The 56,543-nt window shown below is 42.4% G+C and overlaps 1 protein-coding gene across 1 annotated transcript; it reads right to left on the bottom strand.

Annotated features, from left to right (window-relative positions):
- Window positions 1-28,382: 28,382 nt before the first annotated feature.
- LOC145351578 (leupaxin-like) lies at window positions 28,383-55,865 on the bottom strand. Its single transcript, XM_080201171.1, has 9 exons — window positions 55,730-55,865; window positions 46,098-46,297; window positions 43,436-43,515; window positions 40,668-40,773; window positions 39,742-39,924; window positions 36,962-37,135; window positions 34,921-35,002; window positions 33,028-33,176; window positions 28,383-29,437 (listed from the first exon to the last, which is right to left on the bottom strand). The coding sequence occupies exons 1-9, from the start codon at window positions 55,740-55,742 to the stop codon at window positions 29,165-29,167; spliced, it is 1,260 nt and encodes a 419-aa protein (XP_080057297.1). The 5' UTR covers window positions 55,743-55,865; the 3' UTR covers window positions 28,383-29,164.
- Between the last annotated feature and the right edge of the window lie 678 nt (window positions 55,866-56,543).

Raw genomic sequence — 56,543 nt, 5'->3', positions numbered from 1 at the left:
ATCTCCTGATTTTGTCCATTGGGAACTTTGTGACACACTCGGGGCACACACTAAACCGCAAGGCAAGCAGCTCGTGGGTTGGATGGGATGGCAGTTGCACATCCTGCATTATTTCTTCGATTTTGATTATCATTGATGTGAGGGAGAGGACGTATTGTTTCAGTGGGTGGTGCTTGCACGAAAATCCTGGGAATTGAGATTGAATGTGGATTTAATTATCTGTCACTTATGTTAACTCATGGATTCTTCAACATGTTTTGTGCCAAGTTCAATTTGTTTTGCAAATCATATGGAATAGTTAAAGAGAAGCCAATAAAACCACTGCAGAAAACCAATGGAGTGTAAAGCCATTAAAACCAGTGCGGAAATCCATCACAGTCTGGGAGTATGAAACCATTTCTGGGATCCAGAATCAGTAGCTTCCAGGCAGATGTGAGAATTAACCATAAACTATACACTCACCCACCAACTCACCATTCCTCGCAAACACTCGTTTCCAAGACCTGTCCAACAGAGGGTGCCAACAGAGAAATACATACTCCTGGCAAAACAAACGGCAGATTATTCGCCTTTATTTCAAAGGGAATGGAATTTTGCATTAAGGAATCTTGCTAAAAATATAGAGGACACTAATTAAGGAACACTGGGAATACTGTGGAGAGTTTTGGTTTCATCATCTACGAAATGACAGTGAAGGCAGTCCAGGGAATGTTCACCAGACTCATCCCAAGTGTGGAGATATTTCGTTATGCGATGAGGTTGGGCCTGTTTTACTTTGAGTTCAAACAAATGACAAGCCACTCACTGAGACATGGGATTCGAGAGGTCTAGATATTGTAATTGTTGAGATTATTGTTCTTCTTGAAGGTGAGTCCTGGACCAGAGAGCATAAACCGAGTAAGAGGTGGACGGAATTGAGGGGGAAATTATTCTCTCAGAGGATCGTGAATCTGTAGATTTCTTTCCCACAGAGAGACGTAGAGGAAAGGTAGTTAAGTACCTTCAAGGCTGAAAGACAGAATTTAACAAGTAAAGGACTGAAAGTTTCTGGTATAAGGTGGGAAAGTGGAATTGAGAATTATCAGCTCAGATTTGTCATGAATGGTGGATAACCCAATGGGCCGGATGCATTCTCCTGTTTCTATGTTCTATGAATAAATGTTACTTACTCAATATGTCAGTGAAGCAGACATTTGTAGCTAAGCATGATGAATGGTTTAGTTTGTATTCCTGTTCCTTGTTAATTAGCTTAGGAAAGCTTTGGCAGGTTGCAGGATCAATCGCCATTGACTGGATGATACGTGAGTTGGTGATGTTTCATCAGCTCATGTCTATTCTAAAAGGGAAATGTTGTTAAAGCAAGGATTGCAGTAAGGCTTGTCCTTGTTCTCCCTGAAGATGTCTTGACTGAGTTGCCTTAGGCAGAAGGCACAGACAAATTGCTCTGGATGGAATCATGTCCATGCCTGAAATGCAGAACTTACTAATAGACTTCGGGCATTCATTGCACAACGATCCCTGGAGCAGTTGTTACTGTAACTCAGATTTAGGCATTCCACCAACTTCAGGGAAACGGCCCCTCAAACAAAGGGTGAGACAATACTATGTGGCAGATAAGTTAATGGAAAATGTTAATATTTTGACATTTAATCGTATAACAATCATGAACCACCACCAACAACCCCCCCAGCACCCCCCCCCACCCCCGAACCCCGACCACTCCACACCATCACAGCCAGCTATATCTTGGTTGGTTACAATTGTCCAATAACAGAACAAGGCCAGTGTTACAATGTGTAGGTTGACCCTGTTTTTTAGTAAATAATGCTGAATCTCCTAAAGTGTATAACCTCACCGTGTAATCTTTTAAAATTGTGTGAGATTGTATGAATTCTTCTTCAGTAACATTTGGAAGTTAACGAACAGAAATGCCTGACACTCACTCTAAAATAAACACTCAACAATTTCCTTATTTGTTGAAGCTGGAAACTGACACAAACAAATAACATACAGAATAAAATAAGATTTGAGTTGACTGCTGTTCAAATATATACAACACTCATTCATTCATAAAAAAAAACATTCAATCTCAAAATTACAACCAGGTTTATGGCTTTCAGAATCATTTGGGGTTCCACTGTTGATTCTTCTTTCTGTAACTTCCCACTGATTTGATGCATTTTGCCAGTTAGATTGTGCATGCTCTTTTGAAATATGTGAATGTGGAAGAGTTTAGAGCTGCTCACTCCCTCGCGATGCTTGAGGGGTGGCAGCTCTTCTGTTGCTCCCCTGTTTTTCCACTTGCATTTTATACAAGCCAATCTGGTTCACTGAATAGGGAGCAAGTCAGCCGTAATTGGTTAGAATGGCTTTGACATCACCCCAGACTCACAGCAATGTTATTGGCTCTTTAACTACCTGGAATCAAATTGAAAGGTTTGATTTCTGTTTCAAAGCTATTTTCATGTTATTGAAGTCAGTAAGGAAAAGAGGAATTCTAGAGGACCAGAAGAAGGTAATATTTTATCTCCAAATGTTTCTCAGTGGGAAGCAGTAAGGCAAATATTGAAGCATTTTAATCACTTCAGGAATTTTGTGGAAGATTCTGCTGTACTTGCTGAACCTTAGATGGAATCAGGTCATCACTGCTAAGTTAAGATGGACAATCAACCTAAGCCTAAAGGACCATGGGGAAATAGACAGATAGATTTTTCAGGGCCCTTACACAGAGTGCAAGAAAAGACTTCTTATCTGCTGATCATTGACCAGTCAACCTAGTGGGTAGAAGCATTCCCATGCAAAGATGCAATGGACAAAACAGTGGCTTTGATTAACAAATGTGATAATGCCTATGTCGGGAAGGCATCTTCAGTTAGATTCAGATCAGGGAACACACTTTACAGGGAAAGGTTTAAGAGAAACTTGTAAAATATTGGCAATAAAGCAAAGATCAAACATGCCATAACACACCAGAGCTCAGAGATGGTAGAACAGATCAACAGGACATTGAATGTCAGTGCTGCTAAAGCCATTCAGAGGAAGAGAGCAATTGGGTGCAGAATTTCTCTGTAATATTGTTACAGCGGAAAACTACTTCTTCCAACAGGTGGAGGAGGATTTGAAATCAATCGAAGTGATTCAATGCATGAGAAATGTAATTGAAAGTTTGTATTCTCTTAATAGAAAGTTGGATATTCTGCAGAGACAGGATGAAAATAGCAGAGAAGAAATAGCAGATAACTCCTAAGTTACCTGCACCAGAGGATAAGTTAATGGTGAAACTCATGACAGACAGAAAAAGGCTCTGGGTCATGTGGGAAGACCCTCATATTGTAATCAAAGCAGGACAAACATGTGCCCTCATTGATGAGAAATACAGCACGTAGAGCTGACACTGGATTCAGTTAAAACCTTATCTCAATGAGTAATTCCGAAGTGGTAGGTATCAGTATCAGTGAGTTTAGACTCCTACTCAACCAGAGGTAGTAATGGCTATTGTCGGAAATTGAGGACCACGATGGAGTAATTTGAATCTGCAGATGAGCGATTAAGTTAAGTCGAATAATCATACAATTAAATCAGGAGGCTATTAGAGGGGAAGACAAGAAACTATTGATTTGATTAGGAACTAACTTAATACCACAAGGCATCATACTTATGTTTATAGAATTGTGAGAGCCCTTGAAGAAGGAAGACAACTCAAGGTCAAGGTACATCCCAGTTGCAGGACACCAGCATTATACCCAACCTTGATGACAAGAAGACAACATTGAGTGTAACATGATTGTAATACATGACAGAGTTGAATTTTGCTCATTTAACATTGACCAACGGTCGAAACTTACATAAGAGAAGAATTATGACAATTATATCCAATGTATGTGTTTCCATTATTCCAGTACTGAATATACAGACATTGGCTCAATTCGGACCAGCATTTAACATTATTCCTCAGGAAACACAGGTGAATAATTATATTTGGCACACACATATTGCATCACATATTAGGATTTTCAAGTTAGGTGGTATGGGAGTAGATTCAAAACAGTGCAGCCTCTGCAGGAAGTCTGACTGTATGAAGAAATACACACATCTTCACAATTTAATAGGATCACTGCTTAGTCTCATTTTAGAGCAGCCAACACCTGCACCAAGATAAATCTATTGCACAGGGTGATTCTAGGAAAAGAAAATAGGAGTAAGTGATTGTGATTATACATTAAGCCCAACGAGTATGTTATGCATGAGCACACAGAGTAACGAGAAATCATGCAATGTTTTGCATTGTTTCAGTGAATCATGACATCTATCTCACTTCAAATGAACAAAGAACAAAGAACAACACAGCACGGGAAACAGGCCCTTCAGCCCAATGAGCCCGTGCCACCATCTTAACAATGTGTTTTTCCTACTCCACCCTTGACCCATCTATGCTTATGGTACCCCCATTGGAAACCAGATTAAGGGGAGAATAATTTAGGGACAATTTGCTACACTAATCAGCCTAAGACCACATCCTTGGGGTGTGGGAGGAAACCGGAGCACCCAGAGGAAACCCACACAACCACAGGGAGAACGTGCAAACTCCCACAGACACTGGCCCAAATCCATGTATCTGCACAGCTAGCAGTGACAGTCACTGAGCTGTTGTGGTGCCCATCTGCTGGTCCAGTTTTAAGCATACACAAATGATGCGAAGTACTAGGCTACACTCGAAACATCCAAGAGCAGCCCACGCATGACCCACCGTGTGCATGCCCCTCATTAGACAACAAGGTGGACCGACGCACCTGCGGGGTAAAAGAGAAAAACATCAACACATGTAGCATTAGATTTCCAGGAACGTCCCGAAGCTCTGATCCTTATTTAAAACAGTCTCCTATAACCCTCCATTCCTGTTTCGCTCATGTGTCTATCTAAGTAAACTTTAAACAAGTCCAGCGTGCCTGCCTCCACCACCTTACTTGGTAGTGCATTCCATAGTCCCACGACCCTCTGTGTGAAAAACCCTCCTCTAGCATCCAAATTATACCTCTCCCCCCTCACCTTAAGCTCGTGGCCCCTCGTGATATTTGTCTCCAATCTAGGAAAAAGCCTGCCACTGTTTACTCTACCTATACCCTTCATTATTTTATACACCTCTATCAGATCCCCCCTTAATCTCCGTCTTCCTAAGGAAAAGAGCCCCAGTTTACCCAGTCTTTCCTCATAACCCTCATGGAGAGAGTGCAGAGGAGATTTACCAGGATGTTGCCTGGTATGGAAGGGCTGTCTTACGAGGAAAGATTGGATGAACTTGGGCTGTTTTCCCTTGAGAGACGTCGGCTGAGGGGGGATCTAATAGAGGTTTATAAGATTATGAAGGGGATAGATAGAGTAAATGGTGGTAAGCTTTTTCCGCTACAAGAAATGGATAGAACGAGGGGTCACGGGCTTAGGGTGAGGGGGGCTAGGTATAAGACAAATATTAGAGGGCAGTTTTTCACGCAAAGGGTAGTGGGGGTGTGGAATGCACTGCCGAGTAAGGTGGTGGAAGCAGGCACGCTAGGGTTGTTTAAGAGTCACTTAGACAGCCATATGAGCGGGCTACATATAGGGGGATATAGTAGGCCTTACTGAACATTGTAGGCTTGGGAATATGTTTTGCCTCAGGAATGTTAGTCTTTGCCTGTTTAATAATGAATTTTTTTGTCTCCACAGGCATTTAAGTCCAGCAAGGGGCATGCAGGCGGCAGGTTGTAGTGGGCTGCTCTTGGATGTTGCTTCGGGAGTTGCCTATTGCTTCATGTCATTAGTGTGCTTAAACTGGACCATCTCGAGGGCAACATGACAGCTCAGAGACTATCTCTGTTGCTGTGCGGACACATGGATTTGGGCCTGTGTCTGTGGGAGTTTGCACGTTCTCCCCGTGGTTGCGTGGGTTTCCTCCGGGTGCTCCGGTTTCCTCCCACATCCCCCAAAGATGTGCTTTTAGGCTGATTGATTGGGTACTAAAATTGTCCCTAAATTGGACCTCCCTGATCCTCGCACGTTAGGCGTAGACTAAAATCATGAATAGGTCACTGAGATAGTAGGACGGCGGCGCGGGCTTGTTGGGCCGAAGGGCCTGTTTCCCGTGCTGTGTTGTTCTTTGTTCTTTGTTCTTTAACCCAGTCCTTCCACACCAGGCAGCATCCTGCTAAACCTTCTCTGCACTCTCTCCAGGGCCTCCATGTCTTCCCGGTAGTAAGGTGACCAGAACTGGACGCAGTACTCCAAATGCGGTCTAACCAACATCCTGTACAACTGTAGCATTAGATGCCAGCTCTTGTACTCTATACCCCTTCCTATAAAGGCTAGCATACCATAAGCAAATGGTACATTGGCTTTGTGGACATGGAGCCTATGCTTGGCTCCCTGTTGGACGTTAGGAATCCTTTTACACTGGAAAAATTTTCAACATCAGCGAGCTATGACAAAAGGAGAACGGTTATTGGCATAACATTTCCCCAGTATGGAGTGGTCAGAATAATGTGAGAAATTACAATTCACCTTTAGCTTTGTTAATGTGTCTTCCTGCGCAGCCTGGAATCATTCACTACTTTCTGGCTACTTCCACGTTTTAGTCTTTTCAACCAGAAGCTCTTGAATGAGAAATGACGTCGACCATTTGGATTCCTCAGCCTCCACAGCCACACTCACACATTAAATTGTCTTCTTCTTAACTTAGTGTGGCGTGTTCCCTCGGAGCTAAGCAGAATATCGTGATTATTCTTGATGAAAATTGTTATGTTTTTGTTGTCAAATGAACTAAATTTTAAGTGAACTGAACTCAGTGGTAAATTCCTTATTTGTGATGTAAATGGGATTAGTAAATGGGATGATGGGCATTGAACAGAGGATCCATAGAGTCACACTACCCATCCAAGATTGACAGACAGGTTTTCGATGGTGCGCCCATCTGCTGAACAGGGTCTGGATTCCAGCCCTCCCAGGTGCTATCTCAGCCATCCGCTGGACTATTTTGAAAGTGGCACACAGCAGACGACTTAGGCATTTGCTGCCTCCAAATATAATTTCGGGGACCACAAATTCTCTCTCCTTGTGGGTAAATTCAAGGCAACTGCGACCCAAAAATAACTTGTGCTCCCTTGTATTCCTCAGGGACGCAGAGATCCGTCATGATAGAAAATCCTGATCTCAATCTTAGGGAGCTAGTGGTAACTCCCATACAGGTGTACCTCTAAGGCATTTGATGGGCCTAAATGTTGCAAAAAAAAAGTATATTTCTGGACATTTTGGTGGAAATTTTTATTTCATTGAGAGCAAGTTTAAAATCAGTAGGGTCAGCAACATACTTCATGATTCAATTTCTTGCTAGGAACACAAGCCTGCTACGAATATTATCTTACACTTCATCTGTATATATGAATATATTACAGTTTTTTTTTAATTTTGATGGTCTCTAGTTATTACTAATCCAATTTGGAAAAACTGAATCCGTCAACTACTGAAATATTCAGCTGCACAAATGAAGACTGATCAGACAACAAACATTGACAACAAGGAAATGTTCTTCCATCTATCCTTAAAGAATGGTCGCCAATGAATTTTCAACAACTATCTTACAATCGTATCTCTGCCCGCTGATTATCCTGAAACATTGGATTTATCGAATCAATTATCTTTTTCGAACTGAAAGGGTTGCATGTGAAGCACTGTGGGACTGAGCGTCAAAACAGCCCTTGAAAACACAGGAAGGAAACAGTATAGAGAACATCAATGCAGAATGATTAGAATTTGGTGCACAGTGATGCCCCATTCAAGAGGAGTACCGAAGCTTATTCCGAAACTACACAAATCCCATTACAAGGATTGCACAGAGCATGCAATCCGACATGGCAGAGCTTCTGTTACTGAGCACAGTCTTAATTTCTTATCAGCTTTCGTAAAATATGCCCAAGTTTCTTGCACATATTGATCTGAGTTCGCTTTCTCTTTTGAAGTAAATAATTAGTCATTCAATTCCATCTGGGGATAGTTATTTCTAAATATTGAAAGTGGATGAAGTATAGTTATTGCAATGGTTTGGTAGCTTATTATTACAAATGCCCCTATGGACAGCAGGCATCAGGTGCACTGGAAGATAGTTTTCTTTATTATGTTTGTGTTCAAGCAACAGGTTCAAAGTGACATTAAGAGATCACAGGGCATGGTTGGGGTCAGCTTCAGGTTGTCTTCATTCCATCGAATCTTTCAAATAATTTAATCATTGGAATGAAGGGATTCTTTAGTGCAGTATACAACTGTGCTCTGAATTTAGTCTGGGTCATTGCATAAATGTAAGTATTTGTACAGCAGCTCAAGAGCTGAAGCATGAAGCCCAATTCTCTAACAAATTCATGGAGCCGTAAAGAATGAATCCCTAAATACCATATCCGTCTCCAAAAAGCATAAATTAGAAATACAGTATTAGAAGTCCAGTATTAGAAATACATAACAGTATGAAATTCCCAGATATAACAAACAGCACAGTCATTGACTTCCTTCGACTCTCCATCTCTTGGTCATGGAGTCTGTCCCCCTTGACATGACCCTGGAGTCTCTGCCGGGCTCTGCTGCCCACTAAGATATGTCTGACTGTCAACGCATTGAAAAGGAGAACCAAACCAAATGGAATAAGAGGGTTTATAATATATTGAATGAATTCTACAATTATCCATGCCTGTGAGAATAATGAACTAGGTGGTATCAAACAAAACCAGGGGCAATTGATAAGCAGATATTTATCAGTATACAGAAAGTACCAGAAAATATTTTTAAAACTGAACAGCACCATTCCTGTTCCCAATACTACCGCTGCTGTTTTCTCAGTGCAATATTTGATTTTGAGCTTCTGGCAGCAAATAGCCACAAATCGATCAAAGGTGAACGAAACAGTGAACCAGACAGAACAGTCTGTGGCTACATAAAGCAGGACGACATGGATATTACACAGGGGGACAGACTTCAAAAACATAAATTGGTGGAAATAGACAACCGGAATTTGTCTCAGTATCAGATCCATGATAACGACCAGAAGATCCGCAGCTGCCATGGCCATCAGGTAGCAGGTGATGCATTTGGAGAGACCACACTTTCCCCGAGAGAAGATGGTGATCGTTGCTAAATTTGCTGTTGAGAAGAGGGAAATGCATTTATACAACTGTCCATGAGCAAACATAATATTGGAAGTAGGGCATTCAACCATCCACCCTGCTCTTGCATTCATTATGGTCATGACTGATAATTAAGTTTAACACCCTGATCTCACCTCCACTCGCCTTCCCAATATATCCCTTGATCCCTTTTGCCCCACCTTGAAATCACACATTCAGCACTTTCAGAGAGGAGAAAGTTCTCCTCACCTCAGTCCTAAATGTTTTACCATTAATCCTCAAACTATGACCCCTAGTTCAGGACTCCCTAACTAGCGGGAGAATTCTTTCTGAATCTGCCCGGCCTAATTCTGATAGAATTTTACACTTTTCTATGGGATACACTTTCATTCTTCAAAACTCAAATGAATATAATTGTAACCGATTAGGCTCTCGTCACATCTCGGATCTGGTTTCCCATGAATCAGTCTAGCAAACCTTCTCTCTACTGCCTCTGTAGCAAGGACATCCTTCCTCAGACAAGGAGACCAAATTGCACAATATATCACATCAATATGAGTGAATTAGTAAGAGGAATCAATGTGATACTTGCTGAGTACCCAGTTTTTCAATTTGAACCTATTCCAATTATGATCTGCATTGCCATTTTTGCAACTGAAATGGACAACCCCACATTAATCATATTGTACTGTATTTGTCATGCACAAGCCTCTCTCTCAGCCTGTCCAAATCACTCTGCAGTAACACGTACCCTCCTCACAGCTCACCCTCTGACACAACAGTACAATTAAAGATAATAACTTTTGTTCCCTCACCCAACTCACTAATATATAATGGTGATATATAATTTATATATATAGTATGTATAACATAACAGTTGGAATCCTGGCATATATACCTGCAGTACCTTTCTTGTCATTTCCTGCCAAGCGGGAAAAAGACCCTTTAATTCCAACACTTGCTCTGCGACACCTTGTAAAAAGCCTTCCAATTATCAAAATAAAGCACATCCACTGGTTCTCCCTCATCAACACTAATTGTTACATCCTCAAAAAACTCCAGCAGATTTGTCAAGTGTGCTTTCCTTTTGTAAATGCTTGCTGACTTTGTGTGCTTATAACTCTGCTTTCCAATGTTATGCTATGAAACCATTAATAATGGATTTGAGTAGCAACCCTACTACCAATGTTAGGCACACTGGCCTAACATTGGTAGTTGGTTCACTGTCTTCTTTCTATCTACCCATTTTAAATAGTAGACTTCCATTAGCCACCCTCCAATCTGGAGGGGCCATTCCAGAGTTGAAAGAATTTTGGGACATGTCCACGAATTGATATATTATTTCCACTTTTCTGAGTAATCTGGAATGAGGGATACCAGAACCTGGTGATTTGTTTTCCTTCAATCCCATTAATTTCCCTAAAACCATTCCTCGACTAATACTGATTTCCTTCAACCCCTCGCCAAAATAAGTTTTTTTTTTCTTGAAGCTTCCGGTGTAATATTCATGTTTTCCTTTCTGAAGGTAGAAACAAAGTATGAATTTCGTTCCTCAGCCATGTATTTGGTCCTGTTCTGAATTCTCCCTATAGCCAGACTAGTTTTGTTTTTGGCAATTCTTTTCCCCTCACATACATTTAGAAAAAAGTTCCAATTATTTGTTGATGTTCACTGATACTTCATTTTCATACTTTATTTCCCCATTCTTAGTCAAACTCTTGGTCCATCTTTGTTGAATTTCAAACAGCTCCCAATCCTCGGGTCTACTTTTTTATTTGCAATGAGTATGCTTCTTCTTTAAACCTAATAATAAACCTAATTCCCCTTGTATGCCACGGACTGGCCGCAATTCCCTTTCCATCATTGCACCAAATAGGAATAAACAACTTTTGAAGTTTCCCTATTCTTTCCCTGAATTCCCATAATTGCATGCAGACTGTCATTCCTTTCAGTAATGTTTCCCATTCAATCAGAGTCAACTTATGCCTCATACCATCGTACTTTATTGAGATTCAGGACTCAGAGGTCTGAATCAACTGCCCACTATCCACCTTGATAATGAACTCTACCTACCATATTATGGTCACTCGTTCACCATGTTTCTCTCATAATTAGATTGTCAACTAATCGTTTCTTTTCGCACAGTCCTGAGTCCAAGATGTCCCAATCTTTTTAGTCCATTGACTTATTGATCCCCAAGTCCATACCAACTATATCCAGAAATTCCTTCTCCATTGTACTGCAACCAGTTACACTATCTTAATCTATATACAGGTTCGAGTTGCCCATAATCACAGGCGTTCCTCTATCAAATTCAAGTCTGATTTTCCAACATTTTCAACTTGACAGTTTGGTCGTCCACATGCCACCCTCAGGAAGGAGTTGTTTAAAAAAAAAACAAGAAGTTGAAATTCAACTGATGCCACATTTTAATATTTTTGACACATCATGTGTTCCTATGCTGGGAACAATATATGGAATGCAATAGCCAGTGATAATCCATGACATATATAAATAAAATTAAATGGGGAGCAGCAAGTTTGCCGAGTAATTTATACCAAGTTCTGTTCTGGACCTAATGCAAATATTTCATGCAAAACAATTAATGCAAACTGGGAGAAGACTTTTGGGACAGCACTGACTTGTAACCTCTGATAGCTTTAACGTCATCTAAATGTTCAACTTCTGATTAACAGTTCCATTGACCCAATTTGCTGCTCAAAATTTAGTGATAAAATTTAACTGCAAATTCAAAGTTATCAAAAGTTAAAACGGCTCGCACGGTGACACAGTGATTAGCACTTCTATCTCACAGCGCCAGGGACCCGGGTTTTATTCCTGGTTTGGATCACCATCTGTGTAGTATTTACACATTCTTCCCGTGTCTGCGTGAGCTCCTAAGCGATTTGTGGTTTCCTCCACAGTCTGAAAGATATGCTGGTTAGATGCATTTGGTAGGCTGAATTTTCCATCCGTGTATACGAACAGGCGCCAGAATGTGTCAACTTGCAGATTTTCACATTAACTTTATTGCAGTGGTTAATGTGAGCCGACTTATGACGGAACTTAAAACTAAATTTTGCTTCATTATCAGAGCTAGTGAAATGCACGAAACAACATTGTTCTAAAGAGAACAGAGGTGCAGTAAAAAGAGTAAAATTAGCCAAGTATTGTTAAAAATCATAGACTTATATAGTGACTCACCAGGAACGCCAACAGCAGCCAGGAGTGGATAATAGATCTTTTCAAAAGCATATAATGCTTTCAGTATCTTGTTTTCTAAAACTAGACATCTTTCCATGATTGTGTTACACTGAGAAGTGCGGATTCCGGTTTATACAACAAGACTACAAGAACTCAAGTCATACTCAGCAAATAGAAGAGGTCGTGAAATTATTTATATCCATAAGAATCTGTCCCGAGGGAACATTCCTAATTAGCTAATACAGAAATTAATAACAGGTAGTGAACAAAGAGGCTCGTTTAGCAAATTATGCTCTAAATGAAATTTGGTTATCTGAAACCTGCAGAGAACATTGCTATAAGTATACAAAGCATTGAATATTGTGCAGTAACCTTGATGAACAGCAGTAAATGTGATCTCCGGAGGAGAGTGTGATTTCAGCATCATGCAACAATTATTGTTATTATTTTCTTTTTATCATGTTTTGCCATCTGAATCATGTCCGAGTCTAGTAGAATAGGAAAGTGAGAAAAATTAGATAATTCTGATCGCACTATTTGGGAGATGGAAACAAGGAGCTATTTGATCCTGTCAATGATGATGCCCATTGATATCATTCTTGGACATTGTGTTGCTCACTCTGTTTGTTTTTTATTGATGATTAAGTCCCAAAACTTAGTATCACTTCTCAATGCTGCTGCACTGCATTTTGTTACATGAATTTGTGACCATATGAAAGAATATTGCTAGAGTAAGCATTCATGGGATGCACAAGCAAAATAACATGAATTATGTTGTAAAATTGGCTTCTCCAATTATAGCTGTCAACTGGTACTATTGTTTTTAGGGGAGGCAGAGGTACAATAGTTTACCACGGGACTACTAACTCAGAGGCTCAGGGTAATGTTTCATGGACCGGGGTTCATGTCTCATCACAGCAGTTGGGATATGGCACAAAAACACCCCCTCCCTAGCACCTTCCACGAATCTGCCTACTCCCTGTCCGACTGTGCAGCCACATCCTGGGGATGTGCTATCCAGAAAATCTCAGCCTCCCGGGTAATCTTCAGTGACTCCAGCTGCTGCCCCATCTCTGATACACAGATGTCCAGGAGCTATAGTTGGAGACAGTTCTTGCACGTATTTTTATCTTGAAAACTCTATATGCTTTTGTCCCACATAACACAAGGAGAGCATTTCATTTGAGCAAGGTGTCCTGCCACTGAATTCCTTTGATCACTCCTTTCACTGATTTAAAATTAGAGACCGTTACTAACATTCTATTCCAAATTATGAGTCTGTAACAACAGATTTTACCACAAATATTACTTCAATACCAAACAGTAGAATAGATACTCACCAGTTCCTACTTGTCAATCTGCAAATTCCCAGAATGCTTTACTGAGATGTTGACTGCAGGATACTATTTTCAACACTCTTCTGGTCACTGCTAATGACTTCAGGACCCACTTGCCCACATGTTCCAGGACCTCCATCCCAATGTCCTCTCCTCACACCTTTCTCTTGGTGACTGTTTTTCCTAATGCATCTCTTCTCCTATTCTGTTGTACTTCTGAATCACTCTTTCTCAGAAAATGTTTTCAATCTCACTATAATTTTCCTGATTCAAAAGTAAACAAAGCATAATTGCTTTTTCAGGTATGAGTTTGATTTGTTAAATCCAATATGCATGAGAGGAAAAACTAACGATTCCTGAAATATGCATGAATGGCATTAAAGGACAGGGGTTATAAATTGATATCAATTTGTGATGTCTCAAGATATGTTTTGGGGAAGGGAGTCATAATGACACAGACTGCATTCAAAATGTTATTTAATAACAATTATTTAGGATGCAAATTATAATTTCGTTGAGGTTCAGCCAAAAACTACACCATGGCATTGCAAAATTCTTGTATGGAAATTGATCCAGCACCAACAATATGTTCTGAAGATTCCAGTTCATCTTCAAATACTGGAGCAGTCCATATCCATATGGATAGAATCTCGATAAATTCTGGTTAGAGATTATAAGGGACAAGTAAAACTTACGACAGAAACCAGTTATGTTGAACAATTCAGAATTTTCCGATCTCCATTGATATTCAATATGGATACAAATTTCATGGAACAGAAATGTAACTAGTCACAAAAGTGCTGCGGTGGCAACAGTAGGTCAGAGTCTATGAATCTTATTGCGGACGATATATCTTCCTGTGCCCGACAAACCTGGCCAGAACCTACATGATGCAGGTCAGTAATACGATAGAATACCACCTACGTGCTTGAATGAGTGTCTCCAACAATTCTCAAGAAAATTCATGCAATCCAAAACAAACAGCCCTTTTAATAATCCACATCCACAGACTGATACATTCATTCCCTACACCACAGTTCAAGGAGGCAGCAGAGTGTGCAATTCGGGGGAACAAAACAATAAAGTTTAGGGTTTTGTAAGATTGTGTTGTAAAGTTTAAGAAATAAACAGAAAATATCAAAAGGGGTTATGGCTCCCCTTGTTACAAAGAGTCAGCATATCCCTTTGCTTCTAAAGTGAGCATTGATGACATTCTAACAGCAGTTGAATCGTAAAACTTAGACACGTAAGCAAAATCTTAGTTATGCCTGGCACCGCGCAACGACTGCAGTAAATGTCCCCTTCAGCGACAACAAAATCTTGCAGTCAGAAAACAAGAACGGTTGTTATCTAGTGGTGGAAGCATGTATGGTACTTTTCTGGTACTAGATAAGATGTTGGAAGGAGTGGGCACAAAAGAGCACTAGCGAGAACTAGAGTTCATGCCAGGGACAGTAGGCAAGAGTAAGAACTGTCCTGGGACATTGAAAACAGTAGCCAGAATCAGGGTTCACAGCCCATCTTTGAAACGAAAATGTGGTGCGCAAAAGCGCAGGGAAGCTGATATATGAGAAGTAAATTATTACTTTTTCACGTTTGTCTTATGGAGTGGCATTTGGGATAAGTAACATTATTTGAAATATAAAGAACACGTGCATAAAATGATTGCAAATATTGATGAAATGTCAGTTCAGAAAATAGTTGAGACATTATTTGGAAAACATGAAGAATGACGGAGAACACCATAGGAAAGGCAGCGTTAAACTTGGTTCAGGAAAATGCTTGTGTACCCAAGACAACTGCATAGACAGCAAAGGTCTGTCACCCAGAGATGCTGAACTGATTTTCGAAAACTGTGCGGCATCAGGTGAGAGACGGGGGTGGGGGACGGTTGTGGGAAGGGGAGGGGTGGAGAGTGGGAGGGTGGAGGGCATGCGAGTGGGAGATGTCGGGCGGGAGCTGATGTTGACAGAAGTTAACTGCATTTTTTTTTCATTCTTCATTCATATGATGTCGGCCTTGCTGGCTGGATCGTGACTGCTGTCTGTCCCTCAGTGGCCTGAGTGGCTTGGTAGACCATCTCAAATGTCAATTAAGAGTCAGTCACATTGCTGTGGAGATTTTCCTGTCGAATTAGTGAAACAAAACTGTTTGGCAAATGTCAAGGTTTTCATGGTTTTTATTGTTTCGGCCATCATTTCCTTCACATACAATTCCAGCAATGTTTTGTTATTCAAACAAGTTTTGATAAGGAAGTTACAGTTTCCCATTAAAAGGAAGGTGGTAAGAATGAGCATTGGCCACACTCTCCTGGTTGATGAGTTCTCAATAGTCTTCACCAGTGGCACAACATGATCACTGTTGGCGTTGTGCTTTAACGAATACTTCAAATGTTGGTTTAATCAACTTTTATTCAACATCGCTCTTATCATTCACCAATATCACCCATTGTCAGGTTTTAAGAAGGGGAGCATACTAATACAGGGGAAAAAATGTGAAAACATGCTTTAGTTTGGCGACAAATCATTGGTTTGATTTAAATTATTTATCTTACACCAACTTAGGAGTATTTGTCCAAGGGGATTTCAGCACATGTTCTTAGTCCTGTGTATTTCCTTTGGTTCACTGCATAAATACAGATGTTTGTACAGGAACTCAAATACACAAGCAGATACCCAGTCTCAGTGGCGGTATACCCTGGATTGGAGTAATCTCTTTGATGGTAACCCCTGTTCGACTTTCTGGTGAACTCAAAACACCCAACGGGAGTTAATCAAAAAAGTATGACGCTGCCTGATACCATGGAGAGAAAAACGATGGATTTCCTTCAGATCTTCACCTCTGGATCACTCTGGCTCTTAGTGCCCTTACTCAGGAGGCCGCTCTGCACATGATTCACAAACAAAATACGTCTGATGGTCAAAGAATTAAACAACATAATGAGAGCAAAAGGCACAGCACAACTGAACTCGACTGTATCCAGCTGTATACAGACCATGCGGGCATTGTATAAACGGCCTGCGTTCTCAGGCAGCCCCAGTACATATTGTTAATTGCCAGTTCAGCTTCATATAAAAAGAACACAGGAACAGCTTTTAAATAGGCCAGGGTGGACGCTGTTACTATAATCCGTTTTGTAGTTCTCTTAGTGCCGTATTTCTCTTTAATTTTCGAACAACAGATGGAAACAAATCGGTGAAATGTAAATGGAACTCGAACCACACTGATATATGGGCCGGCACGGTAGCACAGTGATCAGCACTGCTGCTTCACAGCTCTAGGGTCCTGGGTTCAATTCCTGGCTCGGGCCGCTGTCTGTGTGGAGTTTGCACATTCTCCTCGTGTCTGCATGGGTTTCCTCCGGGTACTGTGGTTTCCTCCCACAGTCCAAAGATGTGCGGGTTAGGTTGATTGGTCATGCTAAGAAATTGCCCCTTAGTGTCTAGGGATGCATAGGTTAGAGGGACTAGTGGGTATAATATGTAGGGATATGAGGGTAGGGTCTGGGTGGGATTGTGTTCAGTGCAGACTCGATGGGCCGAAGGGCCTCTTTCTACACTGTAGGGTTCTATGATTCTAAGTTATCAAGATGTTCAAAAGTAATATACAGGGTGAACTTACACATAGCAGTATAGGACAGAATGGAGTGATAATTAAGTGATAATTGAATATCAGATAAACGACAAAGTTTAAGAGGTGACCAGTAGATCCGGAACAGTCATAAGAACATAAGAAATAGGAGCAGGAGTAGGCCATCTAGCCCTTCGAGCCTGCCCCGCCATTCAATAAGATCATGGCTGATCTGTCGTGGCTCAGTTCCACTTTCCCGCCCTCTCCCCATAACCCTTAATCCCTTCTCTTATCAAAAACCCATCAACCCGCTTCTTAAAAATATTTAGCGAGGCAGCCTCCACCACTTCAACGGGCAGAGAATTCCAGAGATTCACCACCCTTTGAGTGAAGAAGTTCCTCCTCAACTCCGTTCTAAACCGCCTCCCCTTTATCTTGAGGCTGTGCCCCCTAGTCCTACTGTCTTTTTTGAGCGGGAAGAGTCTCTCCACCTCTATCCTATCCATCCCATTCATCATCTTATACGTCTCAATGAGATCTCCCCTCATTCTTCTAAACTCTAACGAGTACAAGCCTAGTTTATTCAGCCTCTCCTCATAGCTCAATCCCCTCAACTCCGGTATCAGCCTAGTAAACCTCCTCTGCACTCCCTCCAGGGCCAAAATATCCTTGCGCAGGTGCGGCGCCCAAAACTGCACACAGTACTCCAGCTGCGGCCTCACCAATGCCCTATACAGCTGCAGCAAGACCTCCCTACTTTTATATTCAATCCCCCTCGCTATGAAGGCCAGCATCCCATTCGCCTTCCTGACCACCTGCTGCACCTGCAAGCTGGGTTTTTGCGATTCATGCACAAGGACCCCGAGGTCCCTCTGCACCATAGCCATTATGTAATCAGAGATACATTTGGAGAGACCGCAGTTTCCTCGAGAGAGGATCAGGGTGGTCATAAAATTTGCTGGAAGAAGGAGAAGAAGAAGAACGTTACTGTGACCTAAAAGAAAAAATTGTCTCTGTAGCGACTGAACACAACGTGTGTGGGTGCCGTTTAAACACAGCACTTTAATGGGAATGAGGGAATAAAGAGATAAAAATCAATACCTATTCAAATATTCCCTCACGAACGAAAAGCGGTGTACATGAAGAGAATTTGGGTTCAGGAAAGCCACTGGGGGCGCGGGAAGTTGGCGGTGCAGTTATCAGTTTTAAGCACGGGCTCAAGTTGAATATTGAACGGGCAACACACATCCGGAAATTCTTCTTTAATACGGAGTGTAATGCAGAAATGCTGGAAATCAATTCAAGCAGCCTATGCGGATAAAGAAATGAGGATAACCTTTCAGGTCTGTGGATTTTCAGTAGAAGTAGAACTGCTAATTCTTTCCTTTCTCATTATATGAATTGTTTAGCATGCATGCTATTCTGCAGTCTTAGGTCATCATGCTTTGCTCAGGCAGGCTTGGTGACCCTCCTGCCCTGGTGACCTGTTGCCTGTCTCCAACAGGTTCTGCTCCATTTCAGAAACGTCTGCAGCAAACCAGTGGAACATAAACCCATTAGAAGCGGTGCAGAAATCTATCATGGTCTGGGAGTATCAGGCCATTTCAACAGCATCCCGACGGATAAGTGAAAAATAACCATGCACTATCCACCCACCCGCTCACCATTGCTGGCAAACACTCGTTTCCATGAACTTCAGAACAGCGGGTGCAAACAGAGAAAGACATCCTTATGGCATGAATAAATGACAAATACTTTGTTTGCATTTATTTCAAAGGGAATAGAATTTTGAATAAGGAATCTTGCTAAAGTTATGCAGAACTCTAATTCACCTGGAATGCTGCGAATGCTTTTGGTTCTATCACAAGAACAGCAGGAGTAGGCCATCTAGCCCCTCGAGCCTGCCCCGCCATTCAATGAGATCATGGCTGATCTGAAGTGGCTCAGTTCCACTTTCCCGCTTTCTCCCCATAACCCTTAATTCCTCTGTCTATCAAAAACCTATCTACCCGTGACTTAAGTATATTTAGCAAGGTAGCCTCCACCACTTCAACGGGCAGAGAATTCCAGAGATTCACCACCTTTTGAGGGAAGAAGTTCCTCCTCAACTCTGGTGTAAACTGCACCCCCCCTCCCTTATCTTGAGGCTGTGCACTCTAGTCCTGCTATCCTTTCTAAGCAGGAAGAATCTCTCTACCTCGACCCTATCCATCCCCTTCATTATCTTATACTTCTCTATAAGATCCCCCCTCATCCTTCTAAACTCCAACGAGTACAGACCCAGTCTATTTAGTCTCTCTTCATAGTCCAACCCCCTCATCTCTGGTATCAGCCTAGTGAACCTCCTCTGCACTCCCTCCAAGGCCAAAATATCCTTCCGCAAGGGTGGCGACCTAAACTGCACACAGTACTCCAGCTGCGGCCTCACCAGTACCCTGTACAGTCGCAGCAAGACCTCCCTACTTTTATATTCTATCCCCCTCGCTATAAAGGCCAACATTCCATTCGCCTTCTTGATCACCTGCTGCAACTGCAGACTGGGTTTTTGCAACCCGTACACAAGGACCCCCAGGTCCCTCTGCACCGTTGCATGCTGCAGCTTTTAAGAAGTGGCATACTGGCAGTCCAAAGAAGCTTTACTAGGTACATCCCGAGTACAGAAGGAATTCCTTGTGAAATTAGAATAGGTCTTGGACTAATTTGAGATTTAAAAATTGCAAGCGATTCATTGAGCAATGGGATTCTGATGGGTCTTGATACTGTAAATGCTGAGAGGTTAGAATGCTTTCAGTATTTCTTTGTGCATCTGTGCTCCAACTGACAATGTTCAGTTGTGCTCTTGTGAAATGTTTTTTTTTAACTGAGCCAGAATTGTAAAAATGTGCAAAGGTCTTAATTTAGTAGAGATATTTAAAGGTGACAAAAATAAATCTTATTTTTGATTATCTGGATCAGGCTTTTGTTAAATTTGAAAATGTACTCTTGATAGAATTGACAATGGAAAGAATTATTCCTGAGTGTTTTGAAGTGATGATGTGAAATTACTCGCCCCGTCCCTCTGCTGAAACAAGCAGAGAATTAACCAATCTGTCCCAGACAGGGTGGAACTTTGTGTTATAAGACTTGCAAGGGTTATAAGACTTGCAGTAATTAGATCAAAAATCTAACAGAAAAAGGAGTTACATAAGGTAGAATGGGAAATTAATGATGGGAATTATTACACACCTGTAATGCATTCTAGTTAAAATGTGTTACATGGATATGCAAAGTGGTGAATCAACCACAAAACTGGAGTTACGCTGATCACAAAGCACACCATGTTGTAATCTTTGTTTTTGTATTTCAGCTTGTTTGTGTGGTCCAGTTACTTGTCAAATGTAGGTGATTGCTGTCGCATTAGATTGAGAGCAGGAGTTGTTAAAGCCTGTTTGTTTTTGTGGAGTATTTATTGGTTGGTTTAACTTCAAAGGGGCTGAAGAAGTGTTAAACCTGTCAAAATTTTAAGTATAAGATTTCTTGAATTTACTTCTGTTTTGAGTTTAATTACAGTTTGTCTTAATCAATTTTGGAACGTATGTTGGAAGCTTCCATGTGTGTTTATGTGTGTTTAATAAAGTGGTGTGTGGATGCCTTTGTTGTTGTTGGCTTTAATGGTTTAATGTTCTTCCCCTAATTGTGATTTTATAACAGTGGGTTGGATGCAGAGGTTAAATAAAAATTGGAAAGTAAATTGAAATTTAAGAAGGCATTTAAACCTTGGACAGAACCACGTGCTCTTTCCTTTATCTTGAAGTAGAAATTATGTGAGATTTAATTGAGAAGTTAAGAGAATTAATTTTATGGAAAGGGAGTAAAGTAGGAACAAAAGAATGATTTTATAATAATAATAAAATAATAATAATAAAAATATACAGTCCATGAGTCAATTTGAAGTATATCAAGTCAGTGAGGTCCGCAGAATATTACGATTTACGAATGTCTGGCAATTTATTATTCTGTAATTGGTTAAAATTATGTACTGCCATTGGAATTTCATGTGCCATCTATTAATCAAGGTTTGCCTTGAACTGCAAAGCTTAACTCAGTTTAAAAATAGAAACAACTTAAATTAAAAGGGTTTGGATATCTCGGTTATAATGTGTAAAGTGGTATAATACAACTGCCGCTTGATTACTTTCATTATACAGTATCACACTGCCATATAGACCTGAGAATAAAATCAAATCCTGAATAACAATACTGCTAAATGATGGTGCTAGGCATTTGAATGTATTCTTTGTAGGTATTTTGTGAAGTACTGCAAAGTGGCATTTACACGCAAACAAATGATCAAATTAGATAGATTGGGCTGTATGGTATGTGATTTTAGTGGGGAAAGCAATGTCTTTTGTTAGGATTATATACAAATGAATGGATGTCCAGCTGCAGCCAGAAAGCCAGTACAAAGTGTTATTTGATTCACACTAAACTTTCTATGGAAGGGGGAATACGTAATTAAATGTAGAATGCACTAGCTAAAGCCATACAAACATTGGGAACAATGTGGACACTATACTAATGAGACTAAGAGCTGCGGACTTCACTAACTTGATATACTTCAAACTGATTCATGGACAGTATATGTATTATTCTTGTATTATTATTATTTTATTGTTATTATCACAAACCAGACAACCCGATTAACCCCTTATGAACTAATGATATGACAGTTGATGCAATTACCAAAAAACATCATAACAGGTGGGACCTGTGTAGGTCCACTAAAAGAAAGAATCAGGAGATATGTTTTGGAACTAAGCACCCAACTCAAAGGGATGTGCAAATTGGATAAAACATTGCCCTGGGTTCACCCCCAAATGGAATGGTTCCTATAAGGTTATAGTCAGTGGTGACACTTGTACTGGCAACAATTATGTAATGTGCTCAATTCACAGATATGTGAGATGGTTAACCCCCAAACAAGCTGACTGGGTTCGCAGGAAGTTGCGCACAGGTAATATAGCATTTGAATCATTGTTTAACAGTTGTGCAGGTTATAATTATGTAATAATTAATAAGATTAATCTCCTGCTGTTTCTCATAACCTTGGCCTTGTCAGCCCCAGAGGGAACGTGTAGGTGGGACCAACAATTCTCTGATATTGGACCCCTTCATATGAACATGTTGACGTATATGTCTTACTTATACACAGTGCAGTCGAATTTGAGCAAGTGCTGGGTCTGTTCACACATTCCCTCGCAAGAGGCAAGGGGGGAAATCCTTTGTCGACCCCAGAAAGGGTAGAATGGATTTTGAATCAGAATGAAACCCAGGACGGGACAAAGAAAGTGACAGTTCAATCCCCATCAGGAACCACTATGGAAGTGACAGCGATGCTATTTTGGGGTTGGGAGGCGGAGGTGCACTCTATCAGCCTTTAAGAACCATTACCAGGCTAGCCATAACAGATCAGACCACCCACCCTACTTGGTTGTGAAAAATCAACAGAGAGGTTCTATCTGCCTGGTTAAGAAATGGAACCATACCTGTTGGCCACAGCTACTGCATTCAGCAGATTAATGTTATCAATGGTACCTGGAATCTGCTACGACAGGCCACAATCCACTGCCCCACAGCCAATGTCTTGGTTAGTCTCTTCTCCGCTTATGTGAGCAGCATGACTGCTGATAATGGCACCTATTTTGCCTGTGGAAACAATGCCTATCTTTAGCTTCCATGGGACTGGTTAGGATCATGTTATCTAGCATACGTGGTACCCTATATTCACCATTATGCTGACTTACAGAACCACCCCGAGATACACTTGCTCAAGACCAAGCGAGCCATTAGTAGAACAGAGCAGTTCCTCATACAAACCTACCCATTCTACGGGACAGAAAGGCAGCGCAGGAACTTATACGTCTGGTCTCAATCCTAGAGAGAATTGCAAACAAGACCAGAAATGGGTTGAAGAGGTAAGCATAGCCATCTCTGAGGTTTCAGCAGAGGTTGTAGCTCTCCGGACTATTGACTTACAGAACCGATTGGCTCTCGATTATGTGCTAGCCTCCAAAGGAGAAACATGCACGATACTTGGCTCCAAATATTGTATGTATATTCCAGGTGCTTCAGAGAATATAACTCGCTTGGCAGATCATATCAAACAAGTAGCAAAGACAATACAAGATGAAGGGAACCAATATCATGATTAGAACCTTCTGGGCTGGCTGGGGCAATGATTCGGGTCATGGGGTTCATACCTGATGCATGGATTGATTGTATTAATTGTCATTGTTATTGCTTGCTGTGTTTGTATGACATTATTGACCACCGTTGTAAAACAGTAACAGCCCGAGCCATACCATGCACAAGTATACTGGCAGAGGGGGCAGGCCTCCTGACAAACGAGCTAGGCCCATATGCCAGTAACATTTGGTTCTAAATTGGTCATGGAGGCATGCCTGGACCTGGCCCCTGACCAAAAGGGGGGAGTGCAGTAGGAAATGGGTTAATGAACTTTGTAATACTTGGAGATTTATAAAAACAAATTGTAAAACTTGTTTTCATGTATCCCAGACAGATGTAAGCCTTGTTTCTGTGTATCCCAGATGGATAAGAAAGCAGTTGTCCCTATTGTTGTACACAACTTTATTATTTTCCCAGCTAGTTGTGTTCAGGAATGTGGCTGACCCAGCTATTTTTGTGTCTTTAATATTATGGCTTTCTGTCTAACATAGTGGAGCTTACATACATGCCTCCATATATATTTGTAATGTACTATTTATGTATTATGTACCGATATGTTATATGCTATACAGATACCTACAAACGTAAAATTGTTATACTGACCAGTTAACTTGTTTGTGCTGGCCTGTATGTTAGCTAATAGCTAATCAAACCACAGGTGAAGAAATGTGGGACAGTTGCGGCCTTGCGATAACCATAAAGAAACCACTGAGGCAGCCATGTTCACACAGTGGGGGACCAGCCACACCCTGAGAACCTACAGAGCATGGGGAAGTGTGTACATGCTTGGGGGTAACATAAATATGTGTTGTTAATTTGTGTTCGGAGAGAAGCCTTGGGAACCGCTATTAGGTGTCAGATGTGTCTCCCAAAAGTTTTTGAATAAACCTGCTATACTTTGACTCACAACTGATCTCAGCGGTATTATTTTGCCTACCACAACAACACTGACTTGAGTGACTGATTTTAGGCTATGAACAGCACTGACAAGGGCTGTTGCTGTAGAAGACAACTCTTTATGAATAATGTGTATTTCTCATTTAAAGCATGCATTTTGAATTTATAAAATGAATGACATTTTGTGAAAGCTTCAGACAATGCCAAAACACAGCAGGGCTTGGTGAAATGAGGCAGGATATTGTGCCTGCATTCCAGAGAATAGTATTTCTACTGACTGCAGGCTGCATTATCAGCAGTTGTCCGGAACAAAATGGGCAGCCAGTGCCAGTTTAATGAATAGAGCTATACAGCTTTGAGCTGGTAATGCAGGTAGAAGGCAGACATAAGGGATTTCTCTGTGTTGACGAGTCTCGCATGGGTTCAATTCATTGTGAATCATTCTCACATCTCATGTTCAGTGGTCTGTGTTGCTGGGCAATGGAAGGGAGGTAACGTCCGTAATTAAAAACAAATTAAATCCCACGAGGGCAAGATACGTATTGTTGTTGGTTGGAGATAATGACAGGATGATTATTGACTGATTTATATTAATACCTGTTGGATAATGCCCACCGGAAAACTGGGCAATGTGATTTGGTAACTGTGTAATTTTCCTTGCGAGGGCTTTGTTTTTAGAGTGATGATGGACTGCCCACATTTATTGCTGGGCTACATTATATCATTCTCCCATTCGATTGCATAAATAAAGGTCTGTTTTAAAATCAGAACACTGCATTTCATCATTCTGTGTATTAGCTTAAGTTTAGCAATTCATACTTTCGATAGAAAACTTCCGTTGCGATGGCCCTGATTTACGAGCTGAAGTTAATGATACTGGACGTGTATTGTATTGCATTTAGAGAAATGAAGAGCCAGGCAGAACAAAGGAAGAAACAAATTTCCTTTGTCTGGGTGATCTAGAATCAGGGAACACAATCTGGGAAGAGGACGAATTTCATCATTCAGCGAGGGTGAGTGCATGAAATTCTCTGCCCCACGGGACTATGGGATCTCATTCATTGCGTCTGGTAAAAATTATCTGCAAGATGCACTGTGGCAACCCCTCTTCGATTAAGAAACTGTGACTCTATTGTCTAGTTGGACAAGGCAGGAGATGCATGAAAGCACCATCAACCATGACATCAGCTCTTTTAGTCTTTTGCTTTGGTCAAAATCATGGCATCCTGATCAACAAAACATGCACGGCAGCAATAAAGGAAGTGTCTAACAGATAATCACCTTAAAAATAATTAGGGCTGGGCACCAAATGCTGACCCAGCCAAATAGGTCCGCCTCATATGAAACAGGATTTTTCTTACACTTATCTTGATAAATTTACTACTTTCCAATTATTTTGTCTTCTCCTTAGTATCGAAACAGGATTACAAGATTATGACAATCCCTGCTTCCATCTCCAGCGAAGCTTTTATTTGTAAACTTGGATACAAGTCATCTGGAAGAGACCAGTTAGCCATGTTGATGTTGTCATCCTTTCCAATGTATCCCATGTATTAATGTTCACCCCATCAATTAAATTAACCAAGCACTTTTACTTCTGCCAATATTTTATGAGCATCCTCCCTTAATAAATACTGATGCAAGTACTCATTAAGTACACTCACCCTCAGATCTGTTTCAACTTTCATTGTATCTAATTAAGAATACACTTTTCAAAACCAGTCTCCTCATCACATGCCATTAGAAAATTTTTGTTAGGTAAACTTTCCCTTGATTCTCACCTTCACTTTTTGTTGATCATGTTTCGCATTTCACTTACTGTCTCCAATTAATGTTTGGAGCCTGGCTCTCGCTTAATCAGTTCATCCCACACCCATCATGCATATTTTTCTTTTCAACAAATTCCCAGTTGCCCTTGTCAATGAAAAGATAAACTGCCATTGTTCCCTTGAACTCCATTACTATTGGGAATTGGGATATACCTCAGCAGTACATGAAAAAGATCTTCCTTAAAGTTTTCCCATTGATCTGCTAGTCTTTTACTGTTAACATTCTCCCATGACTATGCCCACCTTGCATTACCTGTCAAAATATTATAGTATGATGGTGACACTCATTGTATTTATCTGTAAGACTTGTTCTATTTGGTCATCCTCCTGCTGCAGTACCAGATCCATTATGGTGCCTGCCATTGGGTCATGAATTAAATCAAGGACGTCGCCCTCAACGTACTTCCTAGATGATTCTTCCCTCCTCTCGCTTACTTTGTTATTACCTAACTCGATACATGTAGCAATGCCTTTAGAACTGTAAATAATTAGAGGGACAGATTTAAACTGATTTGCTAATTAAGCAATTATGATGTGGAAGAAATTTCTCATATGGCAAATGATTCGAGTGTGCTCCACCTGGGAGTGTAGTGGAAGCAGGATCAATGGAGGCATTTAAGAAGGCAGTAAATGAATAGAAACAATGTACCAGGCTACAGTGAAAAAGCAGGGTAATGGCACCAAGTCATGATGCTCCCTTGGAAAGCTAGTGCAGACATAATGGTACGCTGTCAGTTCTATCAGTCTATGATTCTGTGATCGCCATGTAAATTCATTTCTCTAATTATGACAATCCAACTGTGAAACCTCACTCATTGAACAGAAAAAACTAAGATGACAAGGTATGTGACCCACTGGTGTGCTAAAACGTTGGGCTAGGTGGATAGCAGTCTGATCCATGACAAGCATAACTACAGGTAGTGTTGACTTCAATGTTAATATGTGGTGGCGGAATGACAGAGAATCGTGTCTTTTACACGTAGCAAGATTATTTTTCAAACAGCTCAGTAAGATCATAATCTGACTTGGATGAGGGAAGCGACTGCATTTTTGTCCAGTTTGCAGGTGACACAAAAAAAGATGGAAAGGCAAGTTATGAGAATGACACAAGGAGCCTACAGGGGATAAACCTAGCCAATGGAATATAGTGCAGCAAATTATAAACTTTTGCACTTGCGTAGGAAAAAAAAAGAGTTGAATATTATTGAAATCGAGAAATTCTTGAGAAAGTCGCAGCACAGAAGGATTTGGGGGTCCTTGTGCATAAATATCAAAAACTAGCATGCAAAATCAGTAGATAACTGGGAAGGCAAATGCAATGTTGGCTTTTATTTCAAACGATTGGAGCAAAAAGGATGACTTATTAAAACTGTGCAAGAATTTGTTTAGACTACATCTCGAATACTGCGAACAGTCTTGATCTGCCTATTGAAAGAAAGACATACTGGCATTGGAGGCAGTCCAGAGAATGTTCACTAGGTTAATCCCAAATCTGTACCCAGTACCTGGGAGTCATCAGTGCCACTGATAACCGAAGTGCAGCACTTCTGTTGGACACATTGTACAGTCCAATTGCTCACAAAATGATGATTATAACTGAATGCTAAAGACTAAGATTGCTTGCAGAAATAATTCAGAGGCCTCAAACGACCTCCATTTTGATAGTGGGGGTACTTTGGGACACGTTCGGAACAAATATCAACCCATTTCGGAAGGCAAGCAGCCCATGTATTGGGATGCCAGATTCACATCCCACTTATTTTAATATCCTTCGGTTTTGATGATCATTGGTGTGTGGGAGATGACGTATTCGTCAAGTGGGCGGCACTTGTCCCAAAATGTTGGGATTCGAGATGGAACGTGGATTTCATCATCTGAAACTTCAGTTCACACATGAATTCTCCAACCTGGTATGATTTGTGCCTAAGCCAATATGTGCTGAAAATGATAGAGGGTAGTTAATGAGAAGCCAATGAAAACAGGGAACCAGTGAAGTGTAAAGCCACCCGTGCAGAAGTCCATCATAATCTGGGAGTGTAAAACAATGTTTGGAACTCAGGGGCAGCAGTTTCCTGATGGATAAGTGAGAATTATCTATATACTATATACCCACCCATCCACCATTCCTCACAAACACTTGTTTCCAAGACCTGTAGAGCGGAGAGAAATAATTCCGCATGGCATAAACAAATGGCAAAATGAATTTATTTCAAGGGGAATACAGTATTGAATTAAGGAATTTTGCTAAAACTATACAACTAATGAAAGCACACCTGGAATGCTATCAACAGTTTTGATTCTGTCATCTACGAAATGACATGTTGGCAGTGAAGGCAGTCAGGTTCATCGGGTATGGAGAAATTTCCTTATGGGATGAGATTGGGCATGTACTAATTTGAGTTTAAATGAATGACAAGTGACTCATTGAGACACGGGATTCTGAGGGGTCTTGACATCATAAATGCTGGGATATTGTTCGGCTTGTGGGTCCACGGCCAGGTAGCATAATCTTAGAGAAAGGGGTCACCCATGCAAGACAGAAATGAAGAGGAGATTATTCTCTGAGGATGGTGGATCTGTAGATTTCTTTCCAGCAGAGAGATGTAGTGGATGAGTAGATAAGTATGTTCAAGGCTGAGATAGGAAGAATTCAATCAGTAAGAGAAACAAAGGTTATTGTGATTAGGTGGAAAGTGGAGTTATCAGATCAGATTAGTCATGAATGGCGGTCAGACCCGATGAGCTAGATACGCACTTCTGTTCTTATGTTTTATGGTTACATCTCAGATAAGCAATAAAATGTCAGTTAAGCAGACAATTATAACTAAGCATGATTAATAGTTTAGTTTGGATTCATGTTCCTCAATAATTTGCTTTCCAAAACTTTGGCAGGCTGCAGGATGAATCACCATTGGCTGGGTAATGCATGAGTTGGCTCATTTCTATTGTAAATTTAAGCTCATTTCTATTGTAAAAGGAAGAGTTTGCTAAAGCAAGTATTGCAGTAAGGCTTGTCCTTGTTCTCCTTGAAGACGCCTTGGCTGAGTTGCTTTAGGCAGAAGGCGCAGACAAAGTGCTCCGGGTGGAATCTCTTGCCCATGGCTGAAATGCAGCGCCCGCAGATGGGCTTCTGGCACCCACTGCACAATGTGCCCTGGCGCTGATGATAGTGCAACTCGCAGTAAGGCATTCCACCAACTTCAAAGAAACTGCCATTCAAAAAAGGGGTGAGACAATCCTAAATTAGAGACAAAGAAATGGAAAATGTTACCGTTTTGACATTCAATGACAAAACCATCATGAAGCCCCGAACTACCAACATTCTGGGGGTTACCATTGACTAGAAACAGAGCAAGACCAGCTATTAAATGTGATCCTGACAAAATCAGGGAAGAGGCCTGATACCCTACCGCAAGTAACTCACCTCATGAGTCCCCACACTACCCACCATCCTCAAGGCACAAGTCATGAGTGTGATGAATATTCTTTACTTGCCTGGATGAGTGCAACACTCAATAAGCTCGATACCTCCAAGACAAAGCAGGCCACTTGGTTGCTACCACTAGCACAGGCATTCAATCCTTCCACCACTGGTGAACAGTGGCAGTTGTATGTACCATGAACTCAAAAGTTCCTTCGGCAGCACCTTCCAAACACATGATCACTACCATTTGGAAGGACAAGAGCAGCACATACCTAGGAACACGTTACCTAGAGGCTCCCCTTCAACTCTCCCACCATCCTGACTTGGAAATATGTTCCCATTCCTTCACTGTCAGTGGATCAATATCCTGGAATTCCCTCCCTAAGAGGACTGTGAGTGTACTTGGGAACTGCAGTGGTTCAGGAAAGGAGCCTAGAGCTACCTTCTCAAAGGTAATTAGGGATGGAAAATCAATGTTGGCCTAGCCAGCGATGCTCACATCTCATGAAATGAATTTCAAAAAAACTACAAAGTTGAAGAGAAGCAGTTGAAGGACAGTCAACCTGTCAAATGTATAACGTAAAAGCAGAAAGAAATCATTCATCCCAACAAGCCATTAGCCCAGGAACAAGAGAAGGTCATTCTGTCAATGTAGCTTATTACATGTGAACAGACGTAGGACACTGCACATGGATTTAGAAGGTATATTCAAGCTGTGGTGTATCGTTGTTTAACCTGGCAATGGAATAATACAGGGTTCAAAGTGCAGGTACCACAATTAAAGGCACCATCAGGGCCTCTCCAGCACCTACAAGTGGACTATATTTCACTGTCACCATGCCAAGGGTAACAGACATTTTGGTTGTGGTGGACCAATTCTCCAGATGGTTAGACGTTTCTCGTACACATCACGCCACATCCTCACACACAGCAAAGGTTCTCTGTAAAGGCTGTATACATCTGTGGGGCCTGCCTGTTAAATAGACTCTGATCAAGGCACACATTTCACAGGGACTGCATGCCAGAAGGTTTGTCGCTTGCTGAACATTACCTGAAACTTCCACAGTCCTTATCACCCAGGACAAACCACACATTGAAGAATCAACTCTGCAAATACCATCAGGAGGGTCTCAAATGGCCCCAGGCACTTCCTATAGTATTGTGCACAGGCAGCCCTGAATAAAACAAAGGCTGAGCCCTTTTGAGGATTTTGCTAGTACGCAAATGTCCTTTAATGTTAAAGCCAAAGAGGATTCATGTAAATTTGCCAGAAAAAGCAGCTCACCTGCGGACTGGGAGAAAATTAAAATCCAGCACAGGTAAACAAAGGCTTTAATTCGGAGGGTGAAAATAGAATATGAGAGTAGGTTTGCAGAAAACATAAAAACTGACTGCAAACCCTTCTATGGATATGTGGAAAGAAAAAGACTGGTGAGGACAAATATAGGTCCCTCACAGTTAGAATAAAGCAAATTCATAATGGGCAATTCCATAGGTTCATAACTCTCTGAGTGTGGACATTCTTCCTCATCTCAGTCCTGCATGGCTTACCCTTATTCTTAGATCGTGACCCCCAGTTCTGCACTTTCCCAACATTGGAAACATTCTTGCCCCATCTAGCCTGTCGAGCCCCATCTGAATTTTATATGTTTCTATGATATCCTCTCTCATTCTTCAAAATTCCATTTTGAGTACAAGGCAGTCGATCCAATCTCTGTTCATATGTCAATCCTGCCATTCCAGGAATCAATCAGGTAAACATTCGCTGGATTCCCTCAATAGCAAGAATGTTCTTCCTTAGACTAGGAGAGGAAAATGGTATGACTTCATCAAGGCCCTGCATAACTGCAGCAAGACATCTTTACTCCTATATTTCTATACTCTTACAATGAAGTCCAGCACGTCACAAGCTTTCCTCAGTGCCTGCTGTACCTGCATGCCAACCTTCACCAACTGTTCCACCATGACACCCAGGACACATTGCACCGCCCCTTTTCCTAACTGCCACCTGTTTTTGCCAGGAGTACATTCCAGAGACGAGACAGAAGTAACTGTCTTTGTCATCTAGGCGAGAATACCAATCTATCTCCCAACGATATACAACGGTATTGCCATCACTGAACTGCCCACCATCAAATGTTTGAAAGGTGCCATGGAGAAGGTGGCTTCTCAGTAGTTGTGTCACTGGGCTAGTAATCCAGAAAGCCAGGATAATGTTCTAGGAACCTGAGTCCCACTACAGCAGATGGTAAAATCATAAATTCATTTTTCATCGTGGAATTGCAAGTCTATAGGTTTCTGATAGACAGGGGAATTAAGGGTTATGGGGAGAAGGGGAGAAAGGGGAACTGATCCACTTCAGATCAGCCACGATCTTATTGAATGGCGGGGCAGGCTCGAAGGGCTGGATGGCCTGCTCCTGCTCCCATTTCTTATGTTCTTATGTTCTTATGTATTCACTTCCATTGGCTTTAGCTGATTGAGCGTATTATATAATGCTAACTAGAACAATTCCAACTACTTGGAGCTTCTTCCTAAATTCAATTTCATTTTTAACTGGAACTGAGCTTCCAGTTGGTATCCTATTCCTCACACGTTAATACATATACTGCATGCCGATGAGATTATCGGAACGTAACAGCGCTGGCCTAACGTAGGTGCCACCTTCAGAATCGTATATTAACCTGAAGCCCAGTTTGCTCCCTCAGTTGTACGCGAGCAGCATTGCAAAAAGGTGATCAGGAGAGACCTTAACTTCTCAACTAATGACAGAATTTATGAGGTTAACGTCTCAGGAACTGATCGAGGGGCACAGAATTATGATCAGGAATTGCCACCCAAGGTCGAGCCTGTCAATAGTCTGTCAAATTTTGTGCCCCATTTGCTACGATTTCCTCGGTCATCAGAACCAGAAAATTTACCCCTTTGCGATCGTGGGATATTAGAGGATGATGGGTCTCACTGCCTGAAAGGGCGGTAGAGATGGGAACGCTCATAACATTTAAGAAGCATTTAGATGAGCATTTGAAACACCATAGCAAACAAGGCTACGGAGCAATGTTAGACAATAGGATTAGGGGAGATTGGTGCTAGACAGTCGGCACAGACATGCGGGTCGAAAGGCCTCTTTCTGCGCTGTAATACTCTAATTCTGTGACCCTAAAAGGCAAACGGTAAAGTTATTAGCAGAGCGCTACCTGTGGGCTCTGTCTATTCAGTAACTGGCTTCAATCCACCCATTCTCTGAGCTATCAGTGATCATTACATCAGAAACATACTCCGCAAAGCCCATCGAGGTGTGAAAATATTGCGCAAACTACACAATTACTAATCAGTTCTCAATCCGAAATGCAGAAAGATGACCAAAATCGCAAAAGGGTTCGTTTTGATTAATCACTACTTACTCTGCAGACAAAGCATTCCGGGTGCCAGACGTTGTTGAGTGCCGAGAGGTAGTTATCCAAAACTGGGCGATCACAGCTGCCACACTTGGGAGCGAACATGTTGAAATAGTCTTTGCGACAATAAGCTTTCCCGTCTTTCTCATGGTAACCTGAAGAGGAAGGAACAAAGGTGTGATACACATGAGGGGATAGTGCAGTATTCTGATCAGCATAGAGAATATGGAAGAGAGTGGGCGTAAGAGAGAGATAGAGACTGGGATTGAGCAATATCGTATCAAATGGCCAATCAAGAATTCTGCCCCGTGCTCAGTTTCATTAATATTATTGGAACTAAAGATCAGCTATGTCCAGTAAGGGTCGGCTGATGAGAGCCCTCTTTGGTGGCGTGCCTGTCTGGGTTTCAATTTTACCCCAGAAACGTTAACTGCCGCATTCCACATCAGTATTTCAGATTAATCTCAACAACCATCAAATAAAAAGCATAAATAACAGAGGAACTATTTAGAATTAATATTTTTTATACCCTAGTTTCTGTCTATAATCTGGAAATGGTTTTGTCAACAGGAAAAAAGCTATGAAGCCAAATATAAAATTACAATTCTTACTCTGTAACTTTGTGGGCTAGAGAATACGAACATACGAATTAAGAACAGGAGTAGGCCCCTTGGTCCATCGAGCCCACTCTGCCATTAAATTATCTCCATGCTAATCTAATTGTAATCTCAACCCCATATTCCTGCCTACCCCTGAAAATTTTCCAAAGACTCTTGTACGCTATGGCAGGTAAGTACTCATGTAAATGCTTCTTAAATGTTGTAAAGGCTCCCGCCTCTACCACCTTTTCAGGCAATGAGTTCCAGATTCCCACCACCCTCAAGATGAAAAAAAGATGTTCCTCAAATCTCGTCTAAATCGTGTGCCCCTTACCTTAAATCAATGCTCCCTGATTATTGAAACCTCCACTGAGGGAAAGGTTTATTTCCATTCACTTTAATGCCTGCATAATCGCTTGCACATCAATCAAGACTACAACTTAATTTTATGTTAGAGCTGTGCAGTAAAACAAGTGGCAATAAACTGGTCAAAGTCAATATATCTATAGAAATTAGAACAGTACAGCACAGTACAGTTCCTTCGGCCCCACATGTTGGGCCGAGCTATGTCCGAACCCAAGATCAAGCTATCCCACTCCCTATCATGCTGGTGTGCTCCATGTAACTATCCAATTAACCACTTGAAAGTTCCTAAAGTGTCCAACTCCACTATCACAGCTCCTGCTTATTCTGCTTGCCATGGGTTAAAGATTGCTGCATCCTGTCTAATTTACAGTTGATCCATCTCAGCTCTTCTCTCGCCTTGAAGGTAGAAGTCGAAAGGGTGTCCCCTCCTGCGAGTGAGCCCAGAACCAGGAGGTACTGCTTAAAATTAGGGGATACCCTTATAAGACTGTGATAACAATGTTTTGTCTTTTAGAGTGTTGTGCGACTTTGGAACACTCTGCCTCAGAAGGCGGCGAAAGAGGGGTCACTGCATATGTTTAAGGCGGAAGTAGATAGATTCTTGTCACGCAAGGGAATCAACGATTATCAGGGGAATGTGGAACTCAAATCACAAAAACATCAGCCATGATCATATTGAATGGCCAACAGATGCTCCTATCTCGCATGTCCATTTGTTCATCACCCAAAAGTTGAAATGACCACAATTGCATTTTACTCATGTCTCACCAATTACAAGTCTCTTACCATTACACAGGCACTCATGCTTAGGCTATATGAAAGGTTGGAATGTTCTATGGGTAACAACACTTCACTGACTGAATCCACATTTGGACGGAGCATTCCCAACAGTTTGAATGGTACAGCCTGAGGTAACTCTGAAAAAAAAACTTACCCTCGCTTCCAAATACATCACCGCACTTCGCACAGAAAAAATGTTCCGGGTGCCAGGTTTTATCCAGGGCTGTAAGCACTTTCTGCAAAAATACAAAATGAAGCCAAGTGAAGAAAAAACAATATTTGACCCTTTTGAAATAATAAGAAATGTTAGTCTGATGCTTCACAATTAGTGGGGTGGAGAAGAAAGCTACTGATAGGACAATTAATTCAAGGTGGAGTTCCAGAGTGAGCTGATCCTGGAACATGTTGTTAGTGTCTGCCCAAGGTATACAACATGTGGGGTGCCACTCCGCATCAAACAGTCTCTCCCATTCTTACTCAAAAGATACTCAATACATAACGAGCATATCTTCCTTAGTCATCAGGAAGGAAGGCTATCCATTGCACCACAAGATTCCCTTCAGTAGAAAGATTGATGGAGCAGACTCTTATTCGCAAGCACAGAGTGAGAACTGTACATTGATCACCATATTGATATCCATTTACGTTGACTTAAATTTGACTCTCTTGTGTGCGGAGCCATTAATAATTTTATGCCTACACACAACATCCGAGCAACTGACCCACATAGCGCCCGCCCCCTTTGCCTCTGTAGGCTGGGTGGCTCTAGGAAACAGTATCTCACTTAATTATATTGCAGAGTTATTAATAAGTTAGCTATTCAGAGTGATATAAACCACAGCAATTCCAAATGCCATGCATTATGCTTCTAATTACTAAATTAAAGTAACTAAGAGCAGAATTTTTAAATTTGAAGGAAAACATATACACTGGTCCAGTAATCTAGCGACCCCACTACAGTATGGGGACTCCAGTTGGAATCCTAGCAGTGCAGATGGTGAAATTTAACTTCAATAAAAATCTGGAATTAAAGGTCTACTGATGACTATGAAACCTCTGTCGATTGTCGTAAAAACAAATCTGGTTCACTAATATCCTTTAGGGAAGGAAATCTGCTGTCCTTCCCTGGCCTTGCCGAAATGTGACGACAGAGCCACAGCAATGTAATTAATTCATAAATGTTCTCTGAACTGGCCAAGAAAGTAACTTGTTTCATGACTAATTCATAACTAAGGGATGGGTAATAAATGCTAGTCCAATCAGTGATTGCCACACCCCACATACAATTTTAAAAACTTACACCCAGGAAAATGGCAAAAAAAAAACAGAATGGAAGTCAACTAATGCAAGCTAGCAACTGTTGAATTTATGATGCCGTTAGGTGAACTGGGCGGCATGGTAGCGCAGCAGTTAGCACTGCTGCTTCACAGCTCCAGGGTCCTGGGTTCGATTCCCGGCTCGGGTCACTGTCTGTGTGGAGTTTGCACGTTCTCCTCGTGTCTGCGTGGGTTTCCTCCGGGTGCTCCAGTTTCCTCCCACAGTCCAAAGATGTGCAGGTTAGGTTGATTGGCCATGCTAAAATTGCCCCTTAGTGTCCTGAGATGTGTAGTTAGAGGGATTAGCGGGTAAATGTGTAGGGATATGGGGGTAGGGCCTGGGTGAGACTGTGGTGGGCGCAGACTCGATGGGCCGAAGGGCCTCTTTCTGCACCGGAGGGTTCTATTTAAAAAAAAATTAAATTCTCAAATCAATGCAGTTAACAATTACCAGAGAAACATGGAGAGTAGCGGCAGAGTACCAACAGACGTAGGATATTCGGGGATGCAGAACAGCTATGCATTAAACAACACCTGAACATCATCAGTATCTCATTGTCTTGGGAATAATCTAACAATATGAAGGCCGCTGTATAAATACTAAAATTGACATCATATCAGGCTATGCAAACTGGAGTATGTGCATTTCTCCGCTGTTATTCAATATGCCAAACATTCCTTGAGTATGGAAACCAATTAAACTGAATGTCAGAAGTTTAATGAATTAGGAAGTTGATAAAACCTGCCTCGCCTTCCCTGTGACGGGATCACTGTCAGCTACACCTGAAGATCCCGCCGGCAAGAACCCCGCTGCTACTGCAGATTGCATCAGCCGTACGGGAAAAAAAAACAATTTCAATTACTTGTCAACAGACTTACATCCAGAATAGGGCCACTGCAGTAGGCGCAGCGTGGGGAGAAGAGATTGTGGTAATCCTTGTGGCAATAGGCTCGGCCATCACGTTCGCAAAAACCTTTCAGTCCGATTTCTTCTTTGCAGTGAGCACAGACAAAGTGCTCTGGGTGCCAGGTCAAACCCATCGCCGTGACAATCTACAAGTCATAAGAACACAAGAACATAAGAAATAGGAGCAGGAGTAGGCCATCTAGCCCTTTGAGCCTGCCCCGCCATTCAATAAGATCATGGCTGATCTGAAGTGGATCAGTTCCACTTTCCCGCTTTCTCCCCAAAACCCTTAATTCCCTTGTCTGTCAAAAACCTATCTACCCGTGACTTAAATATATTCAGCGAGGTAGCCTCCACCACTTCAACGGGCAGCGAATTCCAGAGACTCACCACCCTTTGAGTGAAGAAGTTCCTCCTCAACTCCGTTATAAACTGCTCCCCCCTTATCTTGAGGCTGTGCCCTCTAGTCCTGCTGTCCTTTCTAAGCGGGAAGAATCTCTCTACCTCTACCCTATCCATTCCTTTCATCATCTTATACATCTCTATAAGATCCCCCCTTGGCCTCCTAAACTCCAACGAGTAGAGACCCAGTCTATTTAAGTCCCAACATACATCATATCAGCAGAAAACACGTACATGTGAACATAGCAAATTGTAGCAGCAGTAGACCACTCGGCCCCTCAAGCCTGCTTCACCATTCAATAAGGTGCTTGCCGATCTGATTGTGACTCCAAACACTCAGAAGAAATATATACGATTGGCGTGTGTATAAAATGGCATTGATAGCATTTTTTCCACTAATTCATTCAATCCCCCCTTACTTTCTAGTCTGCATATCTAACATCCAATCCTCGATGGCCACCCTTTTTGTATAATCTGATTATAATAAGAGGAAAACTATGGTCTCCGGACACATATGATATCCTTGCCACCCATTACATCCACCTCCTAAGTCAATGCTGCCAGTATTTTGCCACCTAGCTACGTTGTATAACCAAAACAAATCTCCCTCTCCATTGAAACATCATCTGTTTTCAACCTCAAAGGGGAAGCATCTCTACGATCCCACCCTAACTGCTGCTGATAGTCATGTACATGTTCTATCATGTCCCCTGTGACTACTTCTGAGAGTTTACCAAACTCAATCACCCTTAAAATCTAACATTGAAAAGTTGAGGTGATTCGATATCTGCTCTCAATCAGAAGTCCACTCTTCTCCACTCTTCAACGTCTTACCAATTGTTCTACACTGGCTAGCAATTAAGTACCAGTATGATTTAAAAATACAAACCCTTGTTTGAAAAACCTTCCACACCCTGGCTTCCCTCCCCTGTTCTCCAGGATCTACAATCTCATCCAGCCCGAGAATCCTATGCGATATCTGCACTCTATAATCCTGCTCTTTTGAGCTTTCCCGAATTCAATTGGTCACCGTGGGTACCTGGATGTCCAGTTCTGTCATCTCCTCTCTCTATATCTCTTTTTCCTCCATTGAGATCCTCCTTAAAGCCTACCAAGCTTTGGTCATCTGCCAGAGGTTACATTAGGTGCCTCAGTGTCAAATTTATTTTAATAATGCTTCTGTGATAAAACTCAAACCCTTTATTGTGCACAGGTGGTGTATAAATACAAATCGCTGTTTTTGCTATCAGGAGTAGAGCTATTGACAAATCCCATTAATTCATAAATGCTATTGACCTATATAGGCTCCTAGCTGACAAAAATTTTACATAATTCCTCCTTTTTCAATTGCTTCAATCTCCTCCAGAATATTTGCTCTCCTTACACTGGTCTTCCGTCCAAATGTAGAGGCTCAACATTCAGTGATCTATTTCTTCTGCTTTGCAATCCCAGACATTGCTGCTATCTGTCACTGAAGCTCCTCACAACCATTATTTTTCTATTGTTTTCTTTTAATTCCTAAGAAGGCGGCACGGTAGCACAGTGGTTAGCACCGTTGCTTCACAGCTCCAGGGACCTGGGTTCGTTTCCCGGCTCGTGTCACTGTCTGTGTGGAGTTTGCACATTTGCACATTCTCCTCGTGTCTGGGTGGGTTTCCTCCGGGTGCTCCGATTTCCTCCCACACTCCAAAGATGTGCAGGTTAGGTTGATTGGCCAGGCTAAAATTGCCCCTTAGATGCTTAGGTTAGAGGGATTAGTGGGTAAAATATGCAGGGATATGGGGGTAGGGCCTGGGTGGGATTGTGGTCGGTGCAGACCCGATGGGCTGAAGGGCCTCTGTCTGCACTGTAGGGTTCTATGATTTTATGATTCTAAGTATTGACCTGATGGGAAGATAACGTGCCTTTATTGTGCTTCTGAAGCACCTTGGAGGGTTTTTTTTTCAAAAATAAGGAGGAGATACTTTTCAGTGTTAGAACATAGAACATTACAGCGCAGTACAGGCCCTTCGGCCAATCTAATGACCTTCTAACCTAAACTATTCCAATGTTATCCATACGCCTATCCAATGACCATTTGAACGCCCTTAAAGTTGGCGAGTCCACAACTGCTGCAGGCAGGGCATTCCACGCCCTTACTACCCTCTGAGTATTCTAACATTGTATAGCTTTGTTTCGTGCATATTCAGTCTGGAGGCTACGTTGACAGCTTATTGCTTCTAAATAATAATGTTGCCCCTGCAGATTAACGGTCATAACGTCAGTGAAATGTCATTCTCTGTAAAAGTCAGCCTCAGTGCTACAGCAACAAGTCCCTCCAGATGCTCCTATCACTACTGGGAGGACTTACTGTCCCTACGATGCGTTTCTTGCAGGAATTGCAGACTCCCTTGGCATCGGTGCTGACTCCAAGTTGGTGGAGGTCAGATTCCAAGGTTCCCAGCATGCTGTCCAGCGAGCTCTCTGCTCCCTGGGGTGCTGTTTGTGGAAGCGGAACGAACGGGGCTTTTGTAGACTCGGTGGGGCTGAGGAGCTGCAGGAGAAAACAGCGGTGTTAAACCCTCGGTGCTTGTCAAAGTAGCAGACACTTACAAACCTCTGGGTTAAATCCATCGAACGCAATGATTTTCGAGAGTGCGGTTCTTGACTCACACAAATCTGGGAATTCAGGAAAAAGTGGAACAAAGGGTAATTTGAGCTGGAAATTCGCGGTGAATCAAAGCGGGTGGTGTTTGAGACTTTCATTTAACTGCAATGGCATTAAAGTTCTTCCTCTGCAGAGAGAGTGCGGGTACGCGGCGGGAGTTGCCGTCGGCGAGTTGGAAGATCCTGCCACCGGGAACAGCCCGAGATTTCGGCCAAATGGGTGAGCAAGCTGACATTGCCCAATGTGATTAATTTTCTTGTGGAATTAGAAATTGAACACATTTGAATGTGGAAGGGTTAGCACAGAATGTACACATTGAGTAGGATCATAAGAATGTAAAGCTTGGAAATTGGTTCCGTGGGACCTCCATGGTGTTTTATTTTTTATCAATTCGTGGGACATGGGCGTCGATGGTGGGCCAGCATTTATTGCCCGTCCCTAATTGCCCTTGAGAAGGTGGTGGGTGAACCGCCTTCTTGAATCGCTATGTGCCACATGGGTTAAAGTATTGATATATAATGAGAGCCCAATGAGATATAGCCACATTTTACCTGTATTCAAGTAGGCCCCATAACCTCCTCGAATATTGCCAACCACTTGCTGTTTAACATGCCCAGTAAGATACTTACGCCAGCCAGATTGGCCATGATATCCTCCAGCTGCTGGGCTGCTGAGGTTGGGCTCAGCATGCTTTCCGTGGTAACCTGAGGCGCCTCCCTCACGTCTTTTATCTCACTGAAATAAAAGAAGTGAAAGGAGTTAGAAATTCAGACAGGCGTGAAGTAATTAACTTTGGCATTGTAGATATTGAAGCTGTACATGCTAACTGCCCTCATCAATGTCAGGATATGGGTGATAGGAAGCAAGGCTACTTATTAGCTCCTTCACTCCCATTGTTCTCGGGTCAATTGAGAGCACGTGGTGAAGTTACATCTATATTGCCAATTGGGTTAAGTTCCATGATATTGGTCCAGTAGGGTGATGTACATCCAGGTTTGCATACAATGAACACGAGCAATAATAACTTTTAACTGTTGCTCTTCTGATTGGGATCATTCATTGGGCTTATAAGCGATAGGCAGCTTGGCTTTGTGCGGGGGAGATCATGCCCCACAAACTTGGTTTAGGTTTTTGAGGAAATGACATTGAGCATTGACAAGAGCAGGGCAGTGGTTGTTGTCTACATGAACGTCTTTGACAAGGTCCCTCATGACAGACTGATACAGAAGATGAAATCACACGAGATCCGCAGTGAGCTGGTAAGATGCATGCAGAACTGGCTTGAACATAGAAGACAGAGAGTAATGGTGGAAGCGTCTTTTCATGACTGAAGAACTGTGAGCAATGGTGTTCCGCAGTGATGACTGTTGGAACTCTTATTGTTTATAATATATATAAATGATTTGGAGAAGAATGTAGATATTCTCATTTGTAGGTTTGCAGTCGACACAAAGACTGGGGGAGCTGTGGATAGCAAAGAGTGGATACAGAAGGATGTAGATAGGCTGGAGACCTGAGCATAAGAACATAAGAACATAAGAAATAGAAGCAGGAGTAGGCCATCTAGCCCTTCGAGCCTGCCCCGCCATTCAATAAGATCATGGCTGATCTGTTGTGGCTCAGTTCCACTTTCCCGCCCTCTCCCCATAACCCTTAATCCCCTCTCTTATCAAGAACCCATCAACCCGCTTCTTAAAAATATTTAGCGAGGCAGCCTCCACCACTTCAACGGGCAGAGAATTCCAGAGATTCACCACCCTTTGAGTGAAGAAGTTCCTCCTCAACTCCGTTCTAAACCGCCTCCCCTTTATCTTGAGGCTGTGCCCCCTAGTCCTACTGTCTTTTTTGAGCGGGAAGAGTCTCTCCACCTCTATCCTATCCATCCCATTCATCATCTTATACGTCTCAATGAGATCTCCCCTCATTCTTCTAAACTCTAACGAGTACAAGCCTAGTTTATTCAGCCTCTCCTCATAGCTCAATCCCCTCAACTCCGGTATCAGCCTAGTAAACCTCCTCTGCACTCCCTCCAGGGCCAAAATATCCTTGCGCAGGTGCGGCGCCCAAAACTGCACACAGTACTCCAGCTGCGGCCTCACCAATGCCCTATACAGCTGCAGCAAGACCTCCCTACTTTTATATTCAATCCCCCTCGCTATGAGCAGACTAATTTGAGATAGAACTTAATTCAGGCAAATGAGAGGTGATGCATTTTGGAAAGTCTAATGCAGGAGGGAAAAATACATTAAATGGCAGTACCCTTAGAAACATTAACATGTAGAGGGACTCACGTGTTCATGCCCATAGATCCCTGAAAGTGGTAATACAAGTGGATAAGGTGGTCAATAAGTCATATGAATGTTTCCCTTCATAAGTCAGGGCATACAATATGACAATTGGCAAGATACTACAGATGTGTAGAACTCTAGGTAGGCCACATTTAGAAAATTGTGTACAGTTCTGGTGACTACATTACTAGAAGAATGTGGGGGCTTCGTAGGAGATACAGAAAATGTTTACCAAAATTGGGTTGATATTCTATAGCGTTTCAAAGAATGAGAAGCTGATCTCATTGAAACTTAAGAAGTTCTTACAGGATGCAAAAGGGTAGATGCAGATAGGTAATTTCTCCTGACTGGTGAGTCTGGAATCAGGGGACGCAGTCTCAGAATAAGAAGCAGTCCATTTAGGATACAGAAGAAGAGAAATGCCTGGAGCATATTAGCTTTGAGGAGAAATTGGACAAACTTGGATGGTTTTCACTTGGACATTGGAGGTTCAGGGGCAACATGTTAGAAGGTTATAATATTATAAGTGCCATGGATGGAACGGACAGTGGGAATCCTTTTTCCCCAGGGTACAAACGCCAATTACCAAGGGACATATATTTAAGGTAAAAAGGAGGAAGTTTAAAGAAGATGTGAGAGGCAAGGTTTTTACCAAAGGGTGGTAAGTGTCTGGAATGTGTTGCCAGAGGAGCTGGTAGAAATAGTAAGGTTTACGGGGCATCTTCACAGATACATGAATAGGCAGGGAATACAGGAATACTGACAGTGGAGAGGCAAAAGGTGTTTATTTTAGATAATAGAGTCATACAATCCATATAGTGCAGAAGGGGGCCATTTGGCCCATTCAACCTGCACCAACAACAGTTCCACCCAGATCCTATAAAAACTGACCAAGGTGCCGATATTCTTTGTGAATTCCTTCGAATGGTTAGTTTCATTACCCACAATCTATCATGTGAGTATCTGGTATATATCCTTGTGACAGTACCCTAACGATCGACTAAAATGATGTTAAAATGGGGGTGATTGGTTAAGCAGCAACGACGCATGTACAATCTAAAGATTAACTTTTGTGTTAAGTCAAATCATTCCAATTTATTTTTGCTTACCTGTAACCATAATCACTTTCATTAAGAGCATCACCTTTAGATTCAGCTACATTGACGTGGGTCTTGTAGACTGGCTGTAACTGGAAATGCAGTAAACACATTAATGGAGAAAGGCATGCATTAACCAAATCATATAAACAGCACAAGTGCACCTGAGGGGATATCATTTGTATAAATTCATATCAGCAGAATGTTTCTGAAGTTTTGAGGGTAGCATTCCAGTTTGCCACCGCCATTGCAAAAGTCCTGGGCAAATGTCTTTTCAAGGGTAGATTTCCTCCTTAAAACATTCAGTACTCTGGTTGATGATGATTCGGCCTGAACTGACAGGGAGTGGCACCAGCATCTAAACATTATGAAAGAGGAATAACATGCACGCAGTCAGATGGTGTTGCAATGAGGGAGAGTTTAAGGTTTCGATAATACTACCAATCTTGAGGGGTTTTTTTAATGGTGGTCTGAAGTAATGTCTAAACAGCTTTTTTGAAACAGCTTAGTATGAATTACCATTGGTGCGATAATTGACAGTTCGGGCAGATGTTTGTGAGGAACTGGCGTTAATGGATTTTATTATTCTAAAGATACCAAAATATCCAGTTTGAATGAATTGTATTTGCTTTATTTGCACTTGAGTGGGGATTTTTTTTTGTCAGTTTTGTAAGAGTAAGCAAACTGCTTTGGCAGCAGCTCGAACTTAGTTACCGAAACTTCTGGAGAGCAATATACGTGCAGGACCACTAGGATTTCACTCTGACTGAATACAGGAGCAGAAAAAATAGGAGATTTCATTTGCCCAGTTTTAATCATTTTAGACATTTCTTTTGTCGCATACACGTAAATTGTAAGCTATACATGTTTCCCTTCTCACCATAATGATCAATTCAAATCTTTACTGCAGAAAGTGCATCATATAAGAAACTTCAAAACTACAGTTTATTCCTTCTTTAAACATATACGTCACAGTTTTAGGGTAAGGGGTAGTAGATTTAAAACAAAGATGAAGCGGAACTACTTCTCCCAAAAGGCCGTGAGTCTGTGGAATTCACTGTCTCCAAGTGCGGCGGATAGCAGGACATGGAGCAAATTTAAGGGGGAGCGAGACAGATTTTTAATCAATAATGGGTTAAAGGGCTGTGCTGAATGGTCAGGAAAGTGAAATTGACCGAGATAAGGTCAGCATTGGTGGTATTAAATAGGACAGACTGGATTGTTCTGCAGAGAGCCACCTGCAGTTGATAGTTCTTTCAGTGTCGCAATATCTCTGTGACTCACTGACCTCAATAACGTTTACGGAGCATGTTGTAAGTGAGCATTAAGGGTGGGATTTTCCGCTCACCCCCGCCCCAACACAGGAAATTCCTGCCTGAGGTCAACAGAACATTAAATGGACCATCAGATTTTCCTTCCCTTCCGCGATGACTCCCACGGTGGGCAGAACTGGAAAATTTACCAAAGTTAATGTGAAATTCACCAACTATTTTGTGCAGTAAATTGAAATGAATTTGAAGTATGTACATGAAATATATCCTCTTTAAGCAACGTTGGTCAGCTCACCAGATACTCTAAGAAATTTCAATTTCAAGAATTAACTTGACAAATATTGAGTTGATTTGGTGATTTTTTTGGGGGGGTGAAAGCAGCAACTAATACTGGCGTGGATGGCAAAGTGCAAAGATCCTCTGATTTGCTTTAATAATTTCAATTGGGGAAATGAAGTTGCAGAGGAAACTAGGAGAACTTCCTGGTCTGCTATGTGGCAAATCTTTCTTTAAGGGATCTTGGTTAAGTGAAATCTGGAGCCCGTGCTTTCTTCTTTCTCCAATGAAGATGCCATAGAATCATAGAGTTTTACCAGATGTAAGGAACAGGATGTTCCAATGCTTGCTACAATGGTTCCTACCTAGTATCGAGTGTAGGACCTTCTGGGAGTGCTTGGATATGTCACCACATCAATTTTCAATGTTATAGGTGTAGAATCATCGAGATTTACTGCACAAAAAGAGGCCTTTTGGTCCATCATGTTATACTGACCATCAAGCACCTAATCCATTTTTCAGCACTTGGTTCTTAGCCTTGCATGCTACTACGATTCAAATTTTCACCTAATTCCTTCTTAAATGTTACGAGGGTTCAAGTCTCTACCATTCAAGTCCAAAGGTGTGCGGGTTAGGTTGATTGGCCATGCTAAGAAATTGCCCCTTAGTGTCCAGGGATGCAGAGGTTAGAGGGATTAGTGGGTATAATATGGAGGGATATGGGGATAGGGCCTGGGTGGGATTGCGTTCGGTGCAGACTCAATGGGCTGAAGGGCCTCTTTCTGCACTGTAGGGTTCTACGATTCTATCATTTGAGTCCCACCATCATTCACTATCTCACAATGGCAAAAATACAAAGAGGGAATTTCCAGTCCTGATCACTGACAGAATCATTGCTGGTGAGGCAGAAAATTTCACAGACCAGTAAAAAGCTTGATCTTGGGTGGGAATTTCCAGTCACAGAGCTGGAGGGACTGGAAAGTCTAGCCCATGATGCAGAGGATAAGCATTCCACGAAGTCTCATTCTTTTTTACCCCAGAAAGTGCAATGAGGGCGCATGCCTCTCCATTAATTCTCGCTATTGCCATTTCATGTATTCAACTTCCTCTCGTGAAATGTTTCTTACTTGTACTGTTTGCATGGTGGATGCTTCACTTCTGCCACCAGAGGCCTGTGAAGACAGCTCGTTGACATTCACTGAAGACCCTAAAGCACTTCCCTTTGTTCCAAATGCCGACAGGAGGTCATACTCAGGTGGAGCTAAGTCATCTGGTTTACTTCCATGGTTACTCACTGATGTTTGCTCAAGTTCAGCCAACAATATATCTGAAAGTATAACAGAACGTTAAACAGGAACCATTAATCACATGCACACTCATGATGAGTGACCTCAGTTGTATATGACTTAGTTTGAGATCACATCTGCAGTAGCTGTTGTTCTCCTTGTTTAAGAAAAAAATGCTTAGCAACAGTTGAGAAGTCTTACTTGACTAATGCACGTAAAGTGTGGGTTGCCTCAAGAGGAGCAGTTGGACAACTTAGAACAAAGAACAAAGAACAAAGAACAACACAGCACGGGAGACAGGCCCTTCGGCCCAACGAGCCCGCGCCGCCGTCCCATTGTCTCAGTGACCTATTCATGATTTTAGTCTACGCCTAATGTGTGAGGATCAGGGAGGTCCAATATAGGGACAATTTGTTACCCAATCAATCAGCCTAAAAGCACATCTTTGGGATGTGGGAGGAAACCGGAGTACCCGGAGGAAACCCACGCAACCACGGGGAGAACGTGCAAACTCCCACAGACACAGGCCCAAATCCATGCGTCCGCACAGCAACAGAGATAGTCTCTGAGCTGTCATGTTGCCCTCGAGATGGTCCAGTTTAAGCACACTAACGACATGAAGCAATAGGCAACTCCCGAAGCAGCGTCCAAGAGCAGCCCACTACAACCTGCCGCATGCATGCCCCTTGCTGGTCAACAAGGTGGACTTAAATGCCTGTGGAGACAAAAAATTCATTATTAAACAGGCAAAGACTGTAACATCCCTGAGGCAAAAAACGTAATCCCAAGCCTACAATGTTTAGTAAGGCCTGCTATATCCCCCTATATGTAGACCGCTCATGTGGCTGTCTAAGTGACTCTTAAACAACCCTAGCGTGCCTGCTTCCACCACCTTACTCGGCAGTGCATTCCACACCCCCACTACCCTTTGCGTGAAAAACTGCCCTCTAATATTTGTCTTATACCTAGCCCCCCTCACCCTAAGCCCGTGACCCCTCGTTCTATCCATTTCTAATAGCGGAAAAAGCTTACCACCATTTACTCTATCTATCCCCTTCATAATCTTATAAACCTCTATTAGATCCCCCCTCAGCCGACGTCTCTCAAGGGAAAACAGCCCAAGTTCGTTCAATCTTTCCTCATAAGACAGCCCTTCCATACCAGGCAGCATCCTGGTAAATCTCCTCTGCACTCTCTCCACGATCTCTACATCCTTCCGGTAGTATGGCGACCAGAACTGGACGCAGTACTCCAAGTGAGGCCTAACCAACGTTCTATACAACTGCAACATCAGACTCCTACTCTTATATTCTATACCCCTTCCTATGAAGGCTAACATACCATACGCTTTCCTCATCACATTCTGCACCTGCACCGACACCTTCAGGGACCTGTGCACTTGCACCCCCAGGTCTCTCTGCATATCTATACTCCGGATAGTTCTACCTTTTATCGTATAACTCCCCTCCACATTATTCCGGCCAAAGTGCATCACCTCGCATTTCTCCGGATTAAATTCCATTTGCCATCTATCTGCCCAATCTACCAGCCTGTCTATGTCCTGTTGCATTGCCAGGCACTGCTCCTCAGTACCCGCCAATCCAACCATCTTAGTGTCATCAGCAAATTTGCTGGTCACACCACCTACCCCCTCTTCCAAGTCATTAATATATACCACAAATAGAAGAGGTCCTAGTACCGAGCCCTGCGGCACACCACTGGTGACAGACCTCCAATTGGAAAAGGAGCCTTCCACTACTACCCGCTGTCTCCTCCTCCCAAGCCAGTTCTCCACCCATCTACATACCTGGCCTTGTATCCCATGAGCCTTCACCTTTTCTATCAGCCTACCATGAGGGACCTTGTCAAACGCCTTACTGAAATCCATATAGACGACATCAACGGCTTGTCCTTCGTCAACCGTTTTTGTCACCTCTTCAAAAAATTCCACTAGATTCGTAAGGCACGATGTCCCTGTAACGAAGCCATGCTGCGTATCCCTGATCAGATTGCAGCGCTCCAGATGTTCATACATCCTATCCTTGAGGATCCTCTCCATTAGCTTGCCTATAACTGAAGTCAAGCTCACCGGCCTATAATTCCCTGGGTTATCCCTCTGACCCTTTTTAAACAACATAGATTCGTATCCACTGGGATTTAGAAGAATGAGAGGCGACTGGATCAAAACGTTTCAGATATTGAAGGGTATCGAAGAGATGAGTGTGGGGAGGAGGTTTCTTTTTGTTGGAGAATCTAGAAATAGGGGTCATTGTTTAAAAAAGGAGATGAGGAGAGTTTGTTTTCGATCAGAGGACGGCAAAACTCTGGAATTCTCAAAAGGAACCTTTGAATATTTTTAAGTTAGGTAGATTATTTTTTGACAAAGGGATGAACAGTTACCCAGGCCATCAAACACTTAGAGTCAAAGTGGTTTACAGCATGGGAACAGGCCCTTTGCCCCAACTTGTCCATGCCGCCCCCTTTATTAACCACTACGCTAAACCCAAATCTGGCCCATAACATCCTATAGCCATCTTACCCATGTAACTGCCTAAACGCTTTTTAAAAGACAAAATTGTACCCACCTTTACTACTAACTCTGGCAGCTTGTTCCAGACATTCAGCACTCCCTGTGTGAAAAAATGCCCCCTGGACCATTTTGCACCTCTCCCCTTTTACTTTAAACCTATGCTGTCTAGTTTTAGACTTTTGGAAAAAGATATTGACTATCTAGCTGATCTGTGCCCCTCATTATTTTATGGATCTCTATAAGATCATCCCAAAACCTCCCGCGCTCAAGAGAAAAATGTCTTCACCCATCCAGCCCCTCCTTATAAGTCAAGCCATCAAGTCCCAGTAGTATCCTAGGAAATCTTTTCTGCACTCTTTCTAGTTTAATAATACGCTTTCTATAATAGGGTGACCAGAATTATACACAGCGTTCCAAATTGGCCTTACCAATGTCATGTACAACTTCTACAAGATGTTCCAACTCCTGCATTCAATGTTCTGACCAATGAAACCAAGCATGCCGAATGTCTTCTTCACCACTCTGTCCACCTCCACTTTCAAGGAGCTGTGAACTTGCACCCCCAGATCTCTCTGTTCTATAACTCTCCCCAACGCCCTACCATTAACTGAGTAAGATCTGCCCCGCCTCATTTATTATAATCCCATTTTCTGGCAATTGGTCCATATCTTTGTATACTATGGCAATTCAAATGCTTATCTAAATGCTTCTTATGAGGTTTGGACCTCTACCACGCTTTCAAACAATGAGTTCAAAATTCCTACAACCCTCTGGGTGAAAAAGCTTTTCCTTATATCACCAGTAAATCTGCTGTTCCTTATCTTTTAAACATATACCCCCTGGTAAGTGACCCCTCTACTATGGGGAGACAGGTTAATTCCTGTCGACCTTATCTATGTGCGTCATAATTTTGTACACTTCAGTTGGATCCCCCCTCAACCTTCTCTGTTCTAAGGACAACCATAGCTGAAACGCTACAGCCCAAGCATTTCCTGTTGAATCTCCAGATCACCCTTTTTAGTGTAACACCCTTCAGATGAAGTGGTGACTGAACTGCACTGAACTCCAGCTGTGGCCCTAGGTTTTATAGTAACTCCATCATAACCGCTCTGCTCTTATATTCTGTGCATTGGCAGTGATCCCATATGGTACCTTAAGCACCTTACCTCTCTGTCCTGCTGCCTTCATGGATCTTTGGGCATACAATTCAAGGACTCACTGGTCTTAGCATCCTACCATTCATTGCATATGTCCTTGCCTATGTTGCTGCTCCTAAAATGTAATGCCCCACAATTTTCAGGGTTAAATTCCATTTGCCACTGGCCCATCTGACTAGCCCTTCTATATCCTTCTGAAATCTCAAGCTCTCCTCCTCGCTGTTTACCACAACACCAATTTTTTTGTGTGATAATAGCGACATGAATCATTTCACAATAACTATCACAACAGACCTTCAATTCCAGATTGCTATTTGCGGCAGTGGATAGCAACCCAGATCCGCAAAAGTTGTTTTTTAATTCCCCTGAAAACGCCACTATGTCACCACGTTATCTGTGTGGAAGTTAAACTCAATTAATAAATCTGGAACTAAAACCTAGTCTAATGCTGACCACGAAACTGTTATTGTACAAGTGAAACTAACTGGTTCATTAATGTCTATGCAGGGAGGGCATGTTGCATACTTTGAGCCTTCATCTTGCACACAGATTACAGTGGTTCAAGGAGACAGCTCACCACCAGTGTCTTCTTGTGAGCAACAGCCAGTAAATATAATATAGAGGACAGCCATACACGGCTAAGGAAAGAAATGCATCCAGTCACAGAGGGATAAAGGATGCAATGCAGATCTCAAGGACAGAGGTCAGTATGTGTATGTGGAGGAGAGAGAAAACTCATGTCCCCCCTCCACCTCCCTACATCCACACACACACTACAAATACAGGGAGTGAATCTCCAGTAACATTGGAATGGGGAGGGGGTAGCCCACTCAGCCAACCGAACCCGCTCCTCGATGCAATGCGATCATAGCAATGCCTTTTTAAACACACTATGGCCATAACCCTTTATCATAGGAACTTTACAGTGCAGAAAGAGGCCATTCAGCCCATCAAGTCTGCACCAACCACAATCCCACCCAGGCCCCATCCCCATACATTACCAACTAATCCCTCTAACCTACACGACCCGGGACACTAAGGGGCAATTTAGCATGGCCAATTAACCTAACCCGCACATCATTGGACTGTGGGAGGAAACTGGAACACCCAGGGGAAACCCACGCAGGCACAGGGAGAATGTGCAAACTCCACACAGACAGTGACCCAAGCCAGGAATTGAACCCAGGTCCCTGGAGCTGTGAAACAGCAGTGCTAACCACTGCGCTACCGTGCCGCCCCATAATTACATTATTGCTAACTGGTTCTCTACTTTTATTCAGTAATTGTTCTTCCATAGCTCTCTGGGGTAGAGAATTCCAGAGATTCACAATCGTCTGGGTAAGGAAATTTCTCCTCGATTTAGTCTCAAATAGTTCCCCCCCCCCCTTATGATGTATCCTGTTCCCCAAACAAGGGAAGCACCTTACTTGCAACTATCTTTAAGTATTCCTTTAAGTATGTTGTTAGCTTCAATCAGATAACCTTCATTGTGCAACATCTTGGAGAATACAGGGCCACTTTACCCAACTTCTCTTCATAACAAACAAACATGGTGAACTTTTGTTACATGCCCTCTAAGGCAATAATATCCTTTTTGAGCTAAAGCAAAAGGCACTGTCCATAATACTCCATGCGTTGTCTATCCAAGGTTGCATATACTTGATTACTACTCCCGTATGCCAATCCTCTTATAATATGACTAGGTTAATAAATACTACTTGTTAGACATAGATAGGGGATGTATTTACATATGAATGTGTTCTCTCTGTATGTATGGAGTGAAAACGAAAGCAAATGTAACTACAACAGAAAAATTAAGAAAGATGATCCACAGGTGCTACGGTCCGCCTTGTTGTCCAACAAGGGGCATACACATGGTGGGTTGTGCGAGGGCTGCTCTTGGATGTTTCGAGAGTAGCCCAGTGCTTCACGTTGTTAGTGTACACTTAAACTGGACCTGCTGATGGGCAACACAGCAGCTCAGTGACTATCACTGTTTGCTGCGCATGGATTTGGGCCAGTGTCTGCGGGAGTTTGCGCATTCTCCCCGTGCTTGCGTGGGTTTTCTCCGGGTGCTCCGGTTGCCTCCCACACCCCAAAGATGTGGTCTTAGGCTGATTGGTGTAACAAATTGTCCCTAAATTAGTCTCCCCTCAATCTGGTTTCCAATGTGGAGTGCCATTAGCGTAGGCTAGGGTGGAATAGGGATTCACAACGTTGAAATGGTGGCATGGGCTTGTTGGGCCGAAGGGCCTGTTTCCCGTGCTGTGTTGTTCTTTGTTTTGTATGAAGGAAGAATTTGAATATGAGTGATTAATTGTGTGTGTTTTTTTTTGGTGTGCGTTACATGATCTTAAATGCAACCTTTAACCTTAGCACCTCCTGTCCAAGCTGGCATTTGTGGAGTTAACTTTTCCAAGGCTTCTGTCCATGTCAAACACCCAGCATGAGACACACAACAGGTGTTTGCCTATGCACGGAGTGCAAGAGCATCGTACTCATAGCGAACCAACATTGGAGGAAGTGAGACAGCCGCAAAAGGAAACCCTTCACTGCTGCAACTCTAGGCGTACTGCTTACCCTTTCTATCTCATCGCAGGCAGATGCTGAGGCAGCTCCTGCCTTATTTTTTTCTTCAATTCCATTCAAAACCCATCGCACTTGACTTACGCTAACACCAGATGCCCAAACCGACTCGCCCTTTCATTTCTGTAGTTTGAAAAGTCAACTCAGATGTTCTGCCGGAGTTAGATTTCATGTTTAACTTCGCTCGCCTGTCTGTCACCGCAGACAGCCTAAACATGCTCCAGGTTGCTAACCGCAGTGTGCAGAATTTGCAAAGTAACAGTTTCCGTTCCCAGCGTGCTGAAATCGATTGAGACTCACCATATGTGAAAACGTTTGTGGGGAGATAGATCATGTCGCTGTACTAAAATAATTTTTCCAAGAATTCTTAAATAGCCATTCAGTTTCTTAATGCGAGCATGCCAATAAGGAAATGCAGCAGGCCGTTCGGCCCCACCTCTCCCACTTGTGCTGTTCAATACCAAAAGGGCTGAACTGATTGGAGGCTGTATTCGAATTCTAGCCTATCCTTTGTTTTACATATTTTTAATTCATTTTATAGGATATGGGTTTCACTAGCTAGGTCAGCATGTGTTACATTTCTGACTTGCCATTTAGAAGCTGTCTTCTTGAACCACTGCAGTCCCAATGGGGAGTAGGTACACCGACAGTGCAGTACGGAGAAAGTTCCTGGATTTTGTTCCAGCGATAGTGAAGGAACGGTGATATATTTCCAAGACAAGATGCTGAGTGTCTTGGAGAAAAACTTCCAGGTTGTGGTGTTCCCAGCTGTGTACTCCTTAGTCCCTCTAGATTGTAGTGGATGTGGACAGGGCAGCATGGTAGTACAGTGGTTAGCACTGCTGCTTTACAGCTCCAGGGTCCTGGGTTCGATTCTCGGCTCAGGTCACCATCTGTGTGGAGTTTGCACGCTCTCCTTGTGAGTTTCCTCTGGGTGATCTGGTTTCCTCCCACAGTCCAAAGATGCGCAGGTTAGGTTGATTAGCCATGCTAAGAAATTGCCTCTTAGTGTCCAGGGATGTGTAGGTTAGAGGGATTAGTGGGTATAATATGTGGGGGTAGGGCCTGGGTGGGATTGTGTTCGGTGCAGACTCGAAGGGCCTCTTTCTGCACTGTAGGGTTCTATGGGTTTGGAAGGTGCTGCCAATGCAGGAGTCTTAGTAAATCCCTGCAGTGCATCTTGTAGATGGTACACACGGCTGCTGGTATTCATCTCTGGTGGAGGAAGTGAATGTTTCTGGAAGGGGCGACAATCAAAAGGGGTTGCTTTGCCCTGGACGTGTTGAGTTTCTTGAGTGTTGTTAGTGTTGCACTCACCCAGACAAGTGGGGACTGTTTCATAACACTTCTGAATTTCAAATGGAGGGCTGCCCAGAGTGTAAAGAAATACTCTCCACTTAGTATCTCCTCTTTCCCCATACTTCAGTGATATTCGTCAAAATCTTCATGCCGTTTATGACAGCAGAATATGAAAGTCCAACCGATGGTGCACCCCCAGAAAGGATTCCCCTGCAGGTCAATGGGAAAACCCCATTGACAATATCGGGAAGGTAAGATCCAGTAAACACTGGATACACGCTGCAGGGAGCGAGAACAATCCTGCTCATCTTTTTTAACATTTCCCTCTATATTTCCAAAGCCTCTTTTAAAATGACCAAATTAACCTTGATGGCCAGGCGCCCACACAACGGGCAGAAGGGCTTTTATTTGGTGTTGCAAAACTCAGGCTCGATAACACATCAGCTCACATCCTGTGTCAACTTCATTTTACATTGCCTCAAATCTGTGCCTTGAGACAACAGAAGCATTTTGATGTTATCAAGTTTTCTTAGCTAATCCACGGATGGATTAATGCCACTCAACAGATGAACCTCAGCGATTTTGCTGTACTAAACGGTTTCAAAGATCCAGTGAGTGGCAGAATCTGTAATTTGAAAGTTTAGCTGGCCAAGATTCTTTCTTGTTGCCAAATTAAGACATGCATTTCTACAGGATGAAAGGTTAGAGAGGTTTGGTGTTTATCCATTAGAATTCACAGGAATGAAAGCTGATGATATTGAAAGATTTGAGTTCCTCAGCAGACTGGATGTCGAAAGAACGTTTACCCTTGTGAGAAAGATCTGATACAAACTATTCGGAGCAAGAGTAGGCCACTTGGCAAACCTGCTCTGTCAAACAATACATTCATGGTTGATCTGATTGTAACTTAACCCCCCCACATTCCTGCCCACTCTGGGGAACATTTCACCCTTATATTAATCAATAGTCTATTCAGCTTTTCCTGTAAAAAAAAGTCAAAGACTCTGGTTCCAGGGCCTTTTGAGGAAGAGTTCCAGAGACTCTCATCCCTCGGAGAGAAAACATTTCTCCTTATAGAAGTTCATAGAAGTTCATAGATTCCTACAGTGCAGAAAGAGGCCCTTCGGCCCATCGAGTCTGCACAGAACACAATCCCACCCAGGGATTATCTTTGTCTTAAATGAGTGACCCCTAGTTCTAGATTCTCTGACAAGAAGAAACATCCTCTCCACATCCACCCTGTCAATACCCCTCAGGATCTTAAAGGTTTTGATCAAGTTACCTCTTACTTTTCTAAACTCTCGCAGATTTAAACTTAACCTCTCCAACCTGTCCTCACAAAATAATCCACCCACTCCTGGTATTAAACCAATAAGCCTTCTCTGAACTGCTCCTGATGTATTTTCATCTTCCCTTAGATACAGAAACCAGTATTCTACACCGTGTGCAGATCTGGTCTCACAAATGCCATGTGCAACTGAAGCATAACCTCTCTGCTTCTGTAACCGATTTTAGGATTAGAGGACAGTTCTAGGGCAGTTCAGGAGACCTTTTGTTCTCTTTTGGGTGGTGGTGAAAGTTTGAAACTGCCCCCAAGACAGTGGCAGGGTCATATTTTTTAAGGCAGAGGTGGATAGACTATTGACTAACAAGGGAGTTAAACCGTGCAGAGGATAGGCTGGGATGTCGAAGTAACTCTATCAAAGTGCTGGCAGAGGTGCCTAGGTTATATCATAATTATCATGAACCGTTCTCTATTAATACAAGCATTTATATACCGGACTATCAGTCCACAGAACTGAGGAGCCCCTTTGACCTACATATCTCTCCCTCTTCAGCGTCACATTTGTTCTCCACCTCGACAGCTTGCACATCTGCAATCTGATCTCAGCAGTACTCACCCAGTTCGTCCATGAGTGAAGAGGAGGGGCACCGATCACGTCCAGTTGTGCGGTTGTGTTCAGCTCAAGCTCGGATGTCGAAGCGGGTGGTCGGGGCGGTAGGGGGGATTGGACCTGTCGCTGTCTCCCTTGGTTCCTTTTGCAATCAATCTACTGGTGCCATCCAGGAAGTGTCAGTGCGCATGTGCCTCTTGCTCTCACTGTTTTAACTCCATCATTGCTGATTTGAAGTAAGATTGGAACGTACCCTAAGACCTAGAGTCATAAACTCACACAGTGCAGAAAAGGCCCTCTGGCCCATTGGGTCTGCACCGATAATATCTACCACTAAAGGCAAGCTACTCCCATTTTCCTGCACTTATCCCATATCCTTGAATATTGTGATATTTCAAGTGATTATCCATTGTTTTTTAAAAGATTGTAAGGTTTCCATCCTTGACTACCTTCCCATTCCAGATTTCACAACACTCTCGGTGAATTCCCTCTGGACCAGAATTCTTCAACCTCACCCATCACTGGGTTTTTTTTTTGTTCCCATTAAACTGAATGGACAGTTGACTGAGCATCAAATTCTCCATTCTCAATGGTGGGGCCAACAAGATGAGAGGACTGACCTCCTCTCATGGCAGTGTGGGTTATGTGCCTACCTCTGAATGGGAAGCTCAAGACTTAATAGACAGGGAAGATGCATTCATAACATGCTCATAATCTTGTACACCTTGATCACGTTGCCCCTCATTCTTTGCTCCAACGAAAGCAACCCTAGTCTATCTAATGTCTCTTCGAAACTTCAGTATTCCATCCCAGTCAAAAA

Source organism: Carcharhinus amblyrhynchos, chromosome 13 (assembly GCF_965287045.1).
Source record: "Carcharhinus amblyrhynchos chromosome 13, sCarAmb.v2.hapA, whole genome shotgun sequence".
NCBI lineage: Eukaryota > Metazoa > Chordata > Chondrichthyes > Carcharhiniformes > Carcharhinidae > Carcharhinus > Carcharhinus amblyrhynchos.
Note: the sequence above shows the minus strand (reverse complement) of the source record. Positions and strands in the feature narration are given on the sequence as shown.

Excerpts from the sequence above, each read along its gene's own strand:
- LOC145351578 (XM_080201171.1), bottom strand. Across the intron at positions 43,516-46,097 it reads CCACCATGCAAACAGTACAA|TTACAGCCAGTCTACAAGAC; the intron begins GTAAGAAACATT and ends CTGCATTTCCAG. Across the intron at positions 35,003-36,961 it reads GCAGTGGCCCTATTCTGGAT|AAAGTGCTTACAGCCCTGGA; the intron begins GTAAGTCTGTTG and ends GTATTTTTGCAG.